At 41.9% G+C, this 72,089-nt stretch overlaps 1 protein-coding gene across 4 annotated transcripts; it reads right to left on the bottom strand.

Moving 5' to 3' along the window:
• Positions 1-28,169: 28,169 nt before the first annotated feature.
• TPD52 (tumor protein D52) lies at positions 28,170-68,071 on the bottom strand. Of its 4 annotated transcripts, none has more exons than XM_054279640.1 (8): positions 67,977-68,071; positions 39,143-39,258; positions 37,417-37,565; positions 36,424-36,525; positions 35,383-35,409; positions 31,075-31,116; positions 29,767-29,815; positions 28,170-28,645 (listed from the first exon to the last, which is right to left on the bottom strand). In XM_054279640.1, exons 1-8 carry the CDS (start codon positions 67,996-67,998, stop codon positions 28,529-28,531), a joined length of 624 nt encoding a protein of 207 aa, XP_054135615.1. In that variant the 5' UTR covers positions 67,999-68,071; the 3' UTR covers positions 28,170-28,528. The 4 variants fall into 4 exon arrangements, with proteins under 4 accessions (XP_054135615.1, XP_054135356.1, XP_054135444.1 ...); XM_054279381.1 differs by lacking the exon at positions 67,977-68,071 and adding an exon at positions 44,276-44,399; XM_054279469.1 differs by lacking the exons at positions 35,383-35,409; positions 67,977-68,071 and adding an exon at positions 44,276-44,399.
• Between the last annotated feature and the right edge of the window lie 4,018 nt (positions 68,072-72,089).

Here is a 72,089-nt window from a genome sequence, read left to right as displayed (position 1 = left end):
GTTCCAGTAAGAAGATGCTTACCCGACAGGTAGGAGAACTTGGAAGAAGGAGCAGAAAAGCACAAAAATTGTTTTGATTTCACATACCCATTTAGTGTTACACATATCAGCACCATGGCACTGATAGACTTAAACCATTTGACCTTAGAGGCATAAATTAATTGTCTGTCACAGACACTTACAAATTCTCCCAATTTGCTTTTTTATGTCACTACTGTTTTGGGTTTTTTTAAAAGGCAAAAAATACTTTCCAAACAAATGAAAAAAGACAACACAAAAAAAAAAATCTCAGCTGATGACAAAAGAATAAAGATAACTTTTGGGAAAGACCAGGTAAGAGGTCATGCTGACTAAAGATTTTAATACCAGGTATTTTAATAAGTTTTGTAATTTCTGCTTAAATTATGCATAAATGAGCAAAAACTATTTTGAAAACTTTCCAAAAATGTTAGAAGGAACATATCATATACTGCTGTAATGCAGCAACCTCTGAACGGCTTAAAAACACACAACAGAACTGTAAATTCTAACAGTTCAGTAATAAAGTATTGGTATAAAGCTGAGCAATAATTTGCAAGCTGAAAAAAGACTAACTGATTTGCATAATGCAGAATAGATACAACAATACAAAACTGTAATTAGTTAGAAATGTAACTACAAAATATTTATATTGGAAATATATATTAACAGTACATGAAATGGAAGGGAAGAGAATGCAATTCCTGCAAGAGACAGGACAACATTTCCACAGTAGCTGTGAGGGAGCGGAGCCTGGAGCCATGTGGGCATGTCTAGGCTGTTATTCTACCCTACCACACATCACTGCCAGGGGTGGAAATAAGGGATTCTCAACTCCAGGAAGAAGAGCATGGCTTGGTCAAGAAAAACCACAGCAGGAAGGGGAAACCCTGTCATGGGGTCCTCAGTGAGCATCTCTGAATATAAATCACCCATTTTTGTACACTTTTGTTATTAATATTCCTGATGTTACTGTTGGTTTTCTTATCTTATTGCTATTTCCAGTAAATTGTTCTTATCTCAACCCTTAATTTTCACCTTTTTTTTCAATTCTACCCCCAGAGCAGGAAGTGGAAAGGGAGGAAAAAGGGGAGGAGCAAGCAAGAGGCATCTGGTTTGGGAGAGTCTTGGGGCAAGGGGGCACTAAACTGGGGAGTGCAGTTCCTAAACCATGGCAGTGTGCTTATACATTCTCTCAATCTTCTTGTAAGAGTTTTTTTACAGTGTGAATACTAATAGACAAACCTGGAAGAAAAAGACTGATCTGTTATGAATGAAAACTACAAAAAAGCGAAGCAGGGAAAGGAAGAAACCACTGACTTAATGCCAATGAGCTAACACCAATAATTTGAACACCTAAATAGAATGAGATAATTCTCTCAGAGCTGTGTTCATTCTCCTCACATATCAAAATCTGGAGTTAAAAAAAAAAAACATTTCTCAGTGGACCTGCTTTTTTAAACAAGACAACACCACAGATATCAAGTGATTTTCCAAACCAATCCAGCATCCTCTGCTTTTATCAGTAACTTCAACACACATAACTGATTTTTAAGAATTTTTCTAAATTTCTATGGCTTGCCAGTCTCTTTCATATGACTTGTTCTTTCTGCATCTGTGCAAGTTTGAAGATGATACTTGCAAAAGCATCATTTACTGTATCACTTGTACTGCTGGTTAGCAATTTCCCTCTTTCCTATTGAGAATTACATATTACAGATAAGTGCTATTATGCTGGCAACAGACAGCAAAAAGGAAGTAGATCACTGTAAAAACAAACATGTACAACTAAACCCAGCATTACTGCAGCAAGATATGTTTTCTTTATATATGACATTAATTGCCTTTTTTTTTTTTTAAGCAGTAATAGTTCCATCAACACTCAAAGCTTGAAAGTCAAAGGATGTGCCAGGTTGGCAGACCAGCACCTCTCCAGTCAGCAACAATACAGGACAGGGAATAAATACATACTCTAGGGAGTAAACATGGCTAAACATGAATTTGATGCCTGTGATTCCCCTGGCAAAGAAAGAGGAAAGGCCTTGGGAATGGGAGCTGAATGCTGAGTCTCAGTCAGTTCAGCCTCCTGCCAGTTGTTTGGTCATTATGTATGTTAAAGGAAAGAGATAGAAAGTTATGTTCCCAACATCTCTCTGTGACCTTTTCACAGGAATATTGCACCATTGCATACAGAACAGTCAGGGCAAGGAGGGCTCAGCAGTCAAAGGCTGAACCAGACACTGACATGTCCCCAGGTATGAGGGTCTCTGCTGCACTGACAGCAGGGTGCTTTGTGTGAGGCAGCTCATTCTGGCTGAGATGCACTCACTCAAAAACCATACCCACATGGCATCAAAACAGAGCAGGGAACTCCAAACTTACCCTCCAGCTTAACACATGGTGACTCTGTTTAATACACAAACTGGAACTAAACCAAACAGAGTTTTATTGAAATCCTTTACCCTGAAGAGCATCTCTCTTCATGCACTTCCTTTTCTTCTTTTAGAAAACTGATTTTTTAATCTTACAAGATCTTTTAAACAGTTTCCCCTATTACTTTTAACATAAATTTAAGACTGTCTTAATAAAATGAATGTGCTAGAAAACAGCCAGCCTTATTCATATTACCTAATCTAAGAAACCAGATTAGTTTAAATTGGATTCCATTCTGACCTTATCTATAAAATATTTTAAAAATAGAACAAAAAGAGAAGAATTTAAAATGTTTCCCAAATAAAATTCACCCTGGCAGTCATTCAAACAGAGCAAATATTTTGATACAATTTGCAGAAACAGCATTAGGTAATATTTTAAGGTGCTCATTAAGCTGTCATGTTCTAAATCACAACCGGCATCAAATGATTTCTTCCCTTCTCTGCTATTTAAGTTTGGCAAATATGCACTGCATAAAAGGTGTCAAGTAAAATTGCCACAGGATATACTGGAAATCCCAGCACCAGCTGCATACTCAAGCATAAAGGAAGTGTCTTTCTGATCCTACAGCCTGATAATACTGGAGTTGCTGGAGGGTTACAGCAGTCTTTGAAAATAAAGCTTCATTACACTGGCATGGAGAGGTGCAGTTTAATCCTCTTTGGAAGCTGGTCCTGCAATCCTACATTCTAGAAAATTGCTGAAAGCCATTGTGCTTTTGATGGGAATTGGTCATTAACAGTACAGGTGCAGACCATGCAAGAGGCAGTGTCAGCACAATCCCTTCCCATATTTTCTGCTTCTCAGGAATTCCATCTGATAATGACAGAAGCACGTTTTAACAGCACCTTTTTGCCACGGATTAAGCTGTTACTTATTTGGAGATGTAAGACAGACACTTTCTTGTTTGGGACTTCAATTCCTCTGCATGTTAAGAGAGAAAAATATATACTTTCTTCCCATTGCTGAAAAGGAATCTTACTTTAGTACAGACCCTTTCTCATTTGTATAAACTTTGGATATTTAACAGAATTACTGTGCTGATGGTATAAAATGCAAATTTAATAAAGCATTTAAGTCAGATTGTATCAAGAAATGTGTTTACTGATTGTAGTATGTATTTAATAAGTACAGCATATATTACATGAGATCTTGAAATCATAAGAGTAATAAATACTCCTTAATACACAATAAATAAACCCCTAATAACAAATTTATACTGATATTTATAATCAAATACATCCTTGCCTGACCCCAGTGAGATTTTACCAACAATATATTTGATCCTTAAAGAAACCAATGCATTCTTCCAATCTCAATACCATCAATGCTGATAACAAAAGGTATTTTCTGTAATTCAATGAAACAGGTGCCCAAAAAAAGGAAAGCAATCAATGAAAACCAAACAAAAAGAGCTAGAAGGTTCTTCAAATGTTTATTCAATTTAAATTTTCATTACTGTTCTAAGGGTTCTTTTCCTTAAAGTTTGTAGGATTTTGTTTGGGGTTTTGGTTTAGGTGTTTTAGGGTTTTTTTGAAGCTGAGAACTTTTTTAGAACTGTGAGGAAAAAATTTATTTAGCTACTTCAAATTTTCCAAGTGAGGGACACTTTTTTTTTTCCAGTTGCTTTTTTACCCAAGACAGTCTTTAGGGTGAAATCCTTTCATATGGCCACATGGTGGTAGCACTACAGGGTCTTTCACCTGGACATTCCAAGAAATCACAACTGTTAGGAACAGGACTGAGCAGCTCAAGAGAACAAGGTTTCTTTTTACTTTTCAAGTAAACTGTAGCATTTTCAAAGAGCACAGGACATCATATTAGAAAAAGAAAACTGTATTATAATGTCATGAAAATAGTTGAGTTCTGCTGAGAAAAAAGCCAAATGATCAAGGAAATACCAAGGAAATATCAAAAGCACATGTCCTCAAGAGACACCTCTTTACATAAATCTTTTGCTTTACAAAGCAAAAGATTGCTTGCTACTGCAATTTTTTTGCAAATTCAGGTAAATTTTAGAAATTCCAATTCCAGAAACACAATGAATTGGAAAAAGTTGGCAAGAATTATTTAAATTATATGCTTTCTTATTTAATTTTTTTTTTTTAGAGGATTAGGTCTTCTAAATAACATTTAAACACTTAAATAGTTTGAGAAAAAATCAAGTTCCTGGTCTGAACTGAGGAGAATAGGGATTTGAAACAGTCACCTACATCTCAAATGAATGCTTTAAGTTATTTAAATATAGAGTAGCAACACTACTATATACACTGCCATATCCTCAGTGTTGTAAATGCTATCTTTACTATTTTGGGAACTACCACGTTTAGTATCAAATTTAACTTCATTAATAATACCCAGGCTATTAAAATCCATCTCTCCATTCCCATTCAAAAGAAGTGAGAAGGAAGTATAAACAAGTTTTATAGGGATCTGCTTGTTTTTATCAGTATAAAAGGCAGCCAAAAATATAACTGGCTGAGATCTTCTCAGCCCCAGGATTATGCTGCCAGCGTTCAGTGGACAGTTGACTCTAAAGCACCTGCTCCAACACGAGCTCTCCTGGCCTCATCTTCCCCTGTACCTCTGCAACGTGCACCACAAGGAGAGGTGTAGGTTATTGAGGGTAAGATGAGAGCAAGGAAGGAGTGGACAGATGCTTGTTTGCCTGTAAGCTTTTTAGGGAAGACATTTTTCATTCCTTTCCCCCAGTTTGTCTTGCCATCTCAGTATTGCGGACCACCATGACAATATAGTTAACACCATAGAGTAAAAGCAGGGCAGCCCCAATGAAGGGAGAAATGATGCATCTGACTCCATGGATATCAGAGGGCTAATGAATTGCTTTATTACACTATATTATTCTATACCATATTACACTATATTACAGTACATTGAAACTGAATCTGCACAAGCACCCAACTCAGCTGAAGAGAATCTTGTGACTGTCTGCTGGACACAGTCTGTGACAGTCTGGACACAAGCTTGGCCCTGACAGGCCAAGAGAACAAACAATATCACTTTGGGTAAGCAATCTCCATATTGCATTCTACTTTGGCACAACACAGGTGCAGCAAATGAAATAAGAACTGTTTTTTCTTTCTCTGAGGTTCCTTGCTGCAATTCCCAGTAAATATCCCTGGGAAGTTGTGCCTTGCTTTTCTCTGTGAAGAGAAATGTGGACACAACGCCACACAAGGAAACAGCAAGTGGAGGGTTCAGCACTCACCAGGTGAGTGAATTGCAGTCAGGGATTTGAAGGTAAACACAAAGCTGTCCTCTCCTCAGACCTGGGAAGAATTGCACAAGCAAACATGGCTCAAGGCAAAGAGGCTGCAATGGAAGCATAAAGGGACACGAGAGCATGAGGCCTTGCTATGAATCATGCAAGGAGGCAGTTCAGAGCCGTGGGCCAAAACTGGAGAGAAGACCAACAGAGACTGATGGTGGGTGTCTGCTGTGGGCAGTGTGATCAGGAAGAGGGAGTGGATGAAGCTTCATTCAAACAACCAGAAGCCACCTCAGGATTGCAGGACTTGATTGCCACAGGGCACTTCAAATGTCCTGATGTGTGCTCAAACAGGAACACGGAGAGGAGCAAGCAATCAGAGTGAGTGCCTTGCTGACACTTTCTCACCAGAGTGCCAGACAACCCAAGTAGGACAGGTTTTCTGCTAAACATGTTACACACAGGCAGATAAGAACTGCTTGGGAATGTGATAGCTGATGTCTGTCTCAGCTGCAGAGACCACCAGTGAGAGCTTCCATGCCGAAGGAAAGTGAGTAAGGAAAGTGGCGGAAGACAGATCTAGGCTTCAGGACAGCAGACTTTGGGTTATTCAGGGTACAGAAGCTGTCCTGACATGAACAAGTGCCCAGAAGACATCCAAGATCTATAAGGACAAACTCCTCAATGCTTCACCAGGGTCTTTCCCAATGGCAGAAGGCTGGTGCAGCTGAACAGAGGGTTTTGGTCTGAACTTGACCACAAACCCAAAGGAATGGTCAGAGATTGAGACATATAGAAACACTCCTCAGACATGCAGGAATGGGAGAAGGAAAGGCAAAGCCAACCTCAATTTGAAATTAGCAAGAGATGCAAACAGCAACAAGGGCTGTATCACCACAGCACCAGCAACAGACTAAGAAAATCTTTGCCTGCTGCCAAATGGGATGGGCATAAAGGATTCACAGACCTGTGAAAAAAAGAAGCTGAGTATAAAAATGCTCTGATAAAATACTATTGCAGACTTGCACACAAATGTGTGATTATTTTTGTTAAATCACCTTGTGTTAAATCAACCACTGCAGAACTGATTACCACAGGAATCATATTTAATGTTTTAAAAACAGTGACGTTGCAGACTAACAAAGATGCTCCTCCTCTCTTAAGAAACAGAGAGAAAAGAGATGGACTAAAATATTCTGATGCTATGAATTCAAAAAGATGGTGTTTTGCCTACGTATTAAAAAATAAGTATTAAAGCAACCTGGAGACAAATGAAATATTCAAGGGATCTTTGAATAATACATAATTATAAGGTGCCAAAGACAGTTTAGACAGCTCATAAATGTTATTTTCACTAGAATTCATTGCTTTCTTATATTTTAGTTCGCTAATTACAGTATTCCCCAGTTCAACTGTTCTAGTTCCACCACAGTTGCTCTACTTCAGGACAGAGTGAAACTTGACATCAAAATCGATATAAAACCACTTGCTACAATATGGAATATTTGCCCACATTAGCACAGATCATCTGCTATGAAAAGTGTTATCACAAATTACATGTAAATTCCCCAGTATATCAACTCATGCATCTATGCCTAGCAGAGAGAGCTACTGCCTAAGGAGACTACTTACCATGGGATTGAAGTTCAGCATCCACAAAATTCCCAATTATTTTAATAAACAGTGCTTGACAACTATTTCCCTTTTTTCAGTGACTAAACACTCAGTAACTTCCTTTGCTCATCATAAGCTGGAATAATATAGATAGCAATAATGCAAATGTGTAAAGCAATCTGCATTCCAGACAATGATGAGCTATGCAGATCTGTTTATGACTGGATTTTCATTCTGCACAATATGTTAGCTTCCATAGTTTAAAGCCCAGAATTCCTACAAACTGTCCCAGGTCAGTGCAGAAGATGTTCCAGTCCCTTTAGCTAAGCATTTCAGGATGACACACACAGATGTCAATCACCTACCGTAAAGTTTATTACTTACTTTCCATCAACTTCTGGTCTTTTGCACACACAGTGAAACTTGCCACCAAAATCTATGTAAAGATCATCTTCTACAACATGGAATATTTGACCAATGGCAATTTTATCTTTGGCAGGCCCCATCTGAATTAAAGGAGAGCGTCTCAACATGGATGCAAAGGATTCCGACTTCTCTGAAGGAACCTACAGATGAATAATAAAAAAAAAAAAAACATTTCACAAAATATCCTGTCTGAAGGAGGATTTAAATTAAACTTTCAACATACAAAAAGGCTTCATTCACTGAATAGCAAGTAAAGATTTCATGTGTTCATCACATTTTTAGCAAGACTTCTAAGGAAGCATCTGGTACCATTCCCCAACTCCAAATATTTAACACATTAAAGGTAAAGTTTTCATTAATTCAAAGAAAAGCGTAACAGTGTGCATCTCCTGAAAACATCTGCCAGTTCTACTACTGGTTAGGTAAGTTAATTTAAAAATGCATTCCAAATATAGGAGATATTCCCAAAAAGATCACTGCTCATCTCTTCGTTATCTCCTCAGTGAAAACCAAACCTGAATTAGCACCTTGCAGCTATTCATGCAAGTATTTAATAATGAATAATAATTAAGTCTTTATTTTAAAGAGCAAAACAATTTTGCAAAGGCAGCAAAAGTAAAAAGCATGCACAGGACGGATCTAACATTAAAAAAAAATTGAACTATCACTTCTCTCATTTTTCACTCTACAAAATCAAAGTAACTAAATAAACAAAATGCTAGTCTTTTCTCATAGAGCTTTGGGAAAATGCAAGAACACACACCTTCCTGCTATGCTTCATGGAATGAAAGATCTCTGTTTTGTAACCTGAGAAAACTTACCATCATATGCTGGGTGAAAATATCCAGTTATATTAAAGTGAGACTCAATCTCCCACATGCCATCTCTGTTATCCCGAGTATGACCACTTTTTAAGATTGTCACCTTTGAAATGCAATTAGTAAGAAAAGCCTACTTGCTAGGAACAAATCAAAAGGGAGAAGCATTTTGGGAGCAACCCATACCCAGAAGTGAATCTAAGGAAATAATTGTATAGATAGCTAACTAGATTTTAAAAATTAGAACCTATTAATTTTCCCCACATTTCAAACAATTACTAGATTATAATTATTTTGTGCAAGATTTCAAACTGTTTTGGAACCAGCGGAAGAACTAAACTGAATAATTAAGTAATTAATGGTTCAGAGCTCTGCTGGCTTCAACAACACACTTTCCCATTGACTGCTTCAAGTGGTTGCTAAAATTCCATCTACATTTTATATGAACAGAGAATAATACCATCATTTTCCACTTGTACTTTTGGAAACTTTTATTCTTAGAGAAGTCAAAACAAGAGACAGTTTTGAATTCCAGCTCTGCTGGAAGACATACACAGCACAGATTGTTCTGACAGGACAAAGCCTCGGGAATTACAAGCTGGAGATCTGACACCTGGTACATTTGCTGCTTCAGAAGCAGGAATTGTTAAATGCAGCATCCCAAGGACAAGGGCTGAAAAATGTGCAACATGTGCATACATGTACACAGACCACAAAAAGAAAGCATCTGGCCATGGTAAAGCACAAACAGAGCAGCAGGATCTTACACAGGAAAGCCACTATCATATAGGGTTCCAAAGACAGCATTGCTTGGATTTCACTATGCATTCTAAATTCAAATAGATGAAAATTAATTTCACAGGATGCATTTGTAAGTGCACCAAGAAAAAGATGCAAAATGCTGGAAACAGTAAGAGGACATATTTAAATGAGATGATCCACACCACCAAATGAACTGCCTTTTCTTGCATGTAGATCATTTGAACAAAGCCTGAACTTGCAGAGAGGATCAAGAGAACTTCTAGGTTTGGTCTGAAGGAGATTTTCTTGTATTATTTACATAGATGTCATTAGCAATGACATCTGAACACACTAAGATTTTTTGCTAAGCAATCAATACAGTTCACAGTAGATGGGCAACTAAACTCACTAAATGGCATTCACCTCATCCATGCTGCCTTCATACAATGGCACACTCAGTAGGGCTCTCCACACTAACAAAAAAATCTCACAGCACTTCATGAAGATGAGTCCACTATTATCTTATAGATTTCCTGTTTTCATCACCTGAAAATATTCTATTCTACTTAATAACATCTCTCTTCTTTTTTTCTCCAGCAAGAAAAAATATAATGAAAAATTCTCCCTTGTGCAAACTTGCCTGTGAAAGTTTGTTATACCTTTACACAACAAAAAAATGCTATCTTTATACAGTGACAGATCTGCTCATTTCTTACTAGAAACAGATTAAAATAAAGTACAGATGATAATGTACAAAGAATTTTTTTGCCATTCTTCACTGTGAACAATTTTCCAAGAAGCCACTGGGAATCTGTTAGAATTCTATCACAGGCCTACAAGTCTGCAGCCTTCTCTATTCTGCACCCTGGAGAGGAACTTCTCAAGAGCACAAACAGCTGATTTATGTATAAAATAATCCTCAAGAGATGCCATTAGTTACTGTCACCAAGGATGCTTTTGTGGACATTCTAGAAATACAGTGAGATAAAATGTAGTATTTTCTCCCATTTTCTGCATAACCTACAGCAGATCTCATTAAAGAGTAATTTATCTCAAGCATTTAAAGAGATTTAATGACATTCTGAGTGCTTTGCTCTACAACTTCTAAATCTCCTTAACTGGATTCTCCACAGTAGCATTACAGAGAAACAGTATGACTGTGAAGTAACAGGGCAACACACTTTATTAAGCACTCTGCTTTTCTGCTTCTCAAGGAGTGCTGGTCATGCAGATATATCTATATATCATCTGATAGATGATATATAGATAACATGTCAAGTCACAAAAACCTGGAGATTATTACAAAATTCAGAAGCACAAATGGCATATTTTTTTCAAGTACCTGAAGCATAAAGGCTTTTTTTACCGTCCTCCTTCTTAAATGCCAAATCCATTTACTTTTCCCTCTAATTTCTGGATTTTAAAGTGGTTTTTGTACATATTTGGATACCAACCACTTTCAGCATGCACAGTTCAATGAAGAAGCAGCAGCTCTTTCAGGAACAGAACTCTCCAAGATGATACATATTAACCACAGAGTGGGAAACGTCATAGACTTAAACCCCAGCAGGATCCAAACAAAAGAAGTAACTCCAATGGAGGAATGCAGCATACTATTTGTGGAGCAAAGCCTATGACTGCACAAGCAGGGTGGCCCTATCCCACCCACTGAGCAAAGTATCTGAAAACCCAGGCTACGTGCTTTAGGTCTGCTTGCAAAGGCAAGTAGAATGCACACTGGAATGTGAGAGATATGGATGAGGAGAGCCGGGAGATTGGTGATCTGATTGCTACAATTAAGGGGTAAATAACATAGTAACATCTAGCAGCATGCAAAGAACACAACCCTCTGTAACTATCAAACTGGCTTTCCTCAGCACTGTCATCCATAGCTAGACAGACCTCTCTGTTTAAACTTAATCACACAAAACAACAAAATGGAAAAACCAACTTGCAGTACTAAGTTTGTGTGAATCCTCAATAGCTAAGGGCCCCATTAACTTAGATATCCAAAATGGGACTGGAAAAGGCCTTGAGCAACCTCAACTAAGTTTATCCTGCTTGGAACAAGGGGCCTGAACAGATACCCTCCTGAGATCACTTTCAACATGCACTATTTTACTTAGGAAAGATTATAGCAGACTGGAAGCTGCTATAAAGAATATTAAAACAAAACCCAGCATATTAAGCTACCCACTGAACAAGTATATATTGATAATGCACTTATTTCAACAAGAAACCTTAAAAATTCTACTATCTACTAGCCCAGCAAATCTTAATTTTTCCATACCTTATAACTATTGGAAGTGTGCACTGTTGCTTAGATATAAACCTAAATTCCAGGATTTTGTTAAGAGTTGAAGGCATTACTAGGGTAACAGGTCATAGAGATTCATGCAGTTTATTTACCAAATGTCTCTCTTTTACTACCTTTTACTTGAAAGCAACAAGCTGTATTTAAGTCAGAACCCTATCATGCAGAAGAATATCACCTTAAAAACAGCAGGACCAACTCAGACACTAGACCACAAAATCTGACATCCAACAGTTAATGGCCTTCCATCCAGAAGCAGCTCAAGAAGCATTGCCAACTTGAGAACTCTCCTGAATTTATCAAAGAATAACCATCAAGCTTTGTTTTCACCAACACAGTTTCCCTGACACTGAGGTTTTCACAAGAAACAGCTCTGGACACTCAGGAGGAGCACCAAGAGGACTGACATGACTACAGTGACTGAAATTTCAACATATAAGCAAACAAGCAATTACATCTCAAAGTGTTTGCTCTAGGTGCTGCCTTCTTTTTATACATTAAATTATTTGTTTTAATTGAGAAGTTACATGTATCTTGTTCTCCTCTCAGACTACAACCACCCAAACTTTAGGCAACATCCCTTTAACTCATCTCAGGGATGAACAGCTCTCAGTCTCCCCTTGACCAAATAAGTTCATGTAGCTTTTCTACCTTCAACTTTGAACATGCTCACAACTTTGTGCCTAGCAGTAATCAGTGATTCCTTAGAGCTTTCCCAACGAAAAAACTCTGCTTCCCATATTAGTAGGAAAAAAAGTTTAGGGAAAAATATTTTAAAGTGTAAGAACTGACACTAACATTTATTACTTACTCACTCAAAAAATACAGCCAACCTCTGGTATGTGCCTAAGCTACATTTCTTAAAAACCAACTAAGCTTTGAATATTCAGGCTCATTCCACTGTACAGCCATTATCTACCAAGACACATTCTCACTAAACCTCCACACCTTGAGTAGTCACAGACATTTTGTCTCCTCTTCTGAAGTAATTCTGCACTGAGCAAAAACATCCTGCACTGCCCACCTTGGGTCTCTACCACCTGTACTTCTACCCAACAGACAAGGTGACACATAATTGGGGTTTTTTTCCTTTCCTTCAAATTTTTTAAACCCTGTCCCACAGCTTAGATACATCCTGAGATGCAGAAAACACCATCAGTAACCACCTCAGTACACAGCACTAACTACAGTACTATACAACTTACTCCTTTGGAGAAGATTTGTGCCTACCATTATTTTTTCAAACAACACAAACTATAGTTCTGCAGGGCTTCACCTACTTGTTTATTATCAACAGATATAACAATAAACAGTAAGGAGGAACAAAATCTGATAAATACTTGTACTTGCAATATACATTACATGACTTGCCTTTATTCTGTAGTACACAGAAGAACAGAGAAGCTGTGGATGCCCCATCCCTGGAAGTGCTTAAGGCCAGGTTGGATGGGGCTCTGAGAAACCTGGTCTAGTGGAAGGTGTCCCTGCCCACGGAAGGAGAGTTGGAACTAGAGGATCCTTAAGGTTCCTTGCAACTCAGGTCATCCTATGATTCTATGAAATCAGAAGTCTAAAATGAAATATAACTCAGGAGCACCTTTTGGACTTGAATGTGAACAGTCATGTAAAGACAGGAACCATCTCTTCTCCATCTCTATTCTAGTATTTGACAACCACTGGAAAAAGTACCAAATTACTTGTTATTCTCTTATTTGCCAATGACATTCATCTTGAGCAGTATTAAGGAAGACAATCTGCAAATTGCTCATTAATAATATTAATAATCATATACACAGACAACACATAAAATAAACACCAGCATGATGCCAGTGCTTTAAAAATGTATAAGGCTATTTTAGAATTTTCTTGAAGCTCAATGTTTAATTCTGCAATATGTACCAAGAAAAATTTTAAAATACCATTATATAAAAACTCCAAATGTTTATGGATAAAACAGACAGGTGAAACTACAAACAGAGTAGAAAATAGGAAGATCGGATTAGGCAGAGCTGTATAAGAATAAACAGGGACACAGAATTTACCTAGCATACACATAACTAAATATAAAAGCCACAAAATTCACCTACTAGTGCTCATAAATAACAGCACATCATCCAACATACGGCACAGGCACAATTATAACCAAAGACAGTATGAACAGAGTCTACTCTTTAAAGTCCACTCTCTGTTTTACATTTATCCTCCCAAGAATACAGCTCTCTTTCCTCCCCAATGAGTGGCCTGAGGTTTTGTTCCATTAAAAAAAAAAAATAAAAAAAACTGAAGTTTATGCTGTTTCCCCACAGATTCAATTTACAACCCAAAGTGGGCAACCACAAAGACAGGGAAGACCTCTTCAGTTTCCTTTAAACAAGAGACTTTTCCACTTTATTCTGTACAAAAAGATTAAAGTGAAGAACTGATTTAAACTTCTTGTTAACAAAAAGCTTAGAAGACTAAATACTGAACAAAGCTTAAACAAAAGCAAGATTGGTGTTATTTAATAAAACTACTGAAGGGAAATAGCCCAAACAGAAAACATTAAACAAGGATTTGTGATTCAAAGCAGTAATTTAGGGAAAAATCTAAGATTAATAACTGCAAAGTCATGAAGAAGAGCTTTGAAAGCAGTCAAGGAGAAAACTGGAATCTTCCCTGCTAGATATTTAAAAGATATACAGATACATATAGATAAATATGCAAGATATTTACAAAAAGCTTCATATGAACCACTTCCTATGCAACAGTTGTTACAAGGCCAAATTTCCATGAAGACAGCACTTCCACACCAGCTAGCACATTCTGAATTCTATAAGGGAATTATTTTATTTATAAGGATTCTAGTAGAATATTAATTATTTAATATCTACAGGCCAGTAGAAGAAATAACAGCGTAACTAAGAGTTCCAGCAGATACCATATTCCTTCATTTTTTCTCAGTCTGAGAAATGATTTGAATTGCACCACCAATGGTAAAAAACTCCTAATTCCATAGTTTTTGAATAAACACAGATAGTATTTGTACTCAACTTTTTAAAGTAAAGTTTTGAAAAAAGTAGGAGAGGGGAGAAGAAAACAGAACCACTTGTTAATACAATGTGGTACTACAAAAGTGATATTCAGGAAGAACACAGTAAGCACCAGGTTCTCCTCTGAAACTGTAGCATTTGGAGGGAAAAAATCTTTCAGATTTTATAATTGGAAAAAGCAAGGGAAACAGCTCTGTTTTGCCTATAAGAGTATGAGGTAAATTGACTGCTATATAGTCACTCTTTATAAAATTTTTATTAACTTTCAAAAACTTTACTTCAGGTTTTAATTGTCCAGAGTAATTTCTTATCAAAATTTTAAAACTGCGAGTACCCCTAAGGAATGACCAGAAAGCAAAGCAAACTTCTGCTGTTTCAATCAAAAGAGGAACATCCATACACTCTCCTCAGCACAGTGAAGAAATATGGTTTTATTTTAAAATGCAAACCAAACAAAAGTCATCAGCCAAAAAGGTTGGAAGAAGCTGAAATGAGGCATTTAACCATCCCCTGATGAGGAGCAGTAACTAAGTGTTTTGGCAAAACATCACCCCAACATCCCTCCAGATATTAAGATTTTGTGGTGGATTTTAGATTTTATTGTCAAAGCCTAATAGGATTTTGTAAAAACTCCCTCATGAAAGCCCTGAGCCCTTGTTTTTGTTAATACTTCAGGATTAGACTTTAAGAAGCACAAAACTCCACCCTCACTGCTAACTTGAAGGTAAAATCTCGTAGCGCCTGATGCATATGTGTGCTGGAAATCTCAGCATACCTGTGAGCATACTGAACTGAACTCTCTGGAGGAGAGCACCCTCTCCCCTGTGGAACATCTCAGCATGATCTACTCCATAAGCCTTCTTTGCAGCTTGGACAAAACAATTTGACAGTATTTTAATTCTCAGTTGTAAATCAGTGAACTTAGAGCTGCTCTTGCCACTCCATTTGAAATCAGCTACGCTATAAGCACTGCAGTATGAAGAATATCCTACTTAGTTATCAATTTAGACCTAAATAAACTACAATAACACTAATAAAAAGCCTCTAGGAAATCCCCATTTAGATAGTTACATTAACTGGATATCCAACTGCCCTCAAAAGGCTGAAAACACTGGAATAGAAACTTGGATGGATGTTGCTTTCTTACACACACATATTACAATTGATTTTTTTTTTTTCACAGAATGATTTGGGCTGGAAGGGACTGTAAAGGTCACCCAGTCCTAATGCCCCCTGCCATGGGCAGGGACACCTGCCACTGGACCTGGCTGCTCAGAGCCCCATCCAGCCTGGCCTTGAACACTTCCAGGGATGGGGCATCCACAGCTTCCTATTCCAGAGCCTCACCATCCCCACCATTCTTCCTTTTGTCCAACTTAGATCCACCCTCTTCCAGTTTAAAACCATTGCCCCCATCACCACAGGCCCTACTAATAATGACTGAAAGAGACTTTTTACTTTATGTTAAAAGTACACAGAAAGGTCTTCTCAGAGCCTTCTCTTCTCCAGGCTGGACAGCCCCAACTCTCTCAGCCTGTCTTCTTCACAGCAGCTCCAGCCCTGCTGTCATTTTTGTGGCCTCCTCTGGACTTCTCCATCTTTCACACACTGGGGAAACCATCCCTGGATGGAGTACTGCAGGTGGGGTCTCACAAGAGCAAAGGGTATTTATCAGTTTTTAAATCCACAAATTTGCCAGAAAGACACGCTTGCTAGGGTAAATGCAAAAGTCTCTGGCTGAAATTCAGTGCCTTATGCCAGTCCAAGTCAGCCTAGATGGCCCCAGTGATGTCTCCAAAAAATCAATAGTCTAAGAGTCAGTTACATGTTGTACTTTCAACAATACAAACACCACGCAAGCCATAAAACCTTCTGGCACATTACTCCTAAAGAAAAAATGTAAGAACTGCATTGCTTCACTGACTTCCACCTGGGAAGAACTGTAACTAATTAAGAAAGAGGCTACTGCACAAAAATACCTACAGGGTTATTTTGAAATTCATGTAATGCAGGAATTAAATTATTTTCACTGAGGAGTATCTTCATTTTGTCCAAGTTACAGCTCCTGTTTACCAACCTTTCTTATCCTAAAAAGAAAAAATATGGGGAGTACTAAACTTCAGTTTTACCAAGAACAGGATTATTCATATTTAGCAGCATTGTCCAAAGGGAAGCAAACACAGTTATAGGAAGTTATAAGGGTTGTCAAACTTGGCAAAGACCACTGGAAGATTTTGCCTGGCTACAGACACAAATGTTAAGCCAACTTCCCATAGTGAAATCATACATTTTTAAAAGTGCTTCAAATCATATTTTGATTGTAGATTAGTAAAGCATTACACTTCCATTTTAAAAACAAAAAAAGTTTCATCATACACTACTGAATATAAATTTATCTTCATTAACAACCTTCCATCAAGTTCCATACTTTGGTACTCACTGCAATGCTGACTGATGAATACAGCATATTCCAAACCTAGTTTAATTTTTGCATACAGAACAACTTTTAATTAAAAATATCTCAGCTGTGCAGAGAACACACGATATGCTTGAATGTATATATTTGTATATAGCATGTATATATTTGTATATATTTTGCCCTCATAATAATGAACAATGTCTTAACTGTGAACTAAGCACATTTTTAAAAGAGAAACAAATACATGGAGTACTAAACCAGTAAAATACCATGGTGAAAACCACCTTTGTCTCTCACAATTACACTTTTCAAGAAGAATCATGTAGATCTCAAAAGAAAAAAAAAAAAATCACAGGAACAGGATTTGGGTGCTGTGCCTAATGTTCAACAGGTTTTCCTGAACTGTACTTTTAGTATGAAAACTTCTTTGTTGTCTAGAAATCTCCATTGCTGAAGCTATTTGCAGCTTGTTCTCTATTTGAAGATGGGTGCTTCTTAACCTTATCATTGAGATGCAGTGTACAAACTGTCCTTCAACTCATGGAAGAGCATAATTATTCAGAATACTTTGTAAATGTGTTTAACTTACCAGTGCCTTACCACATGCTACTAACTCAAGTGTAGCATTACTGTTCACAAAACAAATGTCAATTTTTTCAATTAAGTCATCTCATATGTCCTACAACAAATATTGTGCTACCAGAGTAAATGCAAATTAAAGTGATTTTTTTTGTCAGTTATGGCTATCCCTGCCCATTATCAGAAAAGACAAAGGTTTACACTATTGTGTTTGCGTGTGTTTTAGTATTATAAACAGTGACACACACATGACTAAAATTTTAAAAAATACTTTTTTTTTTCCCTGTGACTTTATGTAACTGAGCATGTGCTTAGGAGGAATAGCATAAAACATTAAAGGACATCTGGGGAGGGGAAGGTCAGCCCAGCTGCACCACAAAAATTAATCATCTGCTACTTCTAGATCCTTTTTTGAAACTTTTTCATCAATCAGCTGCCCATTTAAAACCAAAAAGTCATATTGCTAACACACTATAATGCTACCCAAACCACCAGGGCTTACCCAACAAGTCTTATAAATGTACAATCTGCTGCACTGGTTGACTCAATACCAGCTTCTTTGTGTTTGTAGTAAAAGGAAGGTTTTCCATTTATCTTCACATTTTGACTGGATACACAGCAAAGAAACTGCAAAACAAGACTTTCATAAAGAATTTCAAATGAAGCTTTGAAAATATGCTGTTGACTAGCCAGGTGGATCATTTACTGAACAACGCTGAGCTAAGATTTTATTTCACAACACAAAATAGCACAGAATTTGGTCACAATAAAGCAGCTTGTTTTTCTTGAAATTAAATAACCTCCATATAGAATTTAAAACATGAAGAATTTATCCATATATTTCTTTCAAGGGTAACTTTATAGCAAGCAAATAGAACATTAGCATCTAAATCACAGAAAGCGGGTGAACCTACTGCAATGGATTATGTCAAAAAGAAAATCTAACCAGATGAGCACACACAGTCCTGAGAACAGCCCACAGTGTTTTGAGCCCAGTATCTGCCTTTCTCCATTTATCACTACCTTGCTCTTCCAGGCACTTTTTTTCCTTTCCAGGCTCCTGGGGGACAGGATGCTGTTTCAATAGTCATAACAGGAGAATAACAGAGCTGTCCCACAGCAGCAGGGGATGTAAATGTCCTGTTGATAACACTAACCACTAGAAAGGATTTCAATTCCTATTTAACTGTCACTTACGGTTACAGGCACCTTCTTCAAGGTATCTCACATGCAGTCAATCAAGCCCAGGCAGCTGTCATGCACCTCCTTTTCTCCATGACATTGGCACTCCCAATACAGTTTAATTTTGGGGATTTCAGTCTGACAGCCAGTCACCAAGGCCATATCACCCACCACTCATGGACCCCCAGCAATGCCAAAGAACCAACTCGCCAACCCAGAGCTATCTGAGGGGCAAGCTGCAGAGACAACTCCTCCAGAGCTGTGACCTTCATCTTCCTCAAGCCAACCAAGGACTAAGGGCCCAGGGCCTTCCCACATGAGTTTGTGTCCCTGAGTACATGGCTGTGACAGGCAGCAGCGACAGTGTCACTGTACTACAACTAAGTCCTCCAAAGGGCAGCAGGCATCATTCTTGTGCTGTCCAACATCAGAAGTCCTGTCTACTTCCTTTCAGAGAATGCTGCTCTATATGAGTTTTACAAAATCCTGTCGTGCAAGCACTTCTGTCACATGCAAAGCAGGTCATCTGACAGACCCAGCTTCAGCTGGGACAAACCCAAGGCAGAACAGACAAGTTCTGGTGCCTCAGCCAGAGCATTCACAAGACAGAGATGCTCCTTCACAGAGGTCAAAAGAAGGACAAACAGGTTGATTCCTATTGTAATAGGAATACTGAGAAGGCTCTGACACATGATATGCTTGAATGTGTATATATATATATATATATATATATATATATATATATATATATATAGTCCTTATTTAGCACAAACCTGAAAGCACCAGGACATGTTCACAGCACAGCACAAGCACACAGAACCCAAGTTTCTCAAACACAGAATTACAATCTGGCAAAGCAAATCAAGAGAAACTTCCAGGAAAAGACTACTCATTCCAGATCCCACAAACCCCACAACTGGCATGGTCCCTCTCTCAGTTAGTGAGCAGTTTCCAGCACCTGAATGCTGGCCAGAAGATAAAACAGTGACCTCTGTGCTTAGCATATAGCTGTTATATTTGTAATCAAACAAAGAATGCTATTTATAAGTTATTTATCAGCTCTAGCAAAGCACTCCAGTCACACAAAGATTCTGGGTATACTAAGAAATATTACACTATGAAAATTACAAGTGAAAATTGCACTAAATTAATCAGCATTTTTGCTCTCAAGTAACTGCAACTTCAAGAAAATCATCTTCTAAATGTTAACCTAGGTGGGAAGACAGATTGAGAAAAATATTTCCTATTAATTATTAGATTAAAATAATATTTTTTTTATTATTTGATATCAAAACATCCAGTGTCACACATTATTTTAACCTGAGGATGCCCAGATACTGCACAAGCAAGACAACTACACATTCTTTATAAAGATACCCACGTAGCTTTCAGAAATGTAATAAACTCCTTTTAAATTGTCACTTTTGTGTTTTAGTTTTTAATTTCTCCCCTAAAACATAAACAGATGAAACAGCTCTTTATATGACCTATGAAAATATTTTTTTAAATTTTCTTTCTTAATGAATACTGATATTTTATTTTTTAAATAGTGACATTTAAATACACAGACACCCTCCTCAAATTTACTAATCCTTTCAGCAAAGAACCCGTGGCTAAGTTAATTTAAAAACATGTCTGAGCCTAGAAGAATAATTTCTGATCTCTCTCTTGCAGAAATTAGAGATTATAATGTACTGATACCAATCCAATCCCTTCTATCTGAACTTTAGACAAAATCAGTAACATTTCTTATAAAGAGACGCTTTCCCTTCAAACGCGGCATTCAAGGAATTAAACAGGGAATCCCCAAAGGCGCTGCCCTCGCTGCGCCATCGGGAGCCGAGCAGCGCCCTCTGCTGGGCCGGCCGGGGACGCTCCCCCAGCCCCGGAGCAGCGACCCCGTCCCGCGGGGCCCGGCCTGGCCCAGCCAGGGCTGCTGTAGTGCGTTCTGTTAGTTTGTTTAATTGCTCCCCCATTTTCTGTATTGCTCCCCCATTTTCTGTAATGGTTCTGCCCTCCCAGTTTTTCCCGCCTTAGCTTTGTCAGTTATTATGTTCCCGTGGCAACTCCCGCCATGGTATTGTCTGTCATTTGGTCACCTTGGTTACTCCCGCCACAGTTTATGTCAATCCTCTCTGTTATATGATTTTCCCTCCCCTGTGTTTCCTTATATGTGAATTTTTTTATCCTCCCTGGGCCCAGTCAATCACTTCCCACCCCTCCTAGTTTGCCAGAATCTTCTGTGCTTAGGGAGACTTGATTGGCTGTGGCTCCAGGGTCCCTCCTTTACATTGTTTCTATTGGGTTTTTCCTCATGTCAGTTATCCTAAGTTCACTCCCCTGCCTTCCCCTATTGGTCCTTTGTAAACCCCTTCCGGAGATCCCTCCTCCCCTTTATAACCCTGTTGCACTCTTTGTTCTGGGACACGCTGGTAGACACGTTAGATTCAACACCTGGGTGTCTGTCACTCCCTTGTTGACAGTAAATCTGACAAGTTCCCAGTGAGTGTCTGGACTCTTTACTCTCATCGGCCAGCAGCGATTCCGTCCGCTGTGAGCACAGCCCGAAGCCTTCTGACACCGAGGGTGCTCTCACATTGGCAGCTGGGTGTTGGCCGCCCTCCTGCTAGCCGGACACCTGACTTTAAGGCCACACCATGCTGCACAGGGCTGTGGATCCCTCAGTCCCTCTGAGGCAGGACAGCCCTCTGCTGGGGAACCAACCCCCGACACAGGGAACCACCCCCTGATGGCTGAGCCCTGCTACTGTCACATGAAAACGTCCCAACAGAGCAGCTCCGTCACACTGCGACACACAGGGTGGACTGGCAGCAAAGTTCACTTAATGAACCCATTTCTACCTAAAAGGACACTTGACAAACTTCACCACTCCCATTTGAAACATTTTTAGACTACTTAATTCACAGTGAAGGAAAAATGTCAATTTATTCCTTATTAGTGAGTTTATTCTTACGTTTTCTTCAAACTTTGGTAAGTGAGCTAACAACACAGCTCAAAAAACATTTCTCTACCTGTATCAAAAACCATCTCAGCCTTCCTAAAAACAGGATTTTCTGTTTTACTAGACAAGCAGCTTTAAACCATTAATGGAGGCAACACCTAAAGCATTTGGTCTTTCTAAAAGATTTCATTAAGCAATTCCATAGAGAAAAAAAAAAACTTTAAATCCGTCTTTTTTTCTTTGTTGTTTACAATGCAAAACTTAAATATAAAAATGGAGAAGGCAAATGCAGCAAGAAGTGAGTTGCCTGCTGTAGACAAATGTCATATGGGTTTATCAGGACATTTGGCTTACCAAGTTGCTATCTTTTCAACAGTTTTAATCAACATTTAGGTGCCTTTAGTGTCTGTAAGTTGCACTATTAACAAAACAGTAACAACAGAACTGTAAACTCAAGGTGAAAGCTAAAACACAAACCAGAACCCCTATAAAATTACCAACACAGCAGAGACACCACCAGGCAGTTCTGAGGTAAGGGCAGCAGCACACATTGCTGAAAACCAAAACAAAAAAAATCAAAAAAAAAAAACCAAAAAAGAAACCAAAACCCAAAAAACTTAAAGAGCTACATAGGAAAAATATCATCCCTGTGCTTTTTAAATCATCTGAAGACAAACACATGTGAACATGCCCATTTATCAAGTTTATTTATTTATATTTGCCTAAACTAAGCCACTGCCACCCAAATGTCAGCCAGTTCATCCAGTTTCAAAATTGGAGGAAGAGGTGACATAGGAAACCCATGCAGGAACTGGTATCAGGCCTCTTCCCAAAATAAAGAGAAACACGAAGAATCCAAACAGCTCTGGCTCTTACAGGATGAAGCACAGCAAAAGACAGGCAGCACTTGTCAGCTGAGATAAGGAACACAAGTCTTCCTCTGACTTTAGCTCAGGTAAGGGATGAGCAACCACATTCCTCCTTCTTCAAAGAGCAGATCCTGCAGTGCTGGGACCACAGGAAGGGACTGCAAGTAGAGCCACCACAGCCTCTCCCAAGGGAGGTGTGTGCTTCTCTTAGAAGGATCTTATCAAAAGCTCTTCTAAATATTTGAATTTCACCATCAGCATGCAGTGCATCCATAAGTATTACCCAGCTTTACCAAAGCAGCATCAGGGTTGCTCCCATCTATGGAAAGTTTATTTACCAAATAACACACTTTCTAGCAATCAAATATCAGCTAAAAGTGGTGATAATGGGATTTCAAGAAAGCTACACAAAATGAACAGATTACACTGCAGTCAGATCCCTTTCATTTCCCTTTGTTTCATGCCACCTTCCACTGCTAAGTCATTCTCACCAAAACCCTCTCCCTCTTCAGTAAACTACTCAAAGAGCAATCAGTGAATAAACATTCATCACACTCAGTCTCACTGAGCATTACCTGGGCTGAGAACAGCATGAAAGTAGACTCATGATAATCTTCACCTCATTATTATGCTTTCAACATCACTAGGCACTGCAAAGCAAGCTACTTTCCTTCCTCTGGTGCAAGTGAAAAAGTAGCTCAGCAAAGGGTACAGAAATTCAGAGTTGTGGACCAGATATTCATTTTAAAAACTCAACTTTGACTTCTACTAATGTATTATTTGTATTTGTGTATGCAATTCACATGTTGTGAATCAAATGTAACATTTGAGTTAGTTAAGAAGCTTTAAAGGCTTGATAACAATTCATTTACAGATATAAAGAGATTATGTAGATAGAAAATAATGTTTCCAGCTACTCACTTCAACAGAAAAACAAAAAAGGAAAAAAATTAAATCCCCAAAGTAGCATTCAGCTACATCAAGTGATTCTGCTCCTAAACTCTTCTGTGGACATCTCCTTGGACACCATGTGAGCCCCAGGGTTAGGCAAACCTTTGATCTTAGCACAGCCAGCCTTCAATGGAAAACAGGATGTTATACATTATATAATAATTTGGGATATCAGGTCTTGGATTCAGTGATAGGCATTTGCAGTTCTACACCTGCAATAACAAACAAGTCCTGGCACAATAATTCACAGCCTTAATCTCCATATCCTACTGAGCACATTTCAAGTAATCTCAGATACAGGTATAGTCAAATAGAACTGAAAAAAGTTACAGAAAGATGACTGTCAAGGATTAACACCAGCATGGAATCACTTTCACCTGAGGAATAAGCAGAGGTCAGGGGTTTCCAGTTTGGAAGAGATATTCTGGAATATGTCAGTACACACACAGAGCTGTCTTCTGTTTCCCTACCTGTCTGCTGCTAATGGGCACTGTCACAATCTGTGGGAAAAACCAGCATGACAAAACTCAATGCACTGCTAGAGAAAGTGATGGTTATTCACAAAATCTCTACATTTATTTTACCACTCCCTCTCTCCCAAGTTCCATCCACTCACATTCCCATATCCCTGGATTCCCAACAAGCACCTGGGGAAAACCCATTTGGGTACAACACCGAGGATGAAGGGTGCCAGCTATCAAGGCCTCACCACACCTCTGACATTATTCCTGGTGGAATTCCTGGTTTGGCAATGGTGAACGAAGTTTTGGACAAATCTTTTACACCCTTCAGGAGTCAACAGCTGTTGATGGGGTGGTCCTTTGCTCCAGAATTCTACTTACTGCAGCCTCAATAAATAGGAGACTGCTGTTCATCATCTCCCTCTCCATGACTGGTTCATGGTGGAGTCACAGGAAAACACATGGCATGTAAGATATGGGACACAATCCTGTGACCCTCCTTGTGCACTTCAGGAGCAGGGTCTGCTCCTGATGAATCATTCATCCTTCAGCTCACCTGAGTGCAGGCCTTGCCAAGCACACCATCCTAATTTTACAGCCAAGGACAGCTTCCCAGAGAGCTGTGGGTTTCCACAATAACATCCAGCATCCTTTCAATCCTTGTCCTGATGTTTCTTATGCTGGCTTCACACACATACAATTCTACAGGTGTTTCATTCATAAAAGCCTTTATATTTCCACTAAAAGTCCCTGGAATACTGGTTTAACAGGTCTTTGATCTGACCCAATAAAATCATTAAGAGATTTTCCACATCCTCTCTGCCAGCTTGTAAAAAGCCTGAACACAGCTTTGCCCATGCAGCAGTACCTTGCATTCTACACAACCAAAACTGCTTGTGTGCTTTCTACATCACATTTTTGTAGGAACATCTTCAAAAGAAATATGAGCTGTCCACGTTTCTGCAGGCTACTTATCATGCAGGGTGAAGTGGTGAGAAGAGAGAATCACAGATTTTAGGGTCAGAAAAGACATCTGGACAACATCCAGGCCAGCCCTCCTGGAAGGGCAGGGTCCCCTGGAGCAGGTGACACTGGAGTGTGAGGGTTTCTGGGTTTTGAGAGTCTCCAGAGAGGGAGACTACACAACCTCCCCGGGCAGCCCGGTCCAGTGCTCTGCCCCCATCACTGCAAAAAAAGTTCTTCCTCGTGTTGAGATGAAACTCCTTGTACTTTAGTTTATAGCCACTGCTCCCTACCCTAGTGGTGTCACTGGGCACCACTGAAAACACTCTGGTACCATCTTGCTGGCACCTGCCTTTGAGGTATTTATACTCATTGATGAGCTTCCCTCTCAGTCTTGTCTTCTCCAGACTGAACAGGCCCAGCTCCCGCAGCCTCCCCTCCTAAAGAGATGCTCCAGACCCCTCCTCATGTTTTTTTGGCCCTCCGCTGCTCCCTCTCCGGCAGCGCCTCGTCTCTTTTGTACCGCCGAGACCAGAAGCGGGCACAGCGCTGCAGATGCGGCCGCGTTAGGGCCGAGGACGCTGCCCCGGCTCGATCCCCTCGCGCCCTCACCTGCCGGGGAGCGGAGCCCGCGGTGCCGCCGCCCGGGCGCTGCTCCGTTCGCTGCGGGGGAGTCTCGGCGGCTGCCGGCGCGGCGCCGCTGGCCCTGCGGACCGCGGGCGGCAGCGCCCGCCATGGCCGGGCCGCGCGGCCCCACAGCGCCGCCGCCATCACTGACCGGGGCCGGGGCCGCTGCCTCGGGCGCAAGCGCAGCGCGCAGGGCTGAGGCGGGCGGCGCCATCTTGGGTGCGGGACGGCGGCGCCGCGCTGCCCCCCGGCGGCTGCAGCGGAGCTGAAGCCGCGCCAGGGAACGGGCGGGCTCGACACCTGAGGAGCTTCTTCACGGAAAAGTTAAGCACTTATTGCAGTGCCCAGGGAGGGGCTGAGGTGACCGTTCCTGGAGGGGTTTAAGGAACGACTGGACGCGGCACGTCATAGAATAACCTGAGTTGGACGGGACCCACAAGGATCATAGAGTTCAACACCTGGTCCTGCACAGGACACCCCAAGAGTCACACCATGGGCCTGAGAGCATTGTCCAAACAGTTCCTGAATTCTGTCAAGCTTGGTGTGACCACTTCCCTGGGGAGCCTGTTCAGTGCCCAAACACCCTCTGCGGGAAAAACCTTCTTGTAATAGCCAGCCTGAGCATTCCCTGGCACAACCTTCTGCCGTCCCCTCTGGAGCCCCACTTAGTGCCCTGGTCTGGCTGACAAGATGATGTTTGCTCATAGGCTGGACTCCCTGCTCTCAGAGGTGTTTTCCAGCCTAATTCATTCTGTGATTACTACACCAGCCCTGAAAGCAAAGCTTCAGCACTCACAGCAGCCCCAAAGCCACCTGCACACGAGGAAAGGAAGCTGTGGGCAGAGGGAGATGCAGCAAAAGCTCCTGGAGTGTGGCCTTAAAAAAAAAAAAAAGCTTTCCTTCAGAAAACAGAAAGCTCAACTCTGGAATAGATGACCTTTCTCCTTGTCAGTTAGATAAATAAATAAAAGACCCATCCAATAAGGATCATATTCCAGAAGAACCTGCCCTACATGGTACTGACCCAAAAGAGGAAGAGCTCCGTTCTCTCTAACCATTCAATTCTCTGTTCCTTTGTTAAGTTGCAGCTGTTGGAGGCTGAGGGAACATGTCAACCTGTTTTCTGAACTTCACTATGTAACCAGGGCAATTTAATTTTATATAGTGGCAGAGCACTGGAACAGGCTGCTGAAGAAGGTCCTGGATTCCCACTCTCCGGAGACATTCCAAACCCACCTGGACACAGTCTTGTACAACCTGCTCCAGAGGTGAGCCTCCCTGAACAGGGAGTTTGGGCTAGATGAACTCCAGAGGTCCCTTACAACCCTAACAATGCTGTGATTTGTAATTTTATGTAAGCCACTAGAAGGCAACCTAGGCTCAGTGTTCTCTAGAAATGCCAAGCTCAGCCATGCAGAGTGCCCAAAGCAGTACAGCAGTATGTACCAGCACTGCTCTGAACCAAACTTAAAGGACTGCTTCAAATAGAAATGAAATCTCCTTACTTATTTACATTATCCTCCATGTTCACAGGACAATACATTCCTCACATACACTTTTATTAAGCTTCTCACATTGTAATTAAGCACACATTCTACATCTGACATGCTAGCAAGGTTGTCAGGAGCCAACTTTTTTTCCTCCAGACACCTGTGGCAGTTGAAGTTTCATGGATTTCACACAAATGTAGCAAAACTTGTTTCCAGTTTTAAGCAGGGTGATAAAATGTTCTAACCATGTGGCAGAAACACATAAAACACAAGAAATTTGAGGAGTACAGCAGACAAAACAAGATGCAGGAGGACACATCTTTTAGGAGAGCTACACTGAGCAGTGACACTGTGCACCTCTCCAAACAGACTTCTGGGGCTGGCAACAGGGGTGTTGGCTTAAATACATTTAAAAAGAGTAAGATGGTGTAGCAGATGTTTTCAGGGCTCAGCCTACAAGAGAAACATTAGGCTATAGGAGCAATTCTCCTGATGACTACAAAAGAACCACTTCTGGGGTCAGGCTTATTCTTCTAGTCCATGCTGTGTTAGTGTGAATATGACACCACCACGTGTGAATGAATCTATTTGTGACTGGTTCCAATGTTCATAAGAGTGTTATCTTACCACAGTGACATCCTGTACAAGAAACAAGCCTGAAAATGCTATGGTGACTGAACCAAACCAGCACTGTGAAGCATCCTGCTTCCATCTGCATTGGTCAGAAGTTTCTGAGGTGGACAGTGCACGGACAGATGGGTAAGTTTTACATGTTCTATCACCTTTCCACACCTGCTGGATGAGGAACACGCTCAAAAGACAGAACATTCCTACTCATGTGTGATCCTGCTATAGCTTGTGTAAAGCCTGCTGAAACTGAAGTCCTTTCTGTAGCTGGGGGTGATCCTTCCTCCTTGTCCAGCCTCCTGTCCAGTGTCCCCTGCAGGCAACACTCAACTGAAACAATCACAAGGGAGCGAAGTAACAAGCTTCAGTTTGGCAGCAGCAGTAGATTCATAAGGATTGAGCAGTAATTCATAAGTTGAGCAGTAATTACAGATTGAAAAGAAAATACGTATCCACAGTATCTGTACAATATAATTAACTTCTCAAAAGAGGTTTTTTTCATTGCTATATTTTAAAGGTTGTCTTCAAATTACAGGTAAGTCCTTTAAATGCTTGAAAGGCATAGAAATTCCCCTTCCCACACAAAATCCCAAACAATGTATTTTAGCTTCAAAAATATTTTGAACCCACACACAAGCTTGGTATCAGTTAATCGGGTAAAATAACTACGTGCCAAATAAAAGCACATCTGGTGGAAGGAGCGCAGAGAATGTTACAAGTGTGCTTGGTCTTCCTTGCAGCATCTGGCAGTGGGTAGCAGGACAGAAGCAGAAATCTCAGTGGGTCTCCTCCTCTGTCTGTTCTGCAATAGTTTCTGTGGCACTGGCATTGGCAGCAGAGTTGAGAACTTCCCCAAAGTCTCCTCCAGCAGGTTTGCTTCCTCCAACTTTAGACTAGAACACAGAGAGAGCCCCAACAAAGCACAGTAGTTAGCTGGCATGCCAAACATGCTTAACTGTACAAAACCTGTATGTCTGGTTTGATAACTCTCTTCAACAAAGCAGCTTTTCCAGGTCTAGGAGACCTCCACAATATTCTTGAAACAAATCTGTACATATCTGGCAGGAAACACTCACCAGCAGATTAACACAGTAATCTCCCTTTGACTTTGAGATACACGAAGCAGCCCTTATTCCAGGGCTGATTCCAGAGTCCAAAGGTTGATACGACCTCAGTTTCAAGTGGATAAAGGTATGAAGCCTTTCAAACCGAGAAGTCTTTAAGAGATTCAGAGTTAAAACTCGCTACTTTATTTCTCAAGAAAGAACTTTGGACAGTTTTGAGTCTCAAGACCAAGTCCTGAGCTCTTCAGGGGAGCAGAGCAACTATGTTACTTTCTCCATGTAACGTGTCTGCCTTTTGACTTCCCTCTGCCCATACGCTCTGTGGGACTGCAGGGGTGTTAATGTCAATTAGTTGCAAGAAAAGAAGGCCCAGTTCCCCTTGCTATCACTTGCATGCTTCTCATTCACCCCAGTGTGCCAAGGAGAAGTCAAATCTGGTTCTGATTACACAAATTAGTTATTTTTGAAGTGAGTTTTTACCTGGAGAAGTTATTAATTATTGTTTCTGATACTTGAGGCTTTCAGGAGTGAAGTTAAAATTAAGGTGCAAAGGCCTTTTGTCTTTTATGCCAGAAGTGAGAGATGAATCCCAAGGTATTCTCCTGTGTAGGATACTAGTCCCTAGAAAGGCCTGAAATAAAAGCCTAGACAATTCTGGATAGCTAGCATTAGGTATTAATTATTTTGCATACCTAATACTAGCTGTTTGTGCAGGTCAGCTGGCTGTTAGCTCTTCTAAAGGCATCCTCCTGTATGAGGTGCAGGCAGCCCATTACTTTATTTCCAAATCATTTGGCAGAGAAACTGTTTCAACAGGACTTAAAAATATGTTCATCCAAGCACCTCTTCAACAGTTTACCATAACTAAAAAATAGGCTGCCCAAAAGGACTTGAGTCTTTTCTCCACATCCACAGCTGCACAATCTAGAACATGTTTTAGAAATTCTTACCTTGAAGTTTTCAACTTTCTCCTCAAAGGATTTGAAAGTAGGAGAATTTCTACAAAAATAAAAAAAAGGATCCACAGAATTAAAACCCCATCTAGTTAACCTATAAACATCACAAACCAAGCAGACAGTTCCTTTTTCCCAACAGTAACAAGAGATTTGTTTGGGGCTCTTTCCCTGTTTTAAAGATACCCTAAAAATAGTTTACATAATAGGATCCTTCCTATCAACATGGCAGGGAGAACTAGCAAGTATTTTAGGTTTAGCATATTATTCCCAGTCTTTTCAAACATGTTTCTGGCTTAAAGCATTTGTTCAGAAAATCTTAGTCATCACTTCTAGTTAGCCTAATACATTATTGCTGAAGAGAGCTCATCAGTTTTTTTTACTTTTTACAGGAAAACCAGTTCAGTTTACTTTGCTACATGTTCAATAAATAAAACATGGTTCACAGTGGCATTTTCTGCTAACATATTACATTTAAGTGAGACTCCCCCTTGCCTTTAAGTGCCAAAGGCAGCTGTACTTGTAAATAATAAGTTCTGCATACAAAAAGCAGGACAGCTTGGGATTTCCAGTGCTGAGGGCCGGTGTATAATTCATTAGGGTCAGAAAAGTGGCTTAATGCTCCAAGTAGCTGTCACTGCTACATGCAAATCTGTGCAACACTTTTTCTGCCTTTATGTAGGATGGAAAATGCTTGCCTTCATTGGACCAGGACTAAGGATTACTCAAAAATGTATTATATAAATATTGCAGACAAGGGTGTTTTTCAGAAGAAGCCTACAGCTTCTCTTCTTGCTTTGCTTGGCATTTGTGTGGGTCAGCCACACTCAGCTGCACTCTCTTCCCTTGGGAGAGCACACAGTGACACTTGTGTCAAACCAGACTCTCAGAGGGACACAGTGCCAAGCAAGTGGAGAGAAAAGGCAAGCACCCCAGATCACCAAGAGACTTCTTGTGAAACCACAGGGGTTTTTTTACTCACTTTCATTTTCAAAAATATATGCCAAGCTACTGCCTTTAAAACTTGGAATCACTTAGTAACATTACACCTAACAAAGAGGGAAAAGCTGTTATAGTTTTACACCTAACAGTAGGGAAATGTCACTTTCCAGATGTTTGATAACCACCTCTGTTAACCAGAAATAAAACAAATTTTACCCCATATGTTAGTGCAGGAAATCCATTACAAAGCTGGGTGGGTTTTTTGCTTTTTTATAAAACTATGTTAGTTGACTTAAGTTCAATGTGACTTGATTCCACACGTGAAAATAAATAAACCAAAGAGCTGGATTATGCATACATTACCTCATAATAGGCATACTAATTGAATGTTGTATGGAGCGTATACTACATGCCAGCATTAAGAGAAAAAAAAGCAAAAAGTTAGTTTAAGGATTACATTGAGAAGAAATTGGCTTAGAGAGCTGACTTCTGTAAACTGTCTTTGGTAAACAGCCAAACAGTCTTACACAGTCTTAGTAACTGCTTGGGTTTGCTCTCTTAAATTGCTTAGCCATGCACACACACACACACACACAAGTACATCAGAGCAAAAGCTGCAGCAACCTTTTCCTCTTTTAGAAAGATTCAAGTGCCATGCTTGTTAGTATTTGTTCTGCTTAGCTGCAACAGTCTGTCTGCTCCTTAAGTTTCTCAAGCAACAGGAATCATGCTGCATTTACAGTTTTGGCAATAGTGAGTAGCAAACACTTGAGAGTCTTATAAATCAGCTAATCTTCCTACTAAAAAATTATCTCTACATCCAGAAGGCTTCCATTTACATTCAGTAAAGTTTTTTACACTCATCAATACAAATTACCTACTCATCAATCAACAAAAGCAGTCACATCAGTCAGTATTCAAGGTTGGATTTATGCTGGGAGCAGGATAAAGTCCTGTGTTCTGAAATTCATGGAGGATTTCTATAACCTGCCAGTGTTGCTATAAAGTTACTGTTTGTCCAGCAAGAAAACACATCTACTTCTAGAAGGTAATAGGATATAGATGAAGAAGCTCCTGCACAGCTTCAACACCACTACCACACACCTAATTTAGTTCCATACAGGAAATCCCTGTTTACTGCAGGTACAAACAAGCCTTATATGTTAAATAATTCTTACCAAATACCACAACAGTAACTGAGAGTTATTACAAGTGATGATCTTAAGTTTTCATAACTATATATGCAATGTCAAAATTTTCTGGGCTTTATGATGCCTTTCAAGAGAATATTTTCCAGGCAGTTGTTGGGGAAGAAGAGGAGGTAAGGGAAACAACTCTCATAAAATGTACCTCCAAACTTACAATTAGCATCTCAGCACAATCACCGGAAGATACATTCACAGAAGAAAAAAATGTTCTACGTTTATTGCAGAAAAGGTTTTAAGAGATCCTTTATGAGGGCTCATTAGTAAAATACCATGATAGAAAAAAGGCTGGGATCCCTTAAGGCAGATGCACAACTATGGTTTGATCTGTAGTTACAGTGTACTGGGAATCAGATACACAAGGCCAGATGCTTTCCTGACACTTCACTAATGCACAGCTCTGTTTCATCTATTTACCCAAGTCCATTTCTCCTGTGTTTCATTCTTATGGATGGCCTGGCTTCCACAGGCTTTTCCAGATCACAGACAAGCTGACTGTCTCCTGGACTGTGATATATATCCTTCACTGTGATGTGGATTACTACAAGTTCTGGGCTTGCTACATGGCAGGTTTTCTTACAGAGCTACACTGACACTAACTAGTTTCAGTCAATGCTCAGCCAATTCCCCTCATGCTGCAAGAAGTTTCTCTCTGCAAGAAGTTTAAGGCTAAAGAGGATTAAATACATGTATTTACAAACTGTAGAACTGCTCATACTGAAAAACAACAACCTGTAGTGTATCACAGATGTTCTAACAGGTGTCTACAAAAGTTTAGTTTCATCTCAGATATCATTTAATAGAAGAACTATTCATGTATTCATGAAGAATTTACTTGCTGCTGGACAATGCACTTCTGTATACCCTCAGTACTCAGTTTGCAAAAAAACACCACAAGATATTACATAGTTTTATCATACCATGATCTGGTTTGCAGGAGAACTGAATTAGATAAATGCAGTTGATTTTTTTAACATAAACCACCTATTCTTCAGGTAATGCAAGAGGCACAATTAAGCCTTGAACATCTTTATGAAGAGAACTTGTATTTCTTTCCCAAGTCACAGAATGCCACACTAAAGCACTCACTCAACTAGGTCATCAACTCAGGCAGTTTGAAAGACAAGCCCTCTTTGCAATGCTCAAAAGCAAACACCTAGCTTAAAAAAAGACAATAAATAAAAAAGGCACAGTAAGCTGCTCTCCAGTCTTCCATGCATTTTGTATTGTATTAAAGCTTTCTTATCCTCTACACAATCATTTTTTTAAAGCTACTCCATTGCCTCACATTTTGAAAAGGCACAAGGAGGTATGCCAGAGTCCCAGCCTAGAAAACACAGCTCAACATACACAGTAGCCAGTTACTTTGTAGTTAAATTTCCAGCTGATATGTTGTGGTATTTAGGAATCCATGATCAGAGATCAGACTTCTAAAGCAAGCAAAGAAAGTTATTCTGTAATCTCAGAGCAAGGCAAAGGTGGACTTTGCTCCATTATAGGGATGCAGTGCAAGAAGGGCCAAGTGCAAAGTCATGACTGCTCAGAAGCTACATCTTGATACTGCTACTTTGCACAGAATACTGTTGCCTACAGAAGGAAAGTTAGCTTATCAAAACTTCAATAAATTCTTATAAAGAGAATAAAGGTATTAAGAAAAACCTAAGATGGAACAGAGATCGTTTTCATCATAACAAAGGGCAGAGAAAACAAATACAAAAAGGAAGCAAAAATGCACTGACATTGCACTACCAGTCCCCCTTCCTCTCCATTTCAGTAGTTTCCAAAATCACAGCTCCAGCAGCTGCCTCACTCCCTTTTGCAACTCCCTATTACATCACTTTGCAGTGCCCAAATCAAGATCTGTGTGTGATGTTTGCTGCATGGAATATGTCCATGAAATAGTCCAACAGGGAAGAAATCACACCACTGTAGCTGAGAAGTCCCTCAACCAAAACAATACAAGGGAAAGTGAAGCCTCAATGAAGCCAATGCAAGAGTTTAAGAACAAAAATGAACCCGCATATTCAGTACAAGTTCAAGTATCAGCCCATAAACTGTCACTTCCAGGAAAGAATTGAGGCATCTAAACTTTTCTGAAGCTCAGACTTGCCCTTAAGCAGTTATATAACCCTCAGACCTGAATTCAGATGAATTTGGTTCTCATGAAAAACATCTTTAATATTTTGTTTCAAGTGCAACTAAGATCTTTAGCAGCACTAATTCTTCACACTTTTGTTTTGTTTTCTAAACACAGCTACCCCTGAATTTATATCAATACCTTGCATTTCCACCACCACCACGATTCTCCCTGAGAAGCACACCAACAGTGCAGACTTCTCTGATACTGTTACATTCTCTCCCAGGGGCACAGTTTCTGATAGAGTACTCAACACTCACAGAGCCTCTAACTGGAGTAATTAAGACACTCCTAAGGTATTCCTGAAGTAGACAACAGATCTGAGTCTGTGCTTGTCTTTGTCCAGTGAAATAGTCCAATACTAATTGGGGAACACCACAGCCTTAAGGTAGAAATGTGACTCCTGTTAAATGAGCAGCTGAGCTCTGCATACAAAAGGAACAGAAAATTCTTCCAAGTTCTCACTGATGCTGAACAGGACATATTTCAGACTGGCTGCTATTCTTATACCTGATCAAACTGAGCTCACGTCAGAGTCTGAGTTCTCATAGCATCCTGTGCCCCTGCCCATCTCCTCCCCTGGGACAACAGCTCCCAGTTAGTACTCCAGGAGCCAAATCCCAACATCTTTATAGAGATCCTACTGCTCTTTTTAGCTCCTTAGTGGTGGAGTACAGAAAAGATTAAGTCAGGCTCAGATAGATGGGCTGAGAGGCAATGGACAGAAGCTCTTACACAGGAATTTTAACTGCTGAAAACACTGAGTATTTGCTTAGATCAAAGGTAATGTAGATGAAGTAACTAAGATACTGGCATTGCTAAAGTAATCAACTCAAGGATTGTTTCACTGGACAAACTATGAACAAAGAATGTATAAACTATTTTACATTTAGACTCTAGTTATTTAGTCAGAATCACAATGCTAAACAGCCATTGTAATAGACACAAAAAGGGGGAAATCTCTGTTCTGCCATGGCACAAACACTGTACAGACAAAGAAGGAGGAATCCTGCATGCCATTGACCTCAACACCATATTCTGTCTCCTGATAAAAAACCTTGCAGCATCATTTTAGTGGGTTTATTTTTCTAACAAGGAAGAGAGACTTATTAATTATTAGGTATACTCAAGTTTTCATGTTTTGAGATAGTTACCAGGTGAACATGAAGAAACATCTTCCCTGACATTAAAAGGGCTTCAGTTTTACCCTTACTAACACTGAAGAAAAGAAGAAATTACCTTTTACAGAGAAAACTTAAATGAAAAACTGTAATGGAGACAGTCTGACTACATGCTTAGTTTGAGAAGCAATTCTTGTGTCCACCTTACCTAAAGGAATGTGAAAATGCCTGTAGTCTGCACAATGCCAGAGTAAGCAGTAAAGAGAGAAATGAACTTCTGATAAATATGAAGAAAAATCTGTAACTGTGTAGTTGTACTCAAAGCATTTTCTCACTAGACTCCATAAAGCAAGAAGTTAATGGCAGCACTTTAAAATGGCTGATTTTATTACACTGCTGCCAAAGCAGCAATATTCTGTGAGAATGTGTGAATTTCTATTTGCCCAATAACTGAAAAATAAGTTTAACAACAACAAATTACCTGTGGAGATGAATAATTGTATAGCTTCCAGTACTAAGAATTACATAATCCAGGAATTGTCAGCCAAGCATCTGATTGTACTGCATCCAGCAGGATTTTTGCAAGCAGCTCAAAATAGTTCTAAAAATTACTTGGCAGACTTACCTAATGTGTATGTAGGGCTGTGTCATTTGGCACAAAGTCAAAATATTGCATGCCAACAATATTTAAGAATTAAAAAGTGCCAACAGTCTCTTAAAAAATGTAATAAAATCAAGCCACTTCTATGAGGCAGAACAGCTTAGACAGAAATAAAAGAGACTTGGAAGGAATTGACACACAAAACAAAAACAAACAAACAAAACCCCAAACAAAAACAACAAAAAAAGAGGAAAACGACAAAACATAAACAGTGAAAGACATTAGTTGTTTAAATGTCATATTCCACAAGCTGAGAAAGAGAGCAGGAATGACAGTGCTACGTGTACCCCGCAGAGGCAGGCAGACAGTGCCACCTGCAATCACACCAGAAAAGTAAGAGCAGTGGAGGCGGCAGCACACATTGCTTCTCTTGCCTACACAAAACACACACCACACAACTCCTCAGCACCAGTGAGGACATACAAGCAGATTCTGCAGCAAGTCTCTTACCTCCCCTAGAACAGTTGCTGAAGGCTCTGGATAGATTAGCTTTTAGAAGCACTAGGTATGTTAGCAGCATAAATTTATTGCAGTGATAATTGCTTAAATAAAAAATGCAATTACTTGGGAAAAGGTAAATAAACCTACCTGACATCTTCAAATTTCTTGGTTATGACTGAACCAACAGAAGAAAAAGCAGCAGAAGCCTTCTGACCAGCCTGAGACAGGGTTTCTGATGTTCTCTTGTATCTGTTTTCAAAAAAGCATTTAGTTTTTAGGTTTTTTTAATGAACACATAAGGAAACTTTTAGTGTGTGTCTATTTGTATTAAATGCAGAGGTACACTTCAGCTTTGGGGTCATATGGAAAACCTGCTTAAGATGTTATTTTCAGCCTTTGCAGTCTCTTCTGGCTACAGCATCTCTGCCAGCTCTGACCAGACGCAGTTCACCGACACGCACCTACTACCCCACCCCTAGAACAGATGCTATCTGCTATCATAGGACTTATTAAAATACAAAATAAACTCACACATAAAACATCCCATAAAACATCCCAATCAAGAAAAAAAAACAACTCCAAAAAATACAAGAGAAAACAAAACACAAATAAACAAAACAAAAGGTCTATTTTTTGTGCCAAGTGTCTATTCTTGTACCACACAGTTCTGTCAACAAAATTCACCATAAAAAGTTTGAGGTACATCTTGTGACAATCTGCGGTTATTAACTGCAGAAGGCAGCTTGCTCTAGTCCGTAAATTAACAATTGTGTTTGGCAAGAACAGTAACTGTAACTTCATACTCTTCCTGCATGGGCTCAATTTACAACAATTTTTAAGGGTAGAAAACAAGGGTATTCTGTTGGACTTAGGATACCTTGGTATCTCAGATGTATCAGACAAAAACAAAGTGTGTTAGAACAGACCATATTTTGGTCAATCATTCTTCTTTAGCATGAGATATGGCTTGCAGTGTTCTTCTTTTTAAAAAGTCTGTTGATTTATCCAGAGAAATATTAATACAACTTAACTTCGTGTTATATATACTCATTTCACAAGAACAGAGTGTTTAGACGTGACACAAGACCTAAACAGTTTTCACTTCAGCAGTCTAAACAATCATCATGAGCTGGTACGTACGCCGTGGTTGATGTAACATCTTGCCAGCTTTTGGTAATGTTCTGCTTTAGTTCCTGTAGTGAGTTAATTCCCAGCTTTCTCTTGATTTCTGCTAGATGCTTCTCTTTGGCAGCTAGCACTTGTGAGAGCGTCTGGATTTCCTCTTCCACCTGCAGCACCAGAGTTGTTAACAAGTGGTTAACAGTTAACAAGGAATACACTCAACCATTTAACTGTGTATTTCTTTAAAGCATCCACCAGACATCAGCAATGGGAGGGCTAACAGAGGTTTTTAACATTGCCTCACAGTCATTCCTAAATACTAACAGACACTGCAAGAGCTAGTGAGAAAGTACTCTACCTGCAGCTAGCTCTGTGACTGGAATATGTACAAGGAAGTTGGTAACTAAAAGACTGCATAGTTAGAAATTAGTACCTATGATATGTAAAGGTTGAAGATTAGTCAAACCTGGGACCACTGCCAACCCTGTATTCTGCTTCCACGTCAGAAGATATACCAATGTGTGACCAGTACCAGGAAGCTCAGAGCATGTCTGTCATACACAAATTTTGTCTCCTTGCTTCAACAGAAAGGTCCTTCTGTGGCTTAAGCCAGGATCTGTAGACTGGATTCAGCCACAGGAGTGCCTTCCCCAGAGCAGGTGTGGAAATGGTGGAAGTCTGAGCAATCACACAACACAGCACCTGCTCTGTAACTAGAAAACTATATTGTGTGTGTGTTTCCTTCTTTACTCAGATGGTCACTTAAGCCTGGAAACATGACCAGAGATGTCAGCACAGTTCTACAATGCCATTCTGTGAGCTTTACAGAAGTGACAGAGGCACTAAGGCCATATGTATAAAGGCAAGGGCATCTCTCCCATCCTACTTCCTCATCCAGGCAAGATCACCCCAGTTTAGAGCAGCAGGCTGCCCACTCATTTAAGCTCCTTACAGGAGTACAGCTCCTAACAGTATCTTCAATGCACCTCTGTTTTGGATATCTTATATATCCTAGCAGGACCAGCCCACCCTCACTATCTTTGGCATGAAATGATACTCAGGACTGACAAATACAAGAATGTATTAAATGTGCTTAATTTAAAGCTAACTTTGTTTGCTAACCTTAGGCTTAAGTTAGTGTCTTTCATAGGGGTCCTGAAGTCTCATAGAGCTATTAAAGAAAAAAGACTGGCTGCTTAATAAAGCTTGACTTTGGCATGTATCAGGCCTGAATATTTGCCTGTCTGTTTTTCAAAGAATGCTACTTTTTCTCACCCTTAAAAATATTCTGTTATGGACAAGAACAGTAACATGGTTAGACATTAGCAATACAGTGCCCACCCAGATCCTACTACAAAGCATTCTTCATAAAGGAAACAGCTTTAGCTACTCCACACCAGTTGAGACAATATTTGGGTTTTGGCTTCCAACCATGTTCTCTTTGCTGATTTAACCCCTTCTCACTCAAGGGGGAAAAAAATGGGTTAGGTATTTATGTATCTTAATTTAAAATCTGTGTATTCAGCACTTCCAGCTTAATTCCCCATCACTAGAACTGGCTGTTCTTTTCTCCGTGACACACTTCCTTCCCATCTGTATATCTATATACCTGCAATATACAGGAGTGCCAGCTTTAGACACTCAGAGAATAACTATGCAAAGCATTAAGTGTATGTTTAAAGATAACATTATTCCAGATTTTCATCATCAAAACAAGTTTAAGAGCTATTTGCAAAAGAATTACCTTGGCAAGCTCTTTTCTTAGCTCATCCCGTTCTTCTTCTGAGAGTGTTTCTGCCATACTGACTGTGGCAGCAGCATCCTCTCCAACCTCAGGTATAGAGTCACTCCTCAGCAGCCCTTGAGATTAATAAAGAGCATTAAAAGTCAGATTATCACAAGTCTGCCAAACAGCAGCTAATATCAGCACACAGCTCTTCCATCCCAGTGCACAAAAAACACTGATGAGAGGACACCAAAGTCATGCTCCCCAGCTACAGGAAGGAAACCAAGGGCATTTTATATTTCATTCTATCAAGCTTTATTCAAGCTCAATATAATGGCAACTGCTGCTGTAATAGGAGACTGGAAACCTGTTGAGAACAACACATCCCCCTACTCTGTGAGAGAAACCAAGACACAGAACACTATGTCCTGACCAGTGTTTCCTACACAACCTTGCCCAGGAGTCTGTGCACACTCTGGTCTCTCATTCATCTGGCATAGAAACTCTGGAAGTGCTAGAGATGCCCAAGGCCAATGCAGGGGGTCCCTCCCTTACTACTCTCTGGAACAGATTATGAAGCGCACACTGGGTGCAGCCACAAGCAAGGTTAACAACCGTGGAGAAAACTACTGCACTGCAAGTATGAACTCTGTACCCTGCTTGATCTCTCTGTCCCTAGTAACTGGGACCACAGTGCCTAGAAGGTTGCAGATATCATGGAACTGGAAATAAGCTGCTGGTATGCACCTGGACCTTAAGGCAGATGGGAAGTCCAGAGACAGAGCTCGAGAATGAAAGGCTGTTGCTTCAAAGCAGGAGAGAGAGACTGATAAGAATGTGCATTCACTTAAACTGCTGCCTCTTCCAAATCCAGAAACCAAAACTCTGCCTAATTTTCCTACATAAACCACAAACATCTCCACGGTCTTCCTCAACTTTTGCTTTCACAGCTTCAGGGCAAGGAAGGAGGATGATATTTGTATTACTACGATGCAATAACTGTAATTATTAATTTTTTTTACTCCTTAGTGCTTGCAGTAAGACCATTTTAAACACCTTTTATGCAACAAAATTTCCAGCAAACGTCTTCCCATTTTGAGTCTTTGTAGCTGACACTTAAAGTTTGCCAAAATCAAGGAACTCTTTTCTAATTGCAAAGAGACCAGTTTGCAGGGAGACCGCATGCTGGAATGGTTGTGGATTCCCAGAATTCTCTATTCAAGAGATAAAGCAGCCTTACAGATAATTTTAAAAAAAGATAAAAAAGATAAATAAAAAAAGATAAATAAAAGTCTTAAAATAGAAGAGGAAAGGACCAGGATTGTCTGTTAATAAGGAGCGAGGAAGAGCGTGTGCATGTGTACATATACATACATACATATGTGAGCGTGTGTGTATATGCACTTAAATATATCATTGATCTAAATTGAAGAGGCATTAAGTAACATTTCCTATTAATCACTATAGAAATTAACCATAAATAATATGCCAATAAAATTCCATTCTCATTTCAGCAGCTTCTGATGGCACTCCATACTATCCTTTGGGAATCAAAAACTCATTAATCACCACTATGATTTTGCTGTGAGGTTTCATATCAAACACCTACATCACAATCAACTGAAAAATCAGGGGAAAAAAAGATTCTGTGAGTCTCTAATTAGCTGTACACATTCTATGAAATACAGTTCTAGCAGCTGTTAAGCCAAACAAAGAAGAAACCTTGTTCTTGGATCAAATTACTGAACTCAGGTAAAACTCAATCCCACAAATTCTTTCCAAAATGGTATGTTGTCTGTCTGTATCTGTGTCCAAAACCCTTATCCTCTAGAAGCACACTGCTACATGGACAGGACTTTTTGTGAATGCTGTTACTACCAAATGCACTGAGAAGAAAGCCTACAGGAAGAAAATTAAACCTAATTCTGCATTTATTCTTGAGATCTGTGCACGTTTTTCCAGAGATTTACATGTGTCTTCTACACAAACATAATGTAGGTCCTATGGGTTTTCCAATACACTATTTTCTGTCAAAAATCTAGGGCAGTGAGAACTTCAAAGTCTAATGCCCAAACTAAAGCACAGCCCTATCGCACCTAAAATAAAGGATTATGTCTCACAATCAGATAACTTTTGTTTTATGCATCAACATATTTCCTTAACAGTTAAGAATGCCACACCTTTTTGTTAAATTGCTATTTAACCTATTAATTACATAAACCTACCCTGAAGGAAAACAATTTGAACTGCATTTGAACACCCTACACCCCCTCAGTGTGTTCTACTGTGACTCCTGACCTTGCTCTTACCTGCAGCCCTTCAGGGACCACCTGCTTGCCATCACAAAGCCATTCCAGAAAGTTTGCAAGTACCAAAACCACCCTGACTCCACGAGCATTAGCACAACCAGCTGAAAGTCTGTTCAATCTGATTATGAGGAGTCATCTGGATTAAATCACCAAAAATAGATCCAGTGAATCAACCAGTAAGAAAACATGCCAGATTGTCTCCTGCAGCAACAGCTTCCATTTGGGGAATGTAGCTTCTCTTTGGAAAACTCATTTTTAAGACTGTTCTGCTTCTTGGCTACCAAATAGAATTTAAGGCACAATGTTAAGAAGCAAGGGAATGATCTCTCCTCCCTTTACATTCCTACAGTTGTTAGGGAAACAGGAAATCATGCTATTCAGAGTCCTCCACACCTCACCCTGCACCAGTGACCATGCCTTCCTCTTCTTGCCTTCGCAGCCCCTCCCATTTATTACTTTTCTGAGCTTCATATGAACAATACTGACACCTTCCCATCAATCTTCACTCTGACACCCCTGCTCTCTCTCCTGTCACTGCTCACCCCTCTGTTCCCTTTGCTCCCATTCATCACTTCAATACCTGCAGGACACAGGGATCATCCATGCTATGGGCTAGGCTGTGCTGAGCAATCTGACCAAGGAGCAGTTTCTACACAGCTAACAACCCACAGACCTCCACAATGGTGTGCCTACAATCCAAATGTATCCCAGAAACTAGGGCTGACAGCCAGTAAGAGCATGGCTTTGAAAAAACTTCATCAGGAAACATGCACAGCCCACCTTAGATCTTTCTATGGGGCAAGAAACCAGGAAATCAGCAATCAGCCAACAGATGGAAATGCTTTGGCTCAAACTACTACTAAGAGAGCAATTCTCACTTGTGGGCTTTTTTTGCCAACAGAACTGTTACTATTATTATTTTATATTGCTATGAAAAATTATTACTGCAGCTTTCAAGATGTTACCTTTCATTATGTTAGTTCTCCCGCATCATTGGATTGTGAAGAACTTAAAATTCAGTCATTTGGTACTCTGTTACAACCAAGTTTAACTGAACATTTCATGTCTCTCAAACAGAATAAAAAATCTGTTTGGGAGGAAAAAATCATAAAGATTAGACAGTAAGAGAAAATTTACCTAGCTTTAAGGTCAGTTTTTAGGTATGTATTTCTAAGATTAACATATTTTCCCAGCAGTTTATTAGATCTACTTAAATGAACCAAATAAAGAAAGACATGAGCAAGTTAGTTGATTAGGACTCCATGGATCACGTTCAGGGAAATGGCATTTAAGTCCCTATTATGGGACTTAAATTCTGCCAGGGTAGGCAAAGCGTTAGAGCAATTCAATTAACCCTACGTTTCTTCTGATTTGGGGTTTGCTTTGGCCAGTTTCAATCCAAGTTCATGCTCCATTTTGACCAGAAATCCCTACCTCCCTGGCCTGAATTCAGAGATCAGCAGCAAACAGGAGCAGTTTTATGAAGTACTTTTCATTTTGGATGAGCAGCCTCGGGGTGGGAGTGGGTTAACCTCCATAAAGTGTTTTTTCACACTGGCATGTTCTGCATGTGACACTCAGAATGAGCATTGTGGTTATCACTATACAGTTGGCAAAGCTAAAGAAAAAAGGTGCTTGTTATAGTTCAGGAGAACAAGCTGTGGCAAAGTTTTAAGACCACTCTAACATTTGAGTAACATACAGTACTGCAGAGCATATTTACTCTGCAGTATATAAGAAAGATCAGATTTAAGTGCTTCCTGTTTATCTCCGTGAAGAAGCCAAAGTGAGACGTACTTCTTCAACCTGGGCGAGAAAATTCTTGAGCTTCTCCCAAATGCTGATTAGATATTCATTCAAAGCAAATGAAAAAGAAAATAAAGTCCAGAAAAGGCAGTGGTAATGGTGATGCATCATCACCTGACACTGAGGGCTGCTTCCCCTCCCCATTAGAAGAGCTGGGAGAAGCAGTAATTGCAGAAGTGAATGCTGACCACTGTTTCCCAGTAGCCCCTGGCTCATCAGGTTCACAGAGAGGGTTGTTAAAGTTCACACAGAGGTTCCCCAAGAGATGCACGTTTCTTTAAAATTTTAAATAACAAGCCCATTAAAAAAAAGTTAACACGTGTGTAACCCCCATTTGCTTTGCCACACGTGAAGTAGGTCTAAGCTTTCTACATTTAAAATTACTTTGGAAGATTTCATCTGGCAGCAAGGAATGGAAAGGAATGACGACAGTAAAACCAGACTAGGATGTATTGGGAGGCACAGCAATAGGTGCTCTGTACAACAGGCTACCAGCAAGAAACTCAGAGGGTTAAGCACTAAATGGATGCCACTGCAGCACAGCACAGGGCAATCCCAGTGCAGTTCCTATCTGCAGGTGGAAGGTTTGCAGCATTTTAAATGCTAGGTGGAATGGAGTAAAGGTTTTAGAGGGCATTTTCATTAATCAGTGAGATTTTCAGTATTAAGGCAAAAGCAGATTTTAGACTATCCAGAGCTCCGAAGTCCTACTAAAAATGCAATTTCTACTTCCTCCCCTGAAAAAAATCTAATAGTTAAACCAGGCAAATTATTCCAGTCTTGCAGTTTTGTTCCTAACTGGTTTTGCCACTTCATTTTCCCTCAAACTGCCTTTCTGCTGAATAAATAACAAATAATGTAAAGCTGATAAACTTATAACACATGAGATATTATCTACATGACACACTGAAGATAACATACTCCCAGAATTAACAGCAGGCCAACTTTTATAGATTTTTAATTTGAGAAGTTTTACAGGTATTAACTACTAAGCGTTTCACATAGAGATTTTAAGGAAGGAAGAGAAGGAAGTTACCAGACTTTGCCAGGGTAGGTGATCCAGGTGGAGAAAGGTTTATGCCAGGCGACAAGTAAAGATAATTTCTGTTCACTCCAGCATTGAAATCGAAGGGTGATTTGTAATCCTCATACAGATCCATGCCAGACCCAGACAGTTCAGTGCGTGCAGCCATCCTCCTCTTCCACTGAAGCATTCATCTTCGCTCTCTGGGGCGACCCAGACAGCAGCATTCAGAAACCCTCCATTCCTCCACATGACACTCCCTGTGCCTCCTCACAGAATTCAGCTCTGCTACATGTGATAGAGCTGTCTAGCAAGGGATTTCTTAGCCATCCTGGAGCTGCTGCTGTTTACATGGCACAAAGTTAAGTTCCTGTAAATTTGTAACTGAGGCTGGACTTAAACAGACCGTTCCTTTAACAAACATTCACAGTGCACCACTCACGGCTTCTGGAACAGCCTTGGTCCTCTGCAGAACTGCATCAACTGTGTTCAATCGTTTAAATAAAAAAAGGTCAGCTGACTACAGCTACACCAGGATATCCTTAATCTTCTAGGACACAAAAGGATTACCAGCCGTAATCTATCCTATATACCATCTGTGTTGGACTTTTTCCTCTGATTAATGGAAAATTCTGTGTGCATAGCTATTTCTCCAGCTGCTTCCATCAGTGTAATAACCACTAGAGAGAACTCAGTCTCTGCTGCCCAGGTATCACACCACTCCTCTCTGAAGGCTGGCCTATAAACACCACCTAGGTTTATTGATGAGCCTTCTAATGTGCATTATGACTTTTGCTTGTGAGGCTAAACATATCTGGGTCTGAGGGGGTTTTGTTTGGGGGAGGGGGTTGTTAAATATTTATGAAGTACACTGTCTTATGTCCTTGGTGCTTCAACCAGCATTGTTTAGAGCAGCCAGTAACAGCAGTATTGCATTGCCCGAAATGTATTTATGTTTTGACACACTCATAAAGAAAGATCAACTTACATAAGTCATCTGACTTCATGCCAGGCCTTTAAGATTCAACTCTGGGAAGTAGAAATGCTTCTTACCTAAAAGAGGCACTCAGCAGAGTTTTGCAGCACTTCACTACATTGTTTTATTTTTATTTCAAGGTCAGTTTCTTTCACTGAAAACACAAGGCTATTAGCAATGTAGATCACCTTCAGAATTGAGCAACAATTTCCTCCCAAACCCCACACCTTCACCTGGGATCCTCACTGCAGCCTGCACATAGAGGAGCACAATCAAATGGGAGTTAATCTTTTCCTGCACAGTAAGGACGGAGCTGATCAGATTCCAGGCAAGTGAAGGAGCCTTGCAGCATTCCAAAGTCAAGTCCAAGGCAAAGTAATCCCAGGGCATATGAGAAGAAAGCACACACCTTCTAGAATTTTAACTTCCCATTTCCACTGCAATCAGTCAGTTGCCACAGGAACAGACCTTCCAGCTAATTAAAAAGCAGATCCTTTCAGCTAAAGACCTACATTCACTTCTGCAGGTGCAGAGTACCTGCAGGCTCATAACAATGAGAGTGCTGGAGCCTGAAAAACACAAGTCTGCTATTTTCTAAACCCACTGAAAAGAAGAAAATAGAATGCCCCCCTGCATTTCTGACACGTGGCTGTGACATCTGCCAGAACTACTGCAAAGTTCATCTGGTCACAGATTAAAGCATCCAGAGGCAGCAGAGAACTGTAACACAACTACAGTAATTAGATACTCTATTAACCAAGTTTGTTAATATGAACAGCTACAGATTGTGCTTTGCAGCTTTCCCTTGTATAACTCAGCACTCAGGGCTGCCTTCTGTGCAAAAGGATCAGGCAGCAGTTGTGCTAACTGGGTTAGGCAAAATGACAAGTTATCAGATGTGGCACACAAAGAGCTGGGTGTTTTCTACCATCACTCTTCCAACACAGAGAGCGAGAGAGAGAAGGGGAGGCTACACCTTAGGACTTTTTCCTAACCCTAGATAATCACTCCCTTTAGCACTGGTCAGTGCTAGTGGGCTACAACTGCAAGTAGCTATTCTAGGAAAAAGAACCCCTTATGAAAATCTGTTGATCCCTGCTAACAATCAAGAACACCATTTCCTAGCCATTTCCTGAAGGAAACATTACATTCTTGTTTTACAGGAAATTCCCTACATTCAGATTTACCCATTAGCAACCATTCAAAAAAATCTGGTACTCCTCCTATATCTTTGTAGTGCACAAGTTGGTTTCATGCCCCTAGAGACATCTGGATTGCCTGTCTCAACCACTGACCTGGCCTGCCACACCTACTGACAGAAACCTGTATGGGCCAAACTCTTCAACACCTCTTCAGTGTAGTCACAGACACATACAGGATGTGGCCCATTGCTGGAACATACATTTGGCTTACAGGGAAGATTTGCTGAATTGCAAATCTGAGAGGCTGAATTCTGCTTTTGTTCCTCTTTATGCATAGCCTGAGCACAAGCCCAGAAGTCACCCAAGACAATCTCTAGTTTTTAGAAATATTACAGTTCTAAGGTCACTGCCAAGAGAGGAACACCATGCAAGTGCTCCTTACTTCAAGTTCCTCTCTTTGCTCAATTATAGGGGCCATACAGATGGGTTGATACAGCACCTACCAAACACATCACCTAAACATATCAGCCTCCTGCTCTCTTACCTGCTGGAGTTTACAGGAGTGTTGCTCCTCACTTCTCTCAGGTACAAATCCTACCTGGAGATGAAGGAAGCTGTTTTGCTGAACAAGCTTCCTTCCTCATCACTTAGGGAAATTTGATGGTCTTCAAACTGAAGTGTAAGTCAATCTCTCTATAAAGAGAAAGGATTGCAGTTCACCCTTCCAAATCTACTGTAGGACAACTTCTAGGCTGTCATTCCTAACTCATCCACTTCAGGGAAGACAATCTCTAGTTGTAAGAGATCCCCTGCCAGCCATAACAATCATTTTATCTGCTTCTTCCCCAGAAGTTCCTTAGCACATCCAGGGATTCAGGGCAGAGGAAGGCAGCACTCCCCCATACTGCCCAGAGCCAGTCTAAAGAAGATAGGTTCTGCTCACTGTGATGCATTTGGAGGAGGAATGAATCTCTCTCCAAGGGATTTTCTAAATTCAAGTGATGGCCTAAGGAAACAAAGCAGGATGGGGATGACATACAGCAGCTGCACAGAACCAAACAGCAAGGTTTTTCTCTGCAGTGTGAAGCCTTCTGACCAGTTTAGTAGCTTTTGACAGTCACAGCAATTGAGAATTCTGTACACTATGAAAACAGGCACATTATGAGGCCTTTCTAAAGGGCCCTCCCATGACCAAAATATCCTGCTGGATGGGCTTTCTCTCCTTCACAATAATTCAGAGCGCATGCAGCTGGTTGGAGGTGGAACTGAGGCTGCAGAGCCATACCCTAATAGATGGATGCTGCCTTCCCAGGCAAGACACACACATTTCAGTGCTGAAGTTTAAGTTTAGGCTTCTCTTACATGGCTTAGAGCAATTAACCATGAATCCTCAAGTATCTCTGTTCTTTGCCATGCATTGCAAATCCAGTTTTACTGTGTACCTTGGCTGTTACTGCAGATACTAGCTGCAAGGCAGTACCTGCAATGATCTTGAAGGCTAAGGAAGGAGCTGTTCCAGAGCCAAGTAGCAGTGGTTTTTTGCTTACTATGCAAGAGATTAAAACCAAAGATTTTGCCGTTCCAGAACAAGCATTCATTTGCCCTTAACACCTCAGGGTAACTTAGAGTTTAGTACTAAAGTAATCTATGGCATTTTAGAAGTTGGTGTCTGAGAGACTGGCACAAAGGTAGATACCTTCTGTCAAGGATGCTTGAATCAATCACTGACAAGTTCAACTGAATGTCACAAAGTGTCTGAGGAAGGCTTGGCAAGCCTCAGCAAAGCATTGCCATCACAATTCCTGCCACTAACCATGTTATAATCTCCTCTTAAGGTTACAGAGGTGTAATCTCCTGCTAAGGTTACAGAGTGTACTTAAAGCTTTCCCAGGTAACCATTTAGCATTAACAGTCAGTACAGATTGTGCACCTCATGAATCATAAGGAAGGGAACTCCCTCCACAGCTAGAAGAGCTGTTGAGTTGAGCAAACAACGTTCACCAGATATTTGCCTGCTTAGTCTCAGGCACGGTTCTTTCTTCAGCTAGCACCTGCTACCCAGCTCTGCAGCTTCCACCTTAACCTAAGGCTCCAGCAACAACTTGAGCAATGCAATATAGTATTGAAGCACTTCTACCTCGATGGCAGCTGAGCAAGGATAGGATGCTATGGTACCCTTGTGGAGAAGCAGCTTTTCCCACAGATAGGTCTAGCAGAATAATAGTTTATTTATACATGGAAACATTATATCCCTCTTTCCCTGCAGAAAGTAGGATGAAGTTTCCTGATGAAGTATGAATGAGTACCACCTCTGGGCTTTGAAGAAACTGAGCTATGTGTTCAGTAGTGTTTAATACAAACAGTTAAACTCAGGAAAGGCTACCACTCATGCCTCAGGATTGGAGGAATGCAGAAGCTACCCTAGGACATGATCTAAACAACATTTTGGACAAAGCTATCCAAATAACCAATCCACAAGATCTGCTCTGAGTTCTGCTGTTACACAGGCACCTTCACCACACTGAACATCCTGTGTTTGTGTCCTGATTATACCTGGAGCTGCAAAACTTGTGCACCACAGCTCATACTTTTGGCCAGGCTATCATGACTCCAGCACTTAATCAAGCAAGCAAAAGAAAATGGGGGAAAATGATGGGAGGACTTTGTTGATAAAGAGGGGGAAGAGGTGCAAGAAGCACTTGCTCTGTGGGGGCACAGCAAAAAGATTCAATCTCTTATTTCAAGGTTGCCTGTGGAGATTCAATTGCCTTCTCAGCCTATACCTGGTTTAAATTTCAACTTTTGAAGTCTGCTAAGAGGCAAGATTGATAAGAGGCCTTCCAGTAAGTGTGTCTGGGGCAAAGACTTCCAGCCAGGTGGTCTTCCACCACCCCCATCCTTCCCAGGTAGATCCCAATCAGGCAGCAACAGTCAGGCTCCTCTCCCCACTCCAAGAGAGTTTTATATGGCATAAGCCATTTTAAGAGCCATAAATCTACTTAAGCATCTTAAGCCAATCTAGATTCTGTAGCATCAATTTGATCTTAAAAGTCTTACCAGTTTACAGACAAGTAAAGCCTTTCAGCACCTGATCTGAGGCCTTAAAACTGCATTAAGAGAAAAAGATGCTGTGAAGAAAGAGGACAGAAGCCCAAAGACTAAACAAGCCTGAAATTTGTACATTAGTGCTCCTATTTTCACATTCTCCCCCCTTCCTTTAACAGCAGACACTTCTTTCACTCCCCTGAGATTTGTGCAGGACATGAATGGAGCTGCACAGCTGCAGCAATTCCTGAACAGCACAAGCACAGGCTTCTGCAGCTCCATTAGTAATGGTCAGCAGAATGTGGCTGAAGGGGTTAAGTGTCTGCTGTCTTCTAGCAGGGTACAACTCAACACCATGATATTAATCTCAGTACTTCAGCCTCCCCCACATGCTTTCTCTGGACAAGCTCTGCCTGATACAACTACATCATTCAGTATAGTTCTTTATACAGAAATATCTTCTCCAGCACTTTATTTATCCTAAGTGCTGCCTTCACTCACTCCTATTAAAACAAACAAAAAACCCAAAGAAAAAGCCACCACCAACAACCATCACCTCTTTGAAGATGTATCTCCCTGCAACACAAACACTTGCAAATGTTACAGGTAGGGATCACGGGGTTGCCAGTGCTGCTCTTCTCTTAAACCAGAGTCTCAGCCCACGGTATTTCAGACAGCTGACGCATGTCTTGGCAAAGGCAGCAGTTCTTGTCTCTCCTCTCAATCCAATTATAAACTCAGACTCATTTCCTGAGCTCTTGTGAGGGAGTACATCCACGCTCCAGCATATCCTGCGACTAGACAAGCTGATACTACAGTAAAATACTTAACCCATTCATGTCAGACAAAATTCTCTATATTTGCATATATTCTCTACTGCCTTGCAAGTGTTTCAGCATTTAGAAGATTAGGCAGAAATCCCAGATTATGACAAAGTTGTGTGTCTCAAACAGTGCCCAAAGCTCACGTTTGTCAGCTCCAACAGTAACAGGTGAAAAGCTTTCTGATCTACGGCAAAGGACCAGGCCAAAGGACAGAGTACCACCCCAGAACCAGTGATCTGAGTTTGCACTGACTTTGGAGAAGTCAGACCAAAACCTGCAAACACAGAGGAACACTTTCAAGTGAGATTACCAGAGTCAAAACATTGTCAGGTAGATTTCAGAGGAATGTGTTTAGTTATTTCACTTCAGCCACTTATCCCAGTTATGCTGCCATTCTCTATAGACTCTGATCCCTCAGGCAAGAGACTGACCCTGTCAAAAATGTAAAGAAAAGAAACAGTGCTGAGCTGCAGCTAGAGATAGCTGGAAAAGATTAGGAACACTTCAGTGCAGAAATGGGATTGTCTCAAGCAAAGTTTCAGTATGTAACCTTGCAATCTAATTAAAAGTTTTACTTGAGTGATTCTGGAGTGACTCCCAGCCTCCCTCAGAAGACAAGACTACTTTTCTGCACTCTTAAAGCAAATCTCCCTCTTTTAACAGCATCCCAGAGCCTCATTTCTGAAAAGCAGCTCCAGAAAAGTCCACCATCCCCCATCTATGTTACCACGTCCCACCATGAAATTGACACTGAGGTTTTAAGAACAAAGCAAATTCAATTACACATTAGGCTGAATTACATATTGTATATCTAAAATTAAAACCACCAAAAAAGCACCCTCTGTAGTCTTAGCAGTACCTTAATAATACCAACAAAATCTTCATTGCTTGTGGGACTCTGTAGCTTCCACCATATAATTCCCAAGTTGATGCCTGGATTTGATGTAGCACAGAAATTCCACCATTTACTATCAAGGGCAGAAGTACAGAAGCAACCAAGCAGCACACAATTTGATGCAAGCAACAAGAGTTTAGGGTAAGTACTTCACAAAATCCATTCTTGAAGATATTCAAAAGCCATCTGGACATGATCATCAAGGTGGACATGGATATCAAGGACCAGTAGTCTTTAATATCTTTACTGACAACACAGATAATGGCATCAACTGCACATTCAGCAAGTTTGTAGATGATCCAAAGCTGCACTGTGTAGGTGGCAGAACAGAAGGACAAGGTGCCATCCAGAAGGACCTGGAGAAACTCAAGAAGTGGGGTCCATGAGAACCTCATCAAGTTCAACAGGTCCAAGTGCAAGATGCTGCACCTGAGTCAGGGCAATCCCAGATATAAGTACAGTCTGAGACAAGTCCTTGAGAGCAGCCCTGCAGAGAAGCACTTGGCTGGATCAAAAGCCAGACATGAACCACCAGTGTGTGCTTACAGCTCAGAGAGCCAAACACATCCTGGGCTGCACTGAAAGCAGAGTGACCAGCAAGTCAAAGGAGGTGATTCTCCACCTCTACACTGCCCTAGTGAGACACCACCTAAAGCACAGCATCCAGCTCTGAAGTTCTGAGCAAAGAAGGGCATTGACCTGCTAGAGCTGATCCAGAGAAAGGTCACAGAGATGATCTCTCTACGAAAGATCCTACAAAGACAGGCTGAGGAAGTTGGGGTTGTTCAGCCTGAAGAGGACTCCAGGGAGGATTCATTGTGGCCTTCCAGTTCCTAAAGGGGACTTGTAAAAGAGGAAGAACAACTTCTTTCTTTGTAGGTAGATAGTGACAGGACAAGGGGGAACAGTGTCAAACTAAAAGAGGAGAAATTTACATTAGACATCAGTAAGGAATTATTTTCTCAGAGGGTGGTCAGGCACTGGAACAGGTTGCTCAGAAGTAATAGATGCCCCATCCCTGGAAGTGTTTGAGGCCAGGTTAGACGGGCCCTGAGCAACCTGATCTAGTTAGTGGGTGGCATCCCTGCCCATGCCTGGGGGTTGAATTGATGAGCACTAAGTCCCTTCCAACTCAAACCATTCTGTGATACGGTCCTGGTGGGCAACCAGTTCCAGGAGGCTCTGCCCTAACAGAGGGGTTGAACCTCCAGAGGTCCTTCCCGCCTTAACCATCCTGTGATTAACACAATGGCTGTAATGAGTCACAGGCTGCTCCTTCAGATTCTCCAAGGATCCTCTAGGGACCTCTCTTCTTCAGGAACACAAGGAGTCCTGGCACCCTGACTTAGGGCAGGTCTCTGGCCTATCCTTCATCCTGTGAAGAAGATTTACAAATACCTACCTGCTGACAGAAAAAAGTTCCATTTTCTCCCACACTTTCTAAACTGAGATATGGACAGAGACTTCATGGGAGACTTTTCACTTCTGCACGTCTACCCAGTGCACAGGAGTATTATGACAGCTGACAAGCAAAGCAAAAGCATTTGCAGCAGTAGAGACTACGCTGGTTTTGTTACGAGGCTGCAGGAAAAAGCTGAAAGATTCTGGGAGGGGAAAAAAGTCTGTATTTTCATAGAAGGGACAGGCTTACACTTCACTCACTAAATGAATGAGCAAGCAACTTTTTGGGCCTGACATGTGACTCCAGACACAGAAGCAGCTCTTGGCAAGTACAAAAGCCATGTACTTCCCCCTGACACCCCTTCTCCAGGAGGGAAGTGAATGTATGCCTCTGCAGCAGGAAGAGTTTGCTTTTGTACAGAAAGAAAAAGTTGCAGTAGACAAATAAACTACCCATGTTACTGAGCTAAAGCTGCCTTTCAGCAGGAGCCTCTCCTCCTTTTACCCTTTATCAATTGTACAGAACCCAAGGAAACCAGGCTCAAGTTAGGCCTTTGAATTTCCTTCTCAGACTCCTCAATTTACTTTTCATCCACTCCAGTGCAGTTTCCTTTACTCCTCCAGTAACTCTCTCCATCGCATGCTCTCAGGTTCCCCTAGCCCAGTTCCTCAGCCCAGAAAAATGCTGATACAAAAGCTTCCAAACACATGTCAGTTCATCTAGAGATGTCAGCTTGCCCTTCAGAAGCACTGGGAGAGCCACTTCTGCACTCAGGACACAGTAATTTTTAGCACAATCACACAAATCTCCCCAAAATAGTCAGAGCACAGCAATCTCCACATGAGCTTCCACAAAGGATGCACACATAACACCAAAAGAAGGGACATTTTCTAGAAGTACTGTTAATTTTGCCACACACAAGTTACTGGTTGCATGGTTAAGGTGCACTCCTACTGTAGCCTGGCACCTTATTCTGCTGTCCATGATAAAGATCAGCTTTTTGCTTAGCAGTAATGACAAACCACCAGATTTTTTCCCTTCTCAGGACTTGACTAAGTAAGTTTACGGTTTTGAGTTGTACTGACAAACAAGTGTAATTACTTAAAACTTAAAGTACAATTTCTCAAAGGCAAGTAACTTGCAAGTAGTAAGCTGTATAGAAATCGTATTAACATTTCTGCACTTGGCTTATCTGAGAGCACAGCATGAAATATCTGTGAAATTGTAAAACTCTGCCTAGTCAGCAGCAAAGTGCATTAGTATGATAAATTCACAGACATATAGCCCCAGAAATGTTTCAGGTCATAAGAACCTGCTCCTGATCCCCCTTCTTCAACCAGTCAATTCACACCTTTAGAACAGTAATGGGTTTTGCTACAAACCCTTCAGAGAACCAACCTGTTCATGAGGTACCTAAAAGCTGACAATAGACACTGAGCCAGTTACAGCTTTTCCAAGCAGAAAAGCCCATAACGAAGACAAGCCCTTATTATTCATCTACATTTCTCACACTGCAGAGTTTCAGTGCACCCTCCTAAACTTAAGGAAGAACAACCTAACAAAGCAGTGCTAATGGCACACCACCAGATTGCTGATATAAAGTACTTGTGCAGCAGTTCACTATTACTGGGAATCTCTCACTTGAAAACCAGAATAAGTTGTGTTGCTTTCCCTGCAGCATCAAACAAGACACATTACCTACTCCTTCACAGTCCAGCACTTTACCAGTCACCCATTCAACTGTGCAGTGCTTGAAGCGTCCTGTTCCAGATGGAGTGTGCCTGCTGCTTGCCCATACTGCTAAATTCCACATCCAGCTGGGAGGCACCAATTCCTACAGTGCTTCCAAACGGATTTGGAGCAATAGCTATCACTACTTAAAGGATCTTGGACACATCCTGCCAGGCCTGCAAATTGGACAAACTCAGGATGTGGGCTTGAATACTTCTGCACTGCTCTTAATCTCATTTAACAGATAAGAGGGAGAATCCTTCAACTGTGCATGCAGCAACCAGCAGCAATTCACTAACAAACCAACTGCCCTGACCAGCTTTTTTTTTCTAATATAATGCAGATAATGCATCAACCTTTAGATTATTATGACCACTGAAGTTGCCATTATATTAATAAGTACTCTGAGATTTTATCTGATTGATCTGTCCTTGACTGACTTTTAATGCTGCTTGAGCTGAGTAAATCCTGTTAAGAGACATTTGCCCCTACTCCAAGTCACACTAGGACAGAAAATTAAATGAAACTGTTAGCCTAGAGAGATACTGCTGTCACATAAATCAACAGACAGTCATAAAACACTAATCACTCCAAAAGCTGAAGTTGGCAAAGATAAGGGTCAAGCAAGTTTGTCCAGTGATGATTCCACAAAAGGATATGAAGCTTTAAAGGACTCCCAGGTCCTAGAAGACTTGAGCATACCTTCCTCCATCAGATCAGACTCTGAACATGAGATACTACTTTTTGCTGCTGGGTGACATTACAGGCAACCTGTATTTTCTTTTTAACAACCTACACAGATCCAAATCATGAAAGTACTAATCTCTCAAGATCTCCAAGCAACATTAATATATCTATGCACCACTGCATATTTATACATCAAGTCGTGTTCCAGCCTATTCCATACAAAGGGAAGTTTTCCTAAATATCAGCATGCTTAGATAAGCATCCAGGCTCCTCATTTATATTTCACAGCAAAGTAAGTAGAATGAGTTCAACCATTCATTTTACTGAAATATAAGATAATGGACAAAACTGGAAAGACCTATCTAATGCACACAAAGTCAGGCAGGCATTTTTCCTGATTCTGGTGCAGTTGATGTGATGAAAACTACAGGGGGAGGAAAGAAGTACAGGTTTAAAGGAGCAAAGTTTGAAAGATATTGAGCTTCATCTCTAAAAGTAGACAGGAAATGAAAGAAAGGAAGGGGAGGAGGTGACTGGGGTTTTTTTTAGTTTTATGTGGGTTTGGTTGTTTGTGGGTTTTTTATGTTGGGATTTGTGGTTGGGTTTTTTATTTTTTTGGTAAAGAAAGCACACCTCCACTGATTTTAGTAACCAGCTGCTCCAGAACTGCACTGTGCCACAAGTTGCCTCCTCCCAGTGTTTGACCTGAAACAGAACATCAGTGCAAACTCCAAGAATAAAGCTTTACACTGTTATGTGAAATCTAAGTTTAGCATCACTTCCTATTGCACAAGCTAATTCACCACACAGCTCATTTCACAACTGTAAATGTCAAACAAAAAAATACATGTACTCGTAGCCATTCTGAGTGCTGGTCATGCCCTAGTTTAATGGATCCATTGTGTTTAACAGATTGGTCTGGTAAACTTTTCAAGCTTTATGGTTAAGGACTGCTCTATCTGGTACCCAGGTTATTGTTACACCAGATTTAGCACATCACAGCTCAGCCATCAGCACAAAAAACTACTCAGAATAACTCAGAGCTTAAACAGCTATGAACAATGCAATCCACAATTTTTCATTCTGGTAAAAACTGGACCAGGATATTGAACAGGTAGAAGCTGAAACACTGCCTTGCATACTGCTAGTCCTCAGTTGTCAATCCACAAGTGTGCCCTGTAGCAGGGAGCTGTGATGCAGCATCATTACGAAGAAGCCATCACATCCCTCAGAAATGCTGCTGGCACCACCTTGCATGAAGGGCAATGAAGGCCTCTCCAGTAATATCACCTTGGAAGAGGAAGACTAGAGAAGTTATTTTACTTGGCACTTGCCCTATCCTTAATTCATCCGTTTTCCCTTGTAAAAATATTAAAAAGTCGTCTCAGCTCCTCTTGACAAAACACAGAGATCTGGCTTTGAATTTGTATCCCTCTTCTCATATTCTCACTTTCTCAGAAGTTGCTTTTGAATAGGAAAATACTCTTCATTGGGGATGGGAGGGAAGTATGTTTCTGGGATTCACCAAGGTGAAGCTTGGTCTTGAATTGTAAATAAGAAACAGAAGCATACTAAAGACTTCATGTATCAGTGTGCTAACACAGAATGAAAGTCTGCAAATTCACTCCAGTAAAGCTCTCCCTTTTGCCATTTATCCCAAAACCACTTTCTCACTACAGAGGAAGTACTCAACATGTCACTGTGCTGATTCCGTTGACACTCAAGTTGTTTTCCTTCTTATACAATCTCCAGAAATCTGTCATGCCAGAAAACCTGCACAGTGACAGGCACAGAAGCCAATCGAAACCACTCAGCTTCAAAGCAGCAACTCCAACAGGTTTCACTTGCTGCTGTTCAGAAATGTGCAGAAACTAATTCTCCCTGCTCACTACTGCTCATGAACCATAGTACTCATGTTCATCTGCAATTCACACACCAAGGTAGCAAAGCAGGATGCCCCAAATATCCTTTAAGGTTGGTGTAAATTTCCCAGTTAAAGACCTGGTCAGTATCTGTATTTTACCATAGAATGGTTTGGGTTGGAAGGGAACTCTAGTTCCCCTGCTAGGGACACCTTAAACTACTAGATCAGGTTGCTCAGAGCCCCGCACAGTATTTCCATTGGAACTTTCAAACGTCCAGTGGACCACCAAAAACCTCCAATGTTTTGAGGAATCAAGCATCCAACACCTCTGTGGACAGCCTGTTCCAGTGTTTCATCATCCTCATCATAAAAAATTTCTCTATATCTAGTCTGAAGCTACCCTCCCCTTGAGTTAAAACCACTACCCCTTGTCCTATCACAACAGGTGCTGCTAAAAAGTCTATTGCCATCTTTCTTATAAACCTCCTTTAACTACTGAAAGGCTGCAGTAAGATTTCCCTGGAGCCTTCTTTTCTCCAGGCTGAACAAGCTCATCTCTCTCAGCCTTTCTCATATAATACGTGTTCCACCCCTCCATGATTTTTATGGCCCTCCTTTGAACCTGCTTCAACAGGTCCAAGTTGTTCCTGTTCTAGGGAGCACAGAACTGGATACAACACTCCAGGTGGGATCCCATGATATCCAAGAAGAGGGGCAGAATCACCTCCCTTGACCAGCTGGCCACTGCTGCTTTTGATAAGGCCCAGGATGTGTTATGGCTTTCTGGGCTGCAAGCACACACTGTTGACTCATGTCCAGCTTTTCATACACCAGCACCAGCCTAAGTCCCTCTCTGCAGGGCTGCTCTCAATCCCTTCATTCCCCAGCCTGCACGGATACCACAGGTTGCCTTAACCCAGAATAATTTACAGGAACAAATTACACACTTAAGAGTGAGAAAACTTGCAGCTCAGAAGTTGGTGTATTAAGCAATGCACCAACATTTGCTTGGGGAGAATTAGGCAGAAGGCTCACCTACCATTCCAGCTGTGCCATAAGAGCACCAATCACCTTTCTTGCAGGATCGCTGGACTGTTAAAACCAAGTCCTCAAAACAACATTTGAACCTGAAGGACTCCCATACACGCACCAGGAAAACCATTAAACTCCTGCTTCTTTACAGAAGTGCTTACTCTGTATTGTCCAACCAACTCAATCAGTGGGTTAGTGCAACCCAGCACACAGAGGCCACATCCTGCAGTACATGCAGCACCTCTCTGGCCCTTGTTACGTGCCTGGTGAGCAGCTGGCTTTTTCCTCCTCTGATACTAAACAGAATTAAACAAGTTTATATTGAATGTCAGCACTGCTGGAAGTGAATAATCAAGAATGTACTTGCAGCAGACCACTTTCTGCAGAAAAAGTCAACTGTTGGAGACACCACAGTCCAAAACAGAATTCTTCTCCCTACACTGAATCAGAGATTCCTCCAGAAAACCAAAAGCAACTAAGTTGACTGAGATTAACCTGAAGGGCAGAAAAGCAAAATTTGTTTGCATCTAAAAATCAAGACTATATTCAAAAAGAGCACTGCACTATATTCAAATTCAGTCACTGCATTTCACTTTTCCCAAGAGGCATACTACTACCTGCTTAGTGTCCACACTACTTCTGCTATATCAAGTTTTAACAAGTTCCATATACAAAGTTCAAGTAGCAGTTCCCAAAGTACAGACAGGTGTCTCTGTTGTACCTCATCATTTACTACAAGTGCTCTAAGAAATTCAAATGTATTTTAGGAAGGCTAGTATTTAAGACTGATTGCTATAAACAGTTATTTAAATGGTAGCAGCAACTGTTTATTCTTTCATCAGAGTTTTCAGGCAAGGAAGTTTAGAGTGGGTATCTAAAACACATCTTTACTGCAGTTAAGGACTGCTTTATTGGAGAAAATAACAGTAATGTTTCAGAGTCTTCCCCTCCTTCCAAATTATTGCACTTATATCACATGGCAGTAGCAGCCAGCTAGAAGTGCAGTAGAGCTTTTGGCAGTTAAATTACATAAACAACAACTTCCATGACTCACAGGATCCCCCAGCAAGCTTGAGGCTGAGGCCCCCACACACCCTGAACCAGGAGCTGGTGGAAAAAGGTACAGTGCAGGGATCCAACCATGGCCTGAGCCCTGGAAGAAGTAGAGAGCCAGACCCACAATGTGCTCAGTCTTGTTCAACAGGAAGATCAGGGATGAACACCTGCCTGGCCAACAGCAGCACAGCACCAGTTTGCCATTTCAGACAATGGGAAGCTGGGGTTGTGACCTTCTTCAGATGTCCAGACAGTTCTCTTTGGGGTCCTCTGCAGGAACTTCCGTTCCCTGTTCCTTCAAGTGTCTGCAGAGGTGGTCACAGACCACACAGCAATGCTCTGAACACAGCACGTGGACCCATCCCTTTCTTGAGGGCCCAGGACGTACTTGGGATACCAGAGCTGCACAGCACCTAAAGAGGCTGCCCAGGCAACAGACAAAAAGCTTTCTCACAATTCAGAGCACAAGAAGGTAAAGCATACCTGCCATGCAGGCACTAGAGCAGTCTTAAGAGAAAGACAAGTCATTTCAGGTCTTTCCTTTTACTCAAGAACAAACTCCCTGTTAAAAAAAAAAACCAAAAGACAGTTTTGGAAATTGCAAGTAGCTTGCCGAGGAGACGAAACAGAGCATGAATGGTGCTTTTATGAGCTCATTGCTCAAAGCAAAGCACATTGCAGTAAAACAGCCTGTTTTCCTTCTGCCAAGACAGTGACATCTGGCAAGAGGAAAGTCAATATTTAAATCAGGCTCCATTCCCAGCCCATGCCTAGGCTGGTACTACTTCTGATGCTCCTCAGAGCTGAATGCACGTCACCTCTCAGCAAAGCCTCTTCAGGGACTGCCTGGCGCAGGTTTTGGTGCTATGGAAACAGCCAGCGCAGCAGCGTGCGAGCCGCTCACACACACCCCGAGCCTGTGTGTGTGCAGGCACAGAGCTAACCTCTGCAGCAGCCATCAAAGCAGCTCTCAGCACTCAGCAGGGTCAAAACAGTGACTGATCTGGCGGCTTTCTGCTCTGCCTTCCCCTGCTTTTCAAGACTCCTCAGATGTAGAGATGTAGGCAAAACACTTCTGAGATGTGCTGAAGGGATTTCTCTTCTGTGTAACAGTACAGACACCAGAGAGAAAGGTGCACTCCAGCCAGTGGGAGCTGTGCCCATTTTATAACCCAGACCCTTCTTTTGAGTAGGAAGGACTGGTTCCTACTTAAAGGACAACTTCTTTAGAGATGCTCATAGGCAAGTCCTTGTACAGCCCCATTCCTGGGAACCTGTGTGAGGAAAAGCAAGGGACATCAAAACTCTGATGTACTCCTGCAGGGACCACAGGGTATCAGTAGATGCAGTTCAATGAAAGGGCCTTCTTCAAAGGCAGCCTGTCCTGGCAGCAGCTGCAAATGTCCACCACTGTGTTATTCCCAGGGACTGGACTGCTGTAGAACTCTGCAATGAACATCAGACAGGGATGACTTGAGTAGAAGCACAAGGGGAGTTTCTTTCAAATTCTGCTATCCTGATCAAATTAATCAAGACTTTCTAATGTCATGATGTGATAAACATTTAGGAGAGAAAAAACAAAGAGGCATGAGTAAGATCACTTCTTGCTCATCTTGGGAACCCTGCTAGTAGTTTAATTAAAATATTTTAGGCAAAAAGTAAACAATGCAAAAGAGACACAAGCAACATCCCCAATGCTCATAACTGAAATACACAGCTTTGCCAGGCTAAGGAGCAGTTAAAAAACATTACTTACAAAGCTTTGTTTTCAGTCTTTTTGAGTTTTTTCTCATGAGCCAACATCACTGCCATACATGGAGTCCAATCCTAGCTAAGCACAGGAGGAGTACCTGTCTGAAAACACCAACTCCAGCCCAGGCTGCCTCCCTTGGCACATCTTTTCATCTCTGTCCTGAGGTTAGGGGGCTCTGATGAAGCACCACTTCCCTCTAGCTGCTAGACAAGGGAAAGCTAAACAGGAAAAATACCCGTTCTTCTGCCTCTGCTTGCCTAACCCACCACCCTCAGCAAGCTGCAGGCGCTCCCCAGGCTCTTTGTTACTCCACAGTACAGCACAGGCATTGCTAGTGACAGGACAAACTTTGAGCCAAGCTTGCAAGGCCCCAGGACTAGAGACTTGTCAGGCTTGCTCTGTTTCTATCCCTCCTAATTTGCCTGTGGGTTTGTTTTACTTGGTATGTCTCAGAGTAGAGACAGAGAATGTGAGAATACAGGCATGGTACAAGTAAGGGAGCACTGGGCTGACAATGGAGATCCCATGGCTACAAGAAAGTCATCAGTCACCAGTGGAAATGTGCAGTTGGACAAGACTATTTTAGAGATAACAGAGAACAAAAGAATAATATCTAGCATATATAAAAGGCACTTTCTGTAATAGATTTGGATGAAATACAGAGCTTGCAAAGCCATGAAAGAAACAGCAGATATGTAAAATGCAAACCTAACAGAAGGATTCCAGTGGATCCTACAGTGAGGAAGAAATCACCACCTCCTCCCAGAGGAGTCACAATATGACAATTTGCTCTAATACACCTGCCACCACCAAAATAATACTAACAGCCTCAGAAGCCAGGGGAACTATGAATAAACCACCAAGAAAAAGGTGCAGAAACTAAGTTTGTATGTTAGCTTTATTATTACTAAGACTTCATCTGCATAACAGTCTTTTTCTAAACTGATTATTGAATTAGACTGCTAAAATTTCAATCACACTAACAATAAACAGGTTTTCTTTCCATGTACCCACACAAAAAGTGTGCTTCCTCTTTATCTATGAAGTTTTTAAGCACAGTACACATTTGTTGTTCTGCTGGGAGGCTACAGGCAGGAGAGAGGGGCAGTTCAGAAGCCTGTCACTCCAAACCACAAGTGTCACAGCATGTACCTATAGACATGTTCTGCAGAACACATGTGTCACAGCATGTACCTACAGACATGTTCTGCAGAACACGTGTCACAGCATGTCTATAGACCTCAGTTCTGCAGAAAAGGGAGGATTCCAGGCTTGGTCAAGGCAGCATTTGCTGGGCCACTCCACTGTCAGTCAGCATCCAAAGACACTTACTGCTCTGCTCTCACACTCTGGAATAGAGAAGTCAGCTTGCAAAACAGGAAAGCTGTCTCTTTCAGTGACAGCATTCACACCACAGCAGTAGTGCTGGTTTCTCTCTAGATAGCATCAATCCACCCCTTTCTGCTCAGGAGCAACCAACAGCACAGTGAGCATTTTTCCACACACCAGCATTTGCTGGCAGCCAGCGCTGTGCTGCTCCCCCCACCCCAGCCAGGGACAAGTGGCTGCAGACTCCTGCAGCTGTACTTGTACTTGCACTAGCAGAAAATCCATACAGCCATCTACACCTCTGCCAGAAAGAAGTGTTTTCATAGCAGGGCAAGGATAATCCAGACCAGTTAGCCTGACTCATGGTATCATCCTGCCAAACAGCCAAAGCCAACACACAGCTATATATTCTTTCACTTCTGCTCCCTTAACTAGAGGCAGAGGAAAAGGAGGAAGACAAGTAAGAAGAAAAGACAGCAGTGACACTGAACCTTCAGGAGAGATCCAGATTAGAAAGTTCTGGGTAGCTGGTCTGTTACTGCAGCCCTTTTGAAAAGAGAAGGCTTGCAGTAGAAAGCCTGTCCTCCAATACAAGGTTTTTGAGTGAAGGTTCCCAATCACTCTGGCTAGCACACCCAAATATGAGTAATTCTGACGACACTCTCCACCTTTAACAGGAGAGAAAACTGTCCCTCTGGAGACTTAAATTGAAGCTGATACAGAGTGACTGTGTTGGCTGAACAAGAGCATTTCAATTTAGTGCTTAATCTCACTTAATGCTTGCTTTCCCTTTCAGTCACCCTTTGTTTGACATTTTTCTGCTTACTCACTGCAGGATATTAAAAGAACAAGGGTAAACCCCTCCCTTCCTCCATATAGAAAATCTCAAATTAGAAGTGCCCACATTACAAAGACTTCAGTGGAGAAAACAGTGGGGTCATCATTCTCCTACCTGGAGCATCTTGTAAAAGCACAAAACCCCCACACCCATCGGGTGTCTACTGCACAGGGCCCAGCAAATGACACTGTTGCTCTCTCCTATTAAGTTAGGAAGGAGGAGTTTGGATTATTTTCTTTTGAAAATTGGTCAAGAAACATTGGCTTTCAAGAACACTCCCTGCACTGTATCTGCTGCCATGGAAACATCACTTCTTGAAGAGATATAGCACATATCCTCCCTTACCTGCAGCAATGTCCAGCACCCTCAGGAATCAGCAAGCCACAAACAGCCCACTGATTTTAGATGGCAAATCTAGGCCCCTGTTTTCCTTTTCTCTATACTGGCTGAGGGACTTCCTGCCAATAAAAACTGCCAGGACATCTTCCTGTTAAAGGAGCGAACAGTTGTGAAGAAACAGGACAAAGCCTTTACAACACTCAGGTAGCCAAAGCAGATTTTGGGATGTCCTTACCCAGCAGGGTCAGCACATGGCAGAAAGCATCAGAAGCCCCAACACCCACCTCCTTTATGACCCAGCTCCTCCTGGGACTACACTGACATCTGGCTCACAAAGCAGACGTTGTTAGTCAAAGGCTGCTGTATTCAGCAGCTGTGGAAGACAAGGGGAAAAAAAATGTACATACAAGATAGACAGGAGCATGAATAGAGATATGAATGACTTAAAAATGAAGAGAGAGAACATTCCCAAGGCTGAGCAGTGCAGTATGTGGTTACTGACAGCCCTTGCAGATGGAAGGGGCTGTGCTCTGCAGCCTCCAAGCACAGTTCACAGCAGCTCAACAGCACTCGTGCCCAGGCCAGGAGAGGTGTTAACATATGGCAGCCAACTTTCAGCCATGAAAACCAGCTGTTCCCACTTCAGCCACAAAACATCCAGATCAAGCAGAGCAAGGCACTTGCTCAGCCTCCACCAGCACATTCTTAAACCAAAGCCAAGTTGCAGTGCTTTATTTTAGGCCAGAAATGTCAGCCTGGGCCTCCAAGGCCTCCCATTGCTTTGGTGGGCATTCGCTGTGGGAGAAAGGGGGAACTCGTGGGCTGCTTCAAAGTGTGGGAAACTGGAATAAAAAGCAAAGCACATTGCAGTGCTTTGGAATTCCTTTGCAAAAGGAATTGCATCGGTTTCATGTTGGATTTTAAAAGCCCCGAGCAGTTACAGCTTGGCCTCATTGGAGGATCAAAGGATCCTTAGCTAAGCTTTCCCTGCACCAAAAGGGTGAGAGCAGACCTTATTCTGCCTGAGTGAACGACTGCACTGACTGCTTGGGACAGCATTCATTGTAGGGAACAGGGGAAAAGATCCATTCATACCACAAGCAACAGATTCTTTCCACAGTTGGAGCGCTGGGCTGGCCCCTTCTCCATACCCTACTGAAGTGGGTGTGAGCATGAATGAAGAGTTCAAGTTACCCTGCAATGCTCCAGCACTGCAGAAGGCAGGAACAGCTGACACTGCCCACCCAACAGTTGTGCATCAGCTGCTGCAGTGTCCCTCCAACACAGCACACTGATCCCCCACATCCCTGTACCTCATTCATGCACTGGCTGAGAGAGGAGGACAGCAATGCCATCAAACAACTATGTAATGCCACCTCACTGCATCAGGACCCTCAGCCTGAGTCAGAACAGGCTTTCCTCACCAATACAGCTTTTCTTGCAAAAGAAATGAAAGCCTGCTGCTGTTCAAGGGACCTACTCATGTAAGTCTTCTGATATTTCTACTGTCTTCAAGTCACTGTTACAGACACTCAGCTCAGTGAAATCATTCTTTCTTTGCAGTTCCCACAACAGCTGTCCACTTGTATTTACTTACAAGTGTTTGATTTCACAATTGCACATTAAGTGAAAAAAAAAAAAATCATACCGACAGCAAGTACCTAGTGATAAGAAAACAAATAAAGCAGTAGGAAAAGGTGTAGCTTTGTCCAATAGGACAATGGGGGAAACCTTGTCCTACTGCCAGCAACAAGTTCTTTCTGCACAAAAAAGAATATTAAAGTCCATTCTGTCAGCTCCAAAAGTGCAAGTCAAGGCTCCAGGAAAAGACGGCTTACATAGTTTCTCAAGAAATCACATGTAGTGTTTTGGGACTCCTTTTAAGTACCACAAAAGCCTGAAGATTTTGAAAGACACCAGATTACATAAGTGAAGTGTTGCTGAAGCATAAGAGGAACCCCTGAACACAACACTGGAGATGGATCATCAGTTGCCAGATAACTGCTGTGGTGCATGTGTTTGTGAGACTGCTCAGTGGCAGTCTCCTCATTCAGAACACTGCTTCCACTGTAGGGGCAGCTTCATCCTTATTTTTCCACTGGTAAACTGTACCAGCACCAGCAGTAACAGTGGCAAGTCAGAGAGAGACTCATTTTGCAAGCAAAATCAGGTGTGGTTGCGGTTTGGTTGTTTTGCTTTCTTTTGGTGGGGGAGAGTAGGGAGGAAAAGGGGACAACAGCATCTTTGTGAAAGCACAACTGCAGTTATTAATCTATTCAGCAACTAAGTCCATACAGTGAATCAGATTTTTGTTCATGGCAAGTTAAAGCAAAGCAACAGAACAAGGGACTCCTCATCTCACAATAATATTCTATCCATTTGGCTTGAGCTGACACTACTGCTTTGGTGCCTGTAATCACAGAGCAAGAGACTCTGAGTGCTTGGAGACCCGTTTCCAGAGCTGTTGGAGTGCACTGAGAATCACACGGAGCCATCCAGCCAGTCCAAATATCCCTTCACTGAAAACAAAGACACTTCAAGTGAAAAGTTGCTCAGTGATTCTGCTGATAGGCTAGGAACAACATTTTAAGTACTGCTACCAAACCTGACTGCTCAAGAGAATGGAGAGACTTAAGCAGGTTCTACATCTGGAGCATTAGCCTTGTCTAGTTTGGCTGCAGTCTTGACAATAACCTAGATTTTCTTCCTACCTCCTAATTACCGCTATCTGAGAAAGCTGTCACCATAACAACAGAGTGCAACCTCTGACTCACAATTTTAAACAAATTAATTTCTGTTTGGAAGTGGTAATCCAGAATGTTTATGCTGGCACCAGAGGACAGGACCTGATGGCCTGGACTTTAACCAAATATGTTGGCTTTAGTGAGTAATAATATTGTATCATTAAGCAGTTTCCAATGTAAGCACTCCAGTTTGCCAAGAAAGGTGGTCTTTGAAGTCCAATTGGCAGGGTATTAGAAGCCTTTAATTAACTGGCACAAGTGTGTTGACTATTCTAGATTTTTCCACTGTACCTGCAGATCTCCATGAAGAGGAAACAGCATAATCACTCCAAAAAGACAGCAGAGGAAGAAAGTGTTGCACCACGTTTGCTCTGTAACAGTCCCTTACATCACACTAGGTACACTATTCTGACAAACATCCTGAGGTGCAATACCCTCTTTGTACAAGCAATTTATAACAGAAATGAGTACAACAGCAAAACAAGCCTCTAGTAGGTGTCAGGACTGTCACTAAAGTTTTTCAAAAGATCATGTTATTTTACTCTCCTTTCACATCATTAGTTGTTCAAGACCCTGCAGTTGCAATAAAGACCTCTGCCTTTTTTATAGCAGAGCCTCAAGAACTTGGAGACAAATACTGAAATCAGTTTTAATGCTCCTGCAGTTGGAATTAAAATTCTGAAGCAACTGACAGTCATGCTATTTTCTGGCACAATTCTGTTTGTTGGAACCCAAGAATAGGGTTTGGGGGCTGTTTTCTTTCCTTTTGGGGGGGGGGGGTTGTTGTTGGTTTTTTTTGTTTTGCTTTTAATCTATACTGATATTGAAGACAGACACAGGACTTCAAAATGGTTGAAGGAACCTGAGGTGATTCAGCCCCTTACCAGATTACCTTCTGCTCAGGCAGAGATGGCCTAGCCTTTTCTGTAAATACAGAGAAACTCAGAAGGCATTGTTAATTGTACAAGTGTACTACACAATCCCCGAAACACTTAACTGGGAGCAAACCAAGGCTGGCACCTGCTCAGCTGGCAGAGCACAGAGCCTGACCGTGCAGAGTAAGGGGTACATTCCCAGCAGCTCCTGCACCTCCAACATCCCAGCTGCCACAGGTGCAGGCTTCCTGCCATCCCCAGCATGCCAAGCAGGAAAACCCTGAATGAAATCAGCCCAAGGGCACAGACACCAAGCTGGGCCAAGCAGCCCTGCCAGCTTACTGCAGGTAACTTAGTGACCCCAGCCTGCCCTGCCTCATCTAGAGGACAGCAGCTGGCGTGTCGTTCAGTACCACACCATATAAAAGGCTCCAACTGATTCCTGAATGGGTTGGATAAATGCAATACACCTCTGTGGGATAAGCTTATACAGCAAGAGAACGTGCTTTGCTTGCATTCATGTCAGTTTCCATCAGGGCACCAACTATTGTCTTGGGCAAGCAGTCCCAAGGTTTTTGGGTTTCAATAAACCGTGAAGTTTTAGGAAGGCAGGCAGGACACCAGTCTTCCCAGGCAAAACGCGCACCAATGAAGCGCCACAGAGGCGCCAGCCCTGCTGCCGCTCAGCGGCCGAGGGACAGCTGCCCAAACAGAGCTGCCAGCTGTGGAGCAACCCCGGCTGGAGAGAATTAAAAGGGAACAAACCCGGCGCACAGCGCTGGTCACTCGAAAGTTGCACACTCGTATAATGGAAGAGCTTTACTTTTACTGCAGAGTGAAAGCAGAAAGTTTATGGTGCCCGCGGAGCGCCGCGGGAAGGCCGGGATGCGCTGCCCGTGCATCCGCGGCTGGGGCCCCGGCAGCCGCCCCGCGCTCCGCAGCCGGCCCCGGTTCTGCATTTCCCGAGCCCACGGCGGCACAGCCTTGCCCAGACCGCGGGCAGCGCCTTCCGCACGGCCCCAGCCGCAGCGCTGCCCGGCCCGGCTGGGCTGGGCTGGGCTGAGCAGGGCAGGGCAGGTCCGGGCCGAGCAGCGACGGCTGCGAGAGCTGCGAGAGCCACCGCCGTCCCCGCCGCGCCAGCGCCGCCCGGGGCGCAGCGGCAGCGCCCACCCTCGCCCTACCTTGGTCCCTCGGGGGCTCCATGACGGCCCCGCGCCCGTCCCGGTGCCGGTCGCAGCCGCCCCAACCCAGCTCGGCTCGGCTCGACGCCCGCCCCCGCCTGGGTGGCAGCGGAGGCACCGCCCGTGCCCGCGGGGCGGGGCCCGCCCGTCACTCAGCGGCGCGGCCCGCCCAGGTGAGCGAGCACCGCCCGCCCCGCCCCGCCCCGCACAGGTGAGCGCGGCACGGCCCGGCCCGCCCGGGGGAGCGCGGCACGGCACGGCACGGCACGGCACGGCACGGCACGGCCCGGCCCGCACGGGGGAGCGCGGCACGGCCCGGCCCGCCCGGGGGAGGCGCCCCGAGCCTGCCCCTCGGTCAGACCCTCACCGGCTGTACCCCGGCTCCAGGACAGCGCCTGGCTCTGAAGTGCTGCTGCACCTCGGCTTGTGCGGGCTGACACCGCGTGGCACCGGCTCGGGGCGGAGAGGCACAACCAACCTGCTGCCCGCAGCTGGTGAGACAGGCAGGAGGAAGCTGCCACCGAAGAGATCCAGTTCACAGAATCAGTTAGGCTGGATAAAGTCTCTGAGGTCACCGAGTCCAACCTATGACCAAACACCAGCTTGTCAACCAGACCATAGCACCAAGTGCCAAATCCAATCTTTGCTTAAACACCTCCACTGATGGTGACACCACCACCTCCCTGAGCAGCCCATTCCCACGTCTAATCCCCCTTTCAGTTAAAAAGTTCTTCCTAATGTCCAACCTAAACCACCCAAGCATACCTTAAGACTGTCTCATCTTGTCGTGCTGCTGATTGCCTGGCACAAGAGGCAGATTTCTATCTGGCCACAACTTCCTTTCAGGTGGTTGTAGAGAGTGATCAGATCACCCCTGAGCATCCCTTTCTCCAGGCTAAACAACCGCAGCTTTCTTAGCCATTCCTCACAAGACTTGTGCTCCAGACCCTTCACCAGCTTTTGTCCTTCTCTGGACATGCCCCAGCACCTTTGTGAGGCTGTGGAATCTTCCTTCTGGTTGTGTATCAAAACATATCTACCCACACAAACTGTGCTGCATTATGGAAGTTAAACTGTGATTTTATTCTCACTTTAGAGATTGCCCTGCAAGACTCACTAGCATTTATACCAGGCAAGCTAATAGCCGTGGCTGCCTTAAAGAGAATTCAGCAGCTGAAGAGAAAACCAACAACTGTTCTAGCTGCAATCCTAGCTGCAATCACAGCTCTTTCTATTAAAATATCATTAAGTGCAGAGTTTTCATTATGCATTTTGACCAGCAGGCTGCCTTACCGAGAATATTAAGCTACCAAATAGATCTTTGCTTCACCCTTTTCAAATCCCTGGCCTTGACATCTATGGATTTGATTGTTTGAAAAGATCAATGTTTGTGCAGAATGAGCAGCAAGGCCTCCATGGCAGGGCTACGTGAATAGCCAAATTGTCCCCAGCGTTCAGCATGCACAGTCACATGCTAAAGCACAGCACAATAGAGAGTCATGAGGTGCCAACTCAGAATGTCCTTGCTTTGGATAACAAACAGCGGCAGCAAATCCAGGTAGTTTTCGATCCACAAGGCAGCTGAGGAATGTGAGCTTTTGCTAGGAAAAAGGAAAGCATGTTTATATTCTAGGATATGCATAGTTGTAGCAGGAGGTTGTTAGAGTGATGCCATGAAAATAGGGAGTCATTCAGAATATACCCTGCATGTTTATATTTTTTTCCCAGATATATGACTCAACACAAATTTATCCCGCATATCTCAGATAAGTTTTATGGCAGTTTCAGAAAATAAATTCCAATAGATATTTGAGAGACTACATCTGCTTCTGTTAAAAAACAAACAAACAAACAAACAAAAACCCAGATGTTTTTCCCCCACAGAACTGCACTTGAAGTCCCAAGCTTTCCCACTGACCAGCTGATATGTGATACATTATCTGTAATCAGTGGAAGAATATCAGTACAAATAAAATTTGTCCTCCTTTGCAGGTACTTTCACTACTAGCAGACCTGCAGCTCTGATATGCCTATGAATAACCAACTTGCAGAGCAGTGAAGCTGTCAGCATCTTACTGCTTCTTGTAGGGGAAGGGACATTTCACTAACACACCCATAAAAGCAAGAGCTAGCCATCAGGAAAGGACTGCTACCTGGAGAGCTGATTCAGTATCCTCTGGTAGTGGCACTCCCTCCATCCCTCCTCAGTCTGGGTAGAGTAGAGCACTGCTGAGTCACTCACCACCCACCCAGCTGAGGAACACCCTGTTCAATGCAAGTGCAGCCTGAATGCACGGTTTTGCTCCCAGTTTGCTGAACTCAGTGTCTAAGCTTAGAAATAGCCTCTTCCCAGTCCTGCTGGATACTGTGCTGCTCAATTTCCTCAGCAGCTGTGGCTCTCTCAAAGTAGCAATGGGGTACCAGATCCCAAGCAGGTCCCCAGCTGTCTGGCCCAGAAAAAATTTAAATACAAGAGACACAGTTAAAACCCACCATCTCCAAACACAATGATGAATACATCATTGCCTTTTTCCTCATTGCCCTGAGTAGCAAGGAGATGGAATTGCAACAAGCATCTATTATTCAAACTAAAGCCTGTTAAAAGGTGTATGAATGTTGCCTACAGGCTCCATTTATGATCACAGAACATAAACCCATGAACTGAGAAGAAATCTATCCTGAAGGTCCTGTTGTGTCAATGGAAAAGGAGAGAGGTGTAGGACAATGGGACTAGGGGTGTACTGAGCTCAGTGCCTGTGACTTCTGTTTTCTCCAATCAGTTATAGCAAATAAAAATAAACACATGCATATATAGTACTCTGGTCTAGCAGAAGGTGTCCTTGTCCACTTTAGTGCCATTGGAACTAGATGATCTTTAAGGTCCCTTCCAACCCAAGCCATTTTAGAACTCTATAGAAGGCAAGCAATTAGAACTTTGTATCACCTAAATACAGGACTTAAAAATACTTTGTCCTGGGTGGTATTGGGCCTGTCCTGTGCAAGGGATGTTTATTGCCAGGGAATATGAGTAGAGCAACAAACACAGAAACACCTGACATTATGGCTGCATTTCACATTTCATTTCCCACTCATGACCCTGGAGCCTTCCCAGCATTCTGCCATACTGATAGGCTTGGTCATCCCCTGTGGAGTCAGCCCTGTTTTAAAATACATTCCCCCTACATCAGCTGTTTATTGAAAAAAACCTGGCAAGGCAGTCAGAAGTGAATAAAGGCCAAGGTGTCAAAGAATTAATACTGCAAAAGTGAATGTATATTGAAGAATATACATTTAAGAGTAACTTACATTTTGTTTCAAAATGCAGCAAAAGGGCACCATTGGCTTAGCTTCTTCCAAAGCCTGGAATGATTTTATTCAGCTAAATCTCTGTTCAACTACCTCTTCTAGGCAGAGAATGACGCCCTTAGCTCCCATAAACCTGTCCCATGCTTAGGAGGAAATACTCTGCCACGGGATCGTGTGGCAGAACATCCAATGTTCATGTTTAGGATCATGTTCAGAACCTCCAATGGAAATGGTTCCAGTGCATATAAAAAAAGTTCACAGCACCAAAAGAGTGTGACATTTCCTTTTAGTGAGAGAAGAACCTTGTTGCTCAGCTGTGCTCAGCTAAGGACATTTGTAAATATTCATTGTGATGTAGCTAAGCACACCATTCTCTGACTCACCTCGTAGCCCCTTCCTCATAACCTCTGGCTTGGGCACTCTCTTGCAAAATAAAAATTCAAAACCCCTTTAGCAGAGGACACATGTACATTCTGAATCACCAGTACAACAGGTAAATAAAAACTGTAATGAACCTGTATTTACCATATGCCAGGTGAATATCACTGGGATATTAGTGGAAGGAGAACAGACAAGCAAGCACACTCCCTCCCTCTACATTATTGCCTCATGCACCAACCCTGAAAGCACTTAAATGGATCAAAGTCCTGGCAGCCAAAGAGGGGCATACATTGGATCAGAAATGCTATGCAATATGTCTTTCCTGAGGAAGCATTTAAAGTCCCTGAAATCAGATCTGCTTATGCCAAATCAGCTGCACAATCAAAAAAAAAATGTTGAATGTGTAAGAGCCTTTTTAGGCTGGTA

Source organism: Melozone crissalis, unplaced genomic scaffold (genome assembly GCF_028551555.1).
Source record: "Melozone crissalis strain CALT ecotype California unplaced genomic scaffold, PUWL_Pcris_2 ptg000002l_1, whole genome shotgun sequence".
Taxonomy (NCBI): Eukaryota; Metazoa; Chordata; class Aves; order Passeriformes; family Passerellidae; genus Melozone; species Melozone crissalis.
Note: the sequence above shows the minus strand (reverse complement) of the source record. Positions and strands in the feature narration are given on the sequence as shown.

Coding starts and splice junctions, on each gene's coding strand:
- TPD52 (XM_054279381.1), bottom strand. CDS start 44,399: ATGGATCTGTATGAGGATTACAAATCACCCTTCGATTTCAATGCTGGA. Junction 39,259..44,275: donor ACCTACCCTGGCAAAGTCTG/GTAACTTCCTTC, acceptor ATTAATCTCAAG/GGCTGCTGAGGAGTGACTCT. Junction 28,646..29,766: donor AGAAAGTTGAAAACTTCAAG/GTAAGAATTTCT, acceptor TCTGTGTTCTAG/TCTAAAGTTGGAGGAAGCAA.